This window comes from Watersipora subatra, chromosome 2 (genome assembly GCF_963576615.1).
Source record: "Watersipora subatra chromosome 2, tzWatSuba1.1, whole genome shotgun sequence".
Classification (NCBI taxonomy): Eukaryota; Metazoa; Bryozoa; class Gymnolaemata; order Cheilostomatida; family Watersiporidae; genus Watersipora; species Watersipora subatra.
Genome location: NC_088709.1, coordinates 69,858,324 through 69,930,412, shown reverse-complemented (window position 1 = coordinate 69,930,412; position 72,089 = coordinate 69,858,324). Strand labels below are relative to the sequence as shown.

The window sequence follows — 72,089 nt, the reverse complement described above, 5'->3', positions numbered from 1 at the left end:
ACATTTTAGCCTCAAACAGGGAAATATAATCTGAATGTAAACTCAGCAGTAAACTCTATAGGAGACTCAAAGTAAAAGATAAATTTACCTCCATTCTCCGATCTTTCTCCGTAGAACTTTAACCACCTGATGACTAGAAAACTCAGAGTCACCTTCGCAGTAACTTCACAGCGATTTTTACAAATATGTTTGTTCGCCAATAAAACGTGTCGATCGAGTACTTCATCAAAGTAACGATGTTAATTAACTTAGTAAATATCGATGTCCATGCGATTTAATAATAGAGTAAAATCCCTAAAGTTGAGATCACAGACAACGCGTTTTACGAGTGATAACATTTATTACGACCTATATAAAAATTTCGCCCTGATGATTAGCTAATGAAGCAACTTTATATTTATCGCTCGTGGTTTTTTTAGATCAACCACGAGTGACATCACGAAAGAAGCACCCGCTGGATGAGAGCTTTTTAAAAGAGGGCCTCATTCAAAAGCATATCTCTCTGGACAGGGTTGGTCTACAAAAACAAAAATGGCATCAAATTTTAGCTGATGTTTTAACCTGTTATGGGTCTTAATTTTATTAAATCAAATTTTTTGACGCAACCTCATCTTTAATGGTTATACTAACTGTCACACGGCCTTATTGGCGTTTCATTGGCCAGTCCTAATTTTGATTAAAAACGGCTTCTCAAGTTTCTATTTCGTATTTAGGCCAAAATATTCTGTATATTTATGTTTCATCTGATCAGGTGGGTTAGTTTTAGGATATTACAGTAACCTTTCAAATACTTGGTAACATATTTAAGTAGGTGTAGCAGTTCATCGGGTCTGCTTTGTACATACGTGTACACCCGACAAGCTAATTGTAGTTACGTAATTGTACTTCAGTGGTGTAGCAAAGTGTTTGTGGTGAGCGTTTGATTTCACTGGTGTTTATTATATTCCAACTTCCACCAACACTGGCTAATAAGTAACATTGTAAAATCTACAATAATATGTTAATTACGGATAAACCAAAGGAAGTTTGAAATCCAGTAGAATAAATATCAACAGTTGCTGAATGAATGGTATTTGAAAGTTAAAAATAAAATATTATAATAGTAGCTTAAGCCCAAAATAAAAGATTAAAGTGGTTTATAGGAAAAGTGGCTAAAACAAAACGAATCTTTGGCTGTCTCTCACGTTAGCTTGCCATAGTTTCGGATAATAAAATTCTATGTATTCAACATTTTATCTGCGTTTTAAAGCTAAGCATAATATGTTAGATTCAGCTTTTAGTGGGTGCAGACAGCTACTAACGCAACGATCTTCTCCTTAGTCCAAACGGTAAACAAGTCCCAACTGGTCGTGGTCTGAGGCAGCGGGTCTGTCAAACTCATTAGCCAAGTGATTAGACGAGTGATCCCTAACTACTGAATATAGATTCTGTATGGATATACCCAAATTTTTCGTTGATCAGCCGCCTGCTATTATTACGGAATTTACTAGACTGATAAACAACAAACAGTAAATTCCCTGCTAAAACTATTGTAAAATTGATTTATTTTTTTAAGTAGGGTAGTATAGCAGTGGTTATAGTACTAGGAAAAAATACAAGTTAAACAGATTTCAAGTTAGCTACACTCCCACCGTAATTTTTCCTTTGCAAAATTTATCAAAATTTTTAGTTTTATTATAAAGTGGTTATAATGTATTTTATAGCGTTTTATAGCATTACAGGATCTGCATGCTGTGGAAGTTGGATGGAGCTGACGGTCGTCTCACTCGTCTTTCTCGAGCAGTACTAACTTTTGAATGGGTCTTTCTAGAGTGGAGCCTTTTGTGATCATCTTCCCCTTGCTGTCAATGCCTCGGTTGGACATCTTAATCTTCACTTATCTTATTTTGCTATCTGCGCTGGCAATCGTCTCCTCAACCATTCCGTAAAGCCACTGATCCCTCGGAATGTTTTCGTCTGTTAACACAACTATGTCATCTTTCTGAATATTGGGTTTTGGGTTCCCCCACCTTTGTCTTTTTGTGATTCTATTCCTGTACCCGTTTTTCCACAATGTCCAAAACTCTTCAGCAAACTGCTGAACTTTTCGCCACATTTTCCTGCTATAATTGTCTGTACTTTCAAAGTTTTCTGGTAGCTAAATCACCTCCTTCGCTTTCGATGGGATTAGGTGGTTTGGCGTTAGAATTGGCACCCCTGGATCATCCATGTGGTTGACTGCTATTGGTTGGCTATTAACGATGGCCATCGATTCATAGAAAGCTGTTCGGAGTCCTGCTGTGTCCAATCTATTGTGGTATCTTCCGACAAGCATTCCATTTAAGACAGCTCTCACGCTATGAATTTTTGGTGCTCCCATACTTTGCCCGCGTGGCTTGCCTGGGGTGTGGTGAACTTGAAAGTTGTTTGTTTGTCCAAAAGAAAAGTTCCTAGGGCAGACGTCGTCTTGCTCAGAGATTGTAGCTCTATTGAAAATTTATTGCTCGCTCCGAGGAAGTTGGTCCCTTGATCACAGTATATGGTGTTAACTGCTTCTCTGAGGCAGATAAATGTGCAAAGGACATTAATGAAAGAGTTGGTTGTCATGTCTTTTAACAGCTTGATGTGTATGGCTCTTGAATAAAGACAAATGATCAGCAGTCCCCATTTTTTTATTTCTGATCGTCATTCTTTTACAACAAATGGTCCGAAGCAATCTATTCCAATATTCACGAAGGGTGGTGCAGACTCGACTCTCTCTAACGGTAGGATTGACGTTATTTGCACCATGGGTTTACCTCATAATCTTCTGCAGATAACACAGTTACTCAGAACGGACTTCGTCAGTCTGGTTACACCTACAATCCAATATCCAGCATTTCTCACGGCACTCAGGGTATATGTTCTATCTTGATGTTGCGTGCTGTCGTGATAGTGGCATACGATGAAGGATGCTACGTGGGTGTCACATGGCAAGATTTTTGGGTGTTTTTCTTGGTAATTTAGACTGTGAATTTTGTAGTTTTCCACCTACTCTCAGAATTTCTGTTTCATCGATAAATGGGTTAAGTTTAGACAGAGTGTGTTTTTGCTCAGTCACTGTCTACTCTTTATCATAGTGTAAGAATCTTTGAAGTGATGCCTTTGAACTTTGCAGATAATCTTGTTTTCGGAGGTGCGGCCATCTTCTACAGAATTGGGTTTTATGGACCGCGATTTAGTACAACTTTTTTAATGCTCCCAATTGTGCTAATGGACCGCACGAGTCTGTTCCATGTTGAGAATTTAGCAAAACCTAGTGACAACTGTTGTAGGCTGCCTGACGTTTGCAGTTTTTGAAACTTTTAGTTTTTTCCAGCTCAGGATCTTGTGTGGATCTAGAACTTTAGAATGTTGCTGATTTAGCGTGTACTGATCAATGGTTGCAGCCTTCAAGAATTCTAGTCCAGAGAACTACGCCGAATCTGCCAACTGATCGCATGGTTTTCCACTCGATGCAACGTCTGCTGGGTTGCATTGTCCCGGTGTGTGATTCCATTGTTTGATTTTTGTTTCAGAAGTTATGATCCTGATCCAATTGTGAACAAACGTGTTGAATCACTAGAGGCGTTAGATATCCAGCCTATAACACTTTTTTAGACCGACCAGAAGAAGCTACACTGGTGATGCCGTCATTGACATAAAAGTCGCGGATTGGTAAATGCTGCTGCTCTTTTGGAAATACCTCTATGATCTGTTGCAATCTTGCGTAATCTGTATGTGGCTACAGCAGGCGATGACTTGGCACCAAATAGATGCACCTTCATTCTGTAGGATTTTGGTTGGCCTTCTTCGTTGTCCCGCAGAAACCTTAGATAATCTCTCTCGATAGGCGCTACCAAAAAATTATAAAACATTAATAGAATATTGCAGCTAATAGCCACTTGCTCTCTCCTAAACCTGCAGAGTACCCCAAAGAGGGAGTTCATAAGGTCAGGGCCTGGAATCAGGTGATAGTTTTGCGATGTTCCTTTGTACGCAGCTTTACAGTCAAAAACCACTTTTAGCTTTTGTTTTTGAGGGTGTTTTGGTGTTTTAGTTTTTAGAATTATGCGCGCCGTGGAAATGCAGTGTATGTCAAACTCAGTTGCACTGCCATTGCATGTAGAGGTGCACAGCTTGAAATGCAGTTCGAGTAAGTTTTTACATTAATATTGTAAACCATAACCATTTTATAATGCGTCTTATGGATGTTTTTAATATTTTCATGTAAGAAATATCTCAGTTTTAGTTGATATCCTCTTAATTTTGTTGAAAGAACAATTTTTATGGTTTACAAATTCCTTTGCTTGTTATGTAGAGACTTGTATAGCGGGTGACTTGTTTATTATCTTTACAGTGATTTGCTATACATGAAAAATGATGCGTTTAAATGAGTATATTTGATGTTTAGGTAAATGAATTTAATGTTTAAATTGATAAATTTAATTATTGATGTTTGTAAGCTTAAAATAATCTTCTTTTATCCTGTATCTTCGGTCTAAGCATTGAGTCCATCAGTTCTTTCAGTGCTAATGTCTTATCCATTGAAGTTATTTTAGGCTTTTTCTTTAATCATTTATTTGACTTTTGGGCATATTGTATGGCTTTATGACAAGATAAGTTTTGATATTGACCGTCTAGCACCTCAAACTATTGTCCCTCATTTAAAGGGATTTTTATTTCACCAAGGGACTTTCAGGTTTAAAGAAAAGTGATTTTTCTTTGTTTTCCCCAACTGGGCTTTATCAAACTACAAATATTTGCAAATACAGATATTAACTAAATACAGTATCAGTTTTAATTCGTCTCAGAATCTTGGCTAATAAATTCTCATACGCTTTAATCAAACATATCCAATGGAATCCTGTTTGTGGCTATTGTAATTATCATAATATTCCAATTGGTTTAAACCGTCCGGTGAATGAAGTCTGTTGACCAACTTGACAGAACTAAGTTTGGTGGATCTATTGTTGTTGTTGGTTTACGTCATTCAGCACATCTTCCAGAGTTATTATTGATCCTTCTTCAACCTTGTACCATTTTCAGTACAGTGACTTTTATGGACAGGGCACTCCTAATATCTTGTAAACAACCAGCACACATAATTAGAAACAAATGATTGGCATACCAGCATAAAATTAATTTATATTAAAATCTATTTTACAGGTATGTGCTCAAACAAGAAATTATGGTTTACTTGTCACATTTTCAATTGACAGATATTGTGTCACAATTTGTTAGATTATTCTATTTTCAGCTTTGAATCTCTAGTTCATCAAATCAATAAGATTGCAGTAGTTTGTTAAGGGAAAATACAGTTATAACTCAACATACAAGCCTAATGTGTTCCAGGACTGCGCTCGTATGCCAATGTTCTCGTATCTCTAAGCAATATTTTTTTGTATAAAATAACTAAATACAAAGTAATCCCTTCCCACACTATGAAAAAACCACCATAAAGGTTGACTTGCAAAAAAATTCACATTACAGTTATTTGGTATCAAAAGATTCACCTTGTCTTACTCTGTTGTGTTGTGGGTGCAAAATATGTAGAATTGTGATTACAAGCTTTTAAAAGATTAAAAACGAAAAGCCGCCATAGATTGGAATCTCTTTATTTATCTGACGTAGTTATTACCGTTTGGTTATCGTCTTGTCACGTGATGTTCTCACGTGGATTGAAAGGTCAATACAAAGCTCAATATAAAACTTATCGTAGTACTAGTTTATGACAAACACTTCGGGTTTTACCGAAGACCCCGTACCAAATATAGATGCTCGCTACTTGACAGTTTTGTTTCGGCATTATTCAATCGTCAAGTCGAAATCTGATTGTAGAGTTTGTTGGAAACTCTAGACATTGAATTCACTCAGGATTCTAAGAGAGACGATTTCACTGGTTAAGTGTGTGGTTCACAATCTTTATTTTTACCGTGAAACCACAAATAACATTTCAGTATCATTTTTAGACCAACTTGTTAAGCACAATAATTATGGATGCAATAAAATATGAAAAGTTACAGTATGATAGTAACTAAAAGTACTGAACATCAAATGAAATGTGACAAGAAACAACATAACATAGTATAATAAAATAAAAATAGCATATGCAACTAACCCGTAATCTCTAATAAATAATCCTTTAGCAATTGGCAACTTAATGATTAAGAGTAATTATTCAAATCTGGCTGCCTTCTACAGAAGTTAGAAAACGTCACGCAATGAGTTGAGCAAAACCTTAGCTTATGACTCAACGCCGGCAACCATCATTGGTCATCGCGTATTAGGCCAATTTTACTTGGCCTCAACTCCAGGAATACTAAACTGATAAAATTTTCCTACACTCCCATCTAAATTTCTTAAACTTATTGTAATACATAGTTCTTTTGTTTGTTGATTGTTTTTGGTTTAATAATTGTTGATTAACTCACACTAAATTATTGATAATGAATAATCCTACATGATATATAGTTGCTAATCCAAGTACTTAGCAAAACTACTACACTGTGTAGTGTCCTCTGCAGAACAGTTAGACGGCGCATGGGTAACCCTTTTTTATCAAGAAACCGGTTCCCCATTTCGATTTTTAAGTTGCGCACCAAGCCGTATGAGGCTGCAATAGTTTCGGTCACTCTACCTAGCTTCCATTCATTTCTAGCTGCCTGGTTGTCTTTGACGATGATAATATCTACTTTTAAATTTGGTTTCGTCCTTGTCCATTTCTGACTAATTGTTATGCTGTTTAGATATTCAGTTTTCAAAGTTTTCCAGAAATCCTCTGCTGCTGCTTGGGCAATCTTCCACCGTTTGCTGCTACACAAATCATCTTCGGTGAAGTTTCTAGGTGATGGTGCCAGTAATTATTGACTTTTCATGGTCAAGATGTGATGAGGTGTAATCACATGATCCTTGGGATTGCTTGTCGAGGTGGCGGTCAGTGGCTTACTGTTGATGATATTCCCTGCTTCGTAGAAAAAAGTTCTTAGGGTTTGGTGTCTAGTTTGTTTTTCAGCTTGAAGGTCATTGCATTGAGTACTGCTCTAACCGAACAAATCATTCTTTCCATGGCTCCTCCTTGATGACTTGCCTCAGGGGAGTTGAATTTGAAATGAATGTGGTTCTCTATCAAGTATTGCTTAGTTTCCTTACTGGCTATCTCTAGTTGCTTTTCAATCTCATTCTTTGCTCCAACAAAATTAGTTCCGTTGTCACAATATAATGTTTGATCGGGCCCTCTTAAGGCCATAAAGCATTTCAGGGCTTGTATTAAATTGTCTGCGCTCATGTCGTGCAAGAACTTTATATGAACTGCTCTAGAGTAGAGACAGGTTATCAGAAGTCCTCATATTTTCAGCTCTGTGTGTCCCAGCAATGTTCCAGGAATGTTACTTTTGAATGTTCGAGGGTTAACATTCATATAACATTGGCTTGCAATGTAGTTGGAATATTATGGTGTTACATCAATTTTACTTTCAAATGAATGTCCAAGCAATGTTACAAAAATGTTACTTTTGAATTTTTGAGGGTTAACAACATATAACATTGGCTTGCCAGGTCACTAGAATATTATGGTGTGACATCATATTTACTTTCAAATGAATGGCCAAGCAATGTTTCAGGAATGCTACTTTTGAATGTTCGAGGGTTAACATTCATATAACATTGGCTTGCAATCTAGTTGGAATATTATGGTGTTACATCAATTTTACTTTCAAATGAATGCCCAATCAATGTTACAAAATGTTACTTTGAATTTTCGTGGGTTAACATTCATATAACATTGGATTGCCAGGTCACTAGAATATTATGGTGTGACATCATATTTACTTTCAAATGAATGTCTAAGCAGTGTTTCAGGAATGTTGCATAGAACGTTGTGCAAAAATATTATCATAACGTTCAGTAGAATGTTACGTGAATATACTTTGCTAACATTATTATAACGTTGTTAGAGAATATTATTATTGAATGTCCCAGGAATGTCACAGGAACGTTACTCTGGAATGTTCAAGTGCACATAAAATTGGCTTGAAATGTAACTGGAATATTATGGTGTGACATAATATTTACTAACAACAACAATAAAGAAATGTGTTTATTATATCTCTGTAATGCAATATTAAAAGTAAAACGGCAAGCTGCCATGCAATATACAGTTTGAAAGTTGGTTGTGTTGTGAATGTAGAATGGTTTTTACAGCGATATGTAACAGAAAGCAAGCATTAGCATTCACGTGTCTGGAAGTTTTATGCAAACTGGAGTGAAATAAAGAAGTATTTTTGTACTAAAGGGGCATTGTAGTTCTGCCCTAGCTTGTAGATAAGATGTAAAGAAATCTGGTTAATGTTCTAGATAATTTAAAAAACCTTCGATAATTGTACAAAAACGTAGGCTGATAAACAGTGTACCACATTTTCGTACCTGTAAATCGGTCTACGCCTCAAACGGTCTACGTTAATTACACAAAGCTTCGGCAATTAAACAATGCCATAGACTGGTGAAATGTCCACGTCTTTCTCATAAAATGCTGGCGACTTAATATTTCTACTCTCTGTTGCACGGCTTTATGGACGCTTCATATGCCGATCTTAATTTTAATTACATTAGGCTTGTAAATTTTTTATTTCGATTTAAGGCCAAATAAATCTGTCTATTTATGTATAATTCAATAAGATGGGTTAGTTTCAGAGTTTTGCGGTAACCTTTCAAAGACTTGGTAACATATTTTAAAAGTTTATATGCGTTTTCTATCGCTATTATATTTAAACGACTCTACACAAAAATGGTTAAATTTGTTGATGAGATTTCAGTACAAGGGTTTGCGACGGCTGTAAATGAATAATCTTCGGGAGTTGTGTGCACATATGCATTTACCATAAATCTCCCAACCAATTGCTTTGCTCGTGTTTGGTCGCGGGATGAGCTAGAGGATAAGCTAAAGCAGGTGCTGCAGTTTTCACAAGCTTTGCTGTAATTGAATGTAATCTTGTAGCTTTATTTGCTTTCAGCTTATGCAACAAATCCTCAACACAATCCTCACCAACACTGCTAAACTTAAACTGCAGGTCTGTTAGCAACAGATAAACCTTTTCCACGTGGTTCCGGAGGCCTGGAGTGTTGCTAAAGGCCTCAGCTAATGTAGCTCCTATAAATGTAAAATATTGGTTAAAACAATTGGCTATCTCTTGTGAGTTCTTAATTTCTGCATAATTGTGAATAATTGATTTTGGAGCGCCCCTACATATTGTTGATTTCCCTAATTGCTGGTTTAAAATTTGCCACTGTATTTTGGCATTCCCTGCTGACTCTAGCACATTTTTAAAATATGAAGATTTTGCATTACGTAGTCTTTTGTTTACAAGGTTTTAAAAAATTAGAATTTTTGTTTCACTTTTGTATTTAAAAGGGAATTTAAAGATATGATTTTCTCATCATTAATAAAGTTTCATCAGTTATCCATGATTTTTGTTGTCTATAAGACATTGGATAGTTTTTTAAAAGGAGCATGCTTATCACATATTGATTGAAATTTGCACAAAAGTTCATCATACATACAGTAGTTCATACATATCATACTTGTCTGCTCTCATCAGTATGGGAGCAAACAAGCTTGTACCAATTTGTGTTAAGACATTTTGCTAAAAATTTCTTTAAAATGTTTGAGGTCCCTTAGATATTGAAACTTTTTGAAAAATTGTTCAGTGATATCTTCAATTAAGACAAAGGTCTGAAGGTCTGACATGAAAGTAGCAATTGTTCCTGATGAAAAATATTTTTCGCAAAAGTTCACGCATATATGATCTATACATGAGTCAACTCGAGTAGGAATATTAACTAGACTAAGATAATTTCTTGTTGCAAGAATACTTCTATATTCACCGCTAGTCCCTGGTTTGTTCAGCATGTTGATATTTATATCCCCCATGAATACCTGAAAGTTGAAGGTTTTTGTTGTGTGAAGATACTGCTCCAGATCATCTAGAAATTTATGTATATTAGATCTTGGTTGACGGTAGACTATTGTGATAACAAGACCATCTGCTAATTTGCTAAAGAGTCCGACATGCAACCTGATAGCCAATAATGACTTTGTATTATATATGCTAACAGGGTTCACCTCTACGCTCTTTGCAATGCCACAGCGCACATAGGCCCCAACACCACCTCCCTGACTGCCTCTTTCTTTTCCTAAAAATGTAACCAGCAAGAAGAAAGTAATGTTGTTCATACTCGTAAATAAAGGTTTCGGTTAGACACACAATATCAACTGGTTTAGAAAGAGTCCCTAAAAATTTTTTGAGTTGGCTGAAATTACTTCGTAAGCTTTGAATATTTAAATTTATTAAGCTAAGGGATTTTTTTATTTTTAAGAAAAAGATCTAAAGTATCAAGTGTATCGTTAGGACAATAAAAAGATAATCCATAAAGTTAGAAAAAAAATAAAGTGAATACAAAAGAAACATTCACAAGCAAACAAGTTAAGTTGTGAACTTATTCCTCAGCAAAAAGTTCAATTAAAAACTGTTCAGATTTAGCCAATATAGCAGGAGAGTCACTGGTTTTCCTCAAAAATATTTTTTAGTTGACAGTTTACTTTTTTGTTTCTTTAAAACCAAGATCGGTGGTAGTTGCTGGTGACTTTTTATAAGCAGAATAACAAGCATCTTGTTGGAAGGTGAGCAAAAATTTTGCAATAATGCGATCTGACTGTCTCACTCTATAAATTGAGTCTATCGTATTTGATGCATTTATTTTACTTTTGATTTTGCTAGCGATCTTTTCTACGGCTTCAATCAAATTTTCTCCAGAGCGATATTGAATTTGGGTTTTAACAAGCTGTTTCTGACGAGCTTGGAATTCCAGAGCTTCAACTGCCTCATTTACATCTGCATTGGATTTCAAAGTTTCCACATCAGATTTAACTAAATCTACTTCTCCATAGATGAAGTTCAAACTCTTGGTTAGCTCTTTTTGCTCTGTTTCTAAATTTTGCAAACAAAAATCAAAGCTGTCTAGACTCTTGATAATTAGGTCTAACTTCTCGGGCACAGAGGTAGAACTGTCCGTAGCTTCATTAACGTTTTCCTTTCCTTTTCTTCCAGTCATATTAACAAAAGAGAAAACTTATTCAGTTTGGGGGTAGCTCATAGAGATTACCCCACTCCCTCTGTAGACACAGCTTAATAATCTAGAAATAAGTAGGTGGCTGGTAATAGCTTGTAATGTGAAGATATGTAGTCTGAATTTATAATTATGTATACTATTACAGCAGAGCACGACCACAACACAATCTATCACTTCAACTGCCAACTGCAGCGCAAACAGGTTGGCAAAAAGCTCACATTTGAAAAACTTAAGCTGAAAGAACTCTCCTTTGTGATACAGATTTTTTGTTGATTGTTGATAGAGTCAAATGTTGAAGTTATCAATTTGCTAAATGAAGTCTCTCTGCTTCCAACTTACCAAAGCAATAGATATGGATTGAAAAATGACTTCTTAGAGTGGGACGGCCTGCAGCTGGATCGATACAATGAACAAGGAAGGGTATACCATACATGATGTCAGTAGTGTAATTAACAAGGGTTTCAAGATTTTCAGTCACGTTGTAAGTCTTTCAATGTATTCACTGCTTGCTTAAATGTCTTGTTGAAAGTAGGATAACTTGCAATGTGTTATAGAGTTGTCTCCTCGGCATCATGGTGCAAGTACAATACTCTTTATACCAATAAATATTAAACTCGAGCATGTATATGCAGCTGCTTAACACACATAATGCATGTTTGAAAAAACATATAAACACACAATTTGTATTTCCAGAACTTATGATGACAGACAAGTTTTGACATATGACTAATGCTATTAGCTTCACAACAAATAATATCAAGATTTTTCAAAAAAGCAAAAAAGTCTAATTTGTTTATTGATATCTTTATCACCCAGTTAAATTGTTCTTTCACAAACCTACAATTACAGAATAGTAAAATTAGTTTTTCCTTTTTTTTCTATTTAAAACAAATATTAAAATATTTAATTAGTTACTGAGCAGCGTAACAAACTTATTATAACTACAAAATACAAAGTTGGTATTGTTGAAAAGCTCAAATAATGTTGGCCTTCGTTAAATTTTGTGTTATATGAGAATTATTACCCATTGTCTGTCTCAACATACATTGTCTGTCTCTACACACATTGTCTGTCTCTACACATATTGTATGTCTCTACACACATTGTCTGTCTCTACATACATTGTCTGTCTCTACACATATTGTCTGTCTCTACACACATTGTGTGTCTCTACGCACATTGTCTGTCTCTACATACATCGTCTGTATCTACACACAGTGTCTGTCTCTACACGTATCGTCTGTCTTTACACATAGTGAATCCATAATGATAACTCTGATTAAATGAACATTTTGCTAACCTTTTTTCAACATTTCACAATTTATAAAAATCCACAAAGCATTCAACATCATTCAACCAAGTGAGTAAGAAACCAAAACAGACCAAAAAGTATCTTATCCTGTTAAATGTAAAATATTCAGGTCATGCAAAGCCTATTCAAACACAAATAAAATAAGGGATCTTTGCCCTTTTGAAAAGTTCATGACAGTCCACAAGCTAGACCAATGCACACACATGTAAGACGAATGAATTTGCATCAGCATAGATATTGTAAGTGTTATCTGCTTAATAATTTCAAACTAGGAACCCCTTGTTCAGGTCTCATTGGTTGATGGTGATTACTTATTGACCATTGAGATGCCAACTTCACACTTATTGGTAGCCATATCAATTTTCAATTTTATATCTGATGAACACATATTCATAGTGATTTGGCTAACAGCTAAGTGCACTTTATATGTAATATTATTGTATAGCCCATATACATATAATAAACATAGTTATACTTATAATACATGTATAAATTAGTAATATTTCAGTAGTATAAACGTTTAATAAAACCTAACTTTTTGTTTTTTACAAAAACTAAACCTTCCATCTAATGAGGAGTTATGACAATGCATGTATGTGGAATTAAAAACACTTGCAATCAATTGAAACACACAAAGAATTCATAATACTTTAAATAGTTGGTAAAATATTAGCTATCCAAGTGTCAGTAATGCATTTCCTTGTTAATTACTTGTAGGTGGTCTCAAGCATAATTCAAAACAGATATCTTTGCTTTTTAGCTGTCACTGCAAGCTTCTAAACAACTAACTAATTCTCAACACCAAGCTGGTCTTCAATTGGTTGTTCAATATAAAACTGCAGCGTATAGTCATTATGTTAAAGTCTGGATTGACCAGCATATTACTGATGAAGAAGGTTCTCATTAACAGTTTCTGAGATTATGGTGACTGTTTATTCCTAAAAACTGTGTTACTTGACAACTAGAAGTTTTTATTGTTAAAAAGTAGCAAAAAAACTATATATATATATATATATATATATATATATATATATATATATATATATATATATATACAATAAAGTATAGGCTAAAAGTCAGCATAAAGTGCTCGATACTAAAGTAGAGCTTACTATAAATTTGGTAAGAAATTTATTAAAATTTGACTAAGCAAAAAATTACTAAAAGTTTCGTATTACACGAAAGGTGTGTAACACTCATCAGATAAAATGCTTAGTGAGGACTATACACAAGATTCTATACACAGCTATACACAGCTTCAAAACTAGATATAACCTTCACAAATCCACATTCAAGGACATTTCTAAACGCTACTCTACCGAGCTAAGCAGCCACATATGGGAACTCAAGGAAAGCGGCGCTGACTACAACATAGCCTGGAAGATTTTATCACACGCCAAGCCATACTCTAAAAGCACCGGAAATTGCAGATTATGTACATTAGAAAAATATTTCATCATTTACAGACCTGAGAAGGCAACTCTTAACAAACGTAGTGAACTAGTATCTACATGTAGACATGCTAAGAAACACCTTTTACGAAATAGCATTACATAATAGATCTTATCCATCTAGCTTTTAATACCTGAGCTTTTATTTCAGCTTACCAGCTAATGCAGAATCTTGTGTATAGTCCTCACTAAGCATTTTATCTGATGAGTGTTACACACCTTTCGTGTAATACGAAACTTTTAGTAATTTTTTGCTTAGTCAAATTTTAATAAATTTCTTACCAAATTTATATATATATATATATTTGTTTTTATTTATATTTAGACTCAAATACAAAATTAAGTTGCAACAAAGAAATGTGGCTATGCAAATATTTATTCACTTTTTTAAACATTTGATCAAATTTTTGTAAGGTTTGAGTTGATAGCAGTCTGATTTAAATGAAGTCATCTAGAGAGATTTCTGAATTTATGAAACTTTATTTTTGCTAAACTATAAAAACCAACAGCAGTAGTATGAAAAATGTTAAAAAGCAACAAATAACTATTATATATTCAGTGTGAGTTACAATAAAGATAAAATCTAGCAGAATATGAAAAGTAGCCATGGCTGTTCAAAGTACTCATACAGTAATTTTCATATGACACAATTTGTTGTAATTATTATACAAACATAAATAATCAAACAAAACATACAATGGAAAACCAAATGGAGTAAAAATTTATAAACTAGCTGAGCTTTAATAAAATTCTTTAAGCTAACATTTTTAATATTCAACCTGATCATGGGAGCTCGCCATGACAAAAGAGGGGTGTATGCCTCAATGATCATTTTTATTCCTGGTTGAGTATGTGCAAAGTTGCCTTTTCCTTTTTTACAGCGGAAAAGAAAATTTGAACAGACGTAATTTCATAAATGTTTGCATTACCTGTTTTAAAGCTCAAAACAATCCTCAAATAACAAAATATTTAGAACGAAATTAGAACACACAAAGCATGACAAATGCTAAGGCAATAAGCAATAAGCAATAGGCAATAAGCAATGAAGCAATCAATTGCTCATGTTTATATGTAGTTCAGTATATCATATTTGAACCTGAATTACATCAGGAGTCTGAAAAAGTACACATTAAAATAATAATAATAATAATAAAAATAATAATATTGTCGATAAATTAACAAAAATAATAATAATGCTAAAGGCTTGCTCATTTTCTATTTAATTTTCTTTGGATATTTTAGCTTGCTATTAGTGTATGTCGCAACAAGCAGAGGTGAACCAGCAGAATATGTGTTCAGTTTACATTTTTTCCCTCGCACTTCCAAAAACATGGTTGGAAGGCTTGACTTAGTACTACTGCTACTCTGAGTGTGGGTAGAATTGTTTAGATTTTCATCTGTTAGATGAGTTGAAGATGTAACAGAGACTGGAGGTAGTGGAGTAATGGTTGGGCCTTTTAGTTTATGAGACAAGTCAGATGTTTCACCTGAAGATTCATGAGCAGGAGTATGAGTTTGGTTAGGCAGTATTATCTTTGAATTAAGAATTGTGTTTCCTTTGGGTGCAGAAGAAGGAGTGCGAAGTGCATGATGTTTTTTTTCTGTATGTGCAAGAGGTGGAGTACGAGGCAGATCAGATGTGCCATTTAGAGATGCTGGGGCAGAAAATGAAGTACGAAATTGCTTAGATATTATTCTTTTAGAATTAGATAATGCTTTTTCTTTAGATGCAGGAGATGGAGTGCAAAGTGCATCATGGTTTTTTTCTGTAGATGCAGGGGGTAGAGTACGAAGCAGATCAGATGTGTCATTTAGACGCCCAGGAACAGAAGATAGGGTATGAGATTGGTTAGACTGTGGTATCGTAGAATTAGGAAACTGAGAAGGACTTAACGGAGGCTTTGAGTCATCTGCTACGGAATCGGTCTGTGTTCCAATGTCTTTAGGCTCTGGAGAAGAAACATCTGGCTGTGCAATTAGGGACAATGTGATCATCATGAAAGCACTAATGCAAGAGGTCACGGCAACCAAACTTTGTTGGTTTGAACTTACGATTAGAGCTATGGTGAAAGCAAACAAACAAATGTACAAGGTAGCATACGCCTGTTGGTTAGACGTGGCTAAGTCCCAATTTTCTGGTTTAATACCGTCATTGTAATATGTCATAAAAACCACGCAATAACTGCCAAGAGCTACTCCCCAAAAAAATAGGATTATATCCATCCACCAAACCCTAACTAGAAATGTTAATTTCTGATGGGCGTTAAGTGAGTTAATCATTTCCCATTGTATCTCTGTTTTAAGTCGAGCATTCTTTGTCTCCTCACTTTCATCTTTGTCTGGTTTTGGTTGGTTTCTGTTGGCATTAATTAGATATTTCAGTATGTAAAATGAATTGGTGCATATAAAAGTTGCCAAGTTAATTATAGGAAAAAATATAGCTATACAAAGCATTCCTGTTGCTAATGCTGACATGATAACGTCATCATCGTTTTCACCTTCAGGCAGATTTTCATGATAAAGCACAACAGCAAACTGCACTAACATGAAAACAAAACCAATACTGTTTGCAACTACAAAATACAGAATTCTAGAAAATATTGCATGACAGCAGATGATACCGCAGAGGTTTATCTTTGATGTTGTTGGATGAGCCCTTTCTTCATCAAAAGTCTTCTGCTGTGTACACAGGTGTAGCATCCGAAACCGACCTCCTGACATCTTTTGATCAACAACCTTTACACAAGAATTCACACATATTATATATATATATATATATATATATATATATATATATATATATATATATATATATATATATATATATATATATATATACAGTCATGTGCAAAAGTATGGAGCCACCCTGTGAATTTGCGTGACCTCAAAGTTCAATTTTAAATAAAATAAAGAGAACAATTTCAAATATAACAAAACAAGATGTCATTTTAATTCTCACAGTCTCCTCTACATGATGGTATTATTTGAAACATAATTAGACAATTTACTTCACTTGTGTAATCTCCTTAAGGACATGACACTCTCACTCAAATATGTTTAGTATTTAATAATAAAAGGAAGCGAGTACAAGTAATTATCATAATTCAATTTCTTGAAGCCATTGTGTCAGAATATTTAAAGTTTTGCAATTTCTGTGTACCTAAGGATATAAAAGTAAGAATTTTTACCATTCTGTGCATTCGTTGTACAATATTGTCATTAGTAACATCCTCACTATGAAAACTACCGCAGAACAGCGAGCGACCATTATTTGACTTCATAAAGAAGGAATGTCTCTGCGAGAAATTGCCAAAAGAGTTGGTTGTTCAAAAAAAGTCTCTGGTGTCATTCAGATACTCTACAAGACTGGCAGTACTAAAGATAAACCGCGCTCTGATCGCCCAAAAAAGAGGACTTGTAGAGAAGACAGAACTCCAGTGCGAATTTCCTTGACAGACCATAAAAATTCTAGCAGTGAACTAATCAGAGACTGGCAGGACACAAGCAATATTAAAGTGCAACCATCTACTGTTAGAAGACGCCTAATTGCCGCCAGGTTGAAGGGCTGTAAAGCAAGAAAGAAGCCATGGTGACAGAGAAACAACAGCACAATCGATTAAAGTGGGCATGCCAGTACAAGACATGGAGTGTGGACCAGTGGAAGAGAGCGATTTTTTCTGATCAATCTATCTTTTCTGTTACTAACCACTCTGGTTTGCAGTATGTTAGAAGAAAACCAAGAGAAGCTTTCAAGCCATGGTGTATTACTCCCACGGTAAAGCACGTTGCATCGGTGATGGTTTAGGGCTGTATGGCGGCATCAGGGGTTGGATGGGTCAAAAATATATCAAAGCCATGCAAAGTAAGGTGTTAGCAAGTTCTACGGCGTTGTTAGGTAAAGGTTTTACTGACTGATGGTTCCTAGATGATAATTCCCTCTGCCACTGTGTCAATAAAGTCAAAAAATGAATGCAACAAGAGAGAATCGGCACAGTGTCATGGCCAGCTCAGAGCGCAGATCTGAATCCCTTGGAAACTGTGTAGAAGCATATAACAGCTATACTAAACAAGGCTTAGTCCAAGTCTAAAAAAGAGCTGATGGAAGGCCTTGTGAGAGCTTGGCACAGCGTAATTGAGCCATCGGGACCTGAAAAGTTGGTTGCATCAATGCCCAACCCCTGTTGTCTTGTCACAGATAACAAAGGCTGACCAATGAAGTACTTAGACTACCGGACTTCAGAAATCACATCCACTCTCTTATAGAGAATATTAATTTTATACAACCAAAGGCCTTTTTCAGGGCCACCAGATTGTTCAAAAAGTTGTTCACATTTGAAAATTATTTAGTAGATTGTATAAATCCACACATTAACCATTAGAGGGAAGCCTGTTGTTTTAATTATTTATTTAGCAAGTTAATAATTAAAATAATCAGATAGAGGACACTCTCAGCATTAAAATGATACTAATATAATTGCTGTAACTTTATTCTATGCTGGGTAACAACAGCTTGAGGTTTGAAATTGTAAATACTTTAGGGGCGGCTCCATACTTTTGCTGTATATATATACCATATATATGTACCGTATATGTATACCGTATATATATATATATGTATATATATATATATATGTATAATATATATATATATATATATATATATATATACATGTATACATATATACATGTATATGTCCATCAAAAATGTCCATATTGGATGTCCATGAAAATACAGTGAAACACGGATAACTCAAACTTCAAGAGACCGAGCAAAAGTGTTCGAGTTATTAGAGCGTTCAAGTTATCAGGACAGTCATAAGTTCACGTATTTATCAGTAGATACATGTACATATACAAACTATATATCAATCAAAAGCATAGATTGCTTTTTGCAAGTTAAAGGGTCGCTTGTGTGAAGTTTTAAATATTTTTAATCAGAAAGTATAGATATTTTTCTATCACTTGAGATTTGTTTGTTGCTTTAGGTGATGTGACTGCCAGGACGTTCTCAGATTAAAATTGGCAAAACTTTATCGCGGTTAAAACGCTCAGAAAAAATATATGCGTATTTTTCTACCGAGCGTTGTAACCAATTTTGCAGTAAGTCAGTTATTACAAAACTGCTTTACTATTAAAAACCCATTATCAATTTTGCCGATATTACTTTAAAGTTATCCAAATTTTACCTCACTTTTCTTGCATTCAGAGGGCTTATCGCTAAGCGGATGTTTGGTAAAGTTTGATTTTTGCAAACCTTTAGAAAAGTCATTAATGAAAATATTTGCTGATGTTGGTAATAACGAGGCCTAAGAACTACTAAAAGTCGATGTTTATCTCTATGGCTTGGAATAAAGTGATATTCTAAAGCGATAGTAACAACCGTCTCGGTAGCTGTTTGGCAAAAAACTGTTCGAGTTAACGGAGTTTCGGTCGAATTTTCTAAAGCCATTTATCATTGCGTGGGAACGGACCAAGCAAATCCATTTGAGTTAACCATGTGTTCGATATATCCGAGGGCGTTTTATCCGAGTTTCACTGTACAACATGAAAAGAGTAAAATGAGTTACGAGCTAATACTATGTAAATTCATGATGTGATAATACAGCAGCTTCTTTACGACAGTTTAAAATAGAACTTACTGGTAGAAAATGACAGATAATTTGTAGAAAGCTATATACCTGTGAGCTGACAGTTTCTTTACTCTCCGTTTTTTTGTCAACTTCTTGTTTGAGCTGATAGATTATGTACAATCGCTGTATGTAAACCGTCATCAGCACAGCAACATCAATACATCCAAGGATCATGTCGACAACAATCTGGTAAATAAATCTTACAGCGAGTAAACTTTAAGCACCACTTGAGTCAAACTTTTTAATAGAAGTGAACAATCTTTTCTGTTTGTTTCAATTTTTATTACTAGTTTGGTATTACTATCTGTAGTTCTAAAATGTCTATGGTAGAGTGGTGATAAGAAGTTTTTGCGATTAGAAGGTCTTGGGTTATAGTATAACAACAAAACTTTGAAAGAGTGCAAGTAAATTAATCTTTCGGAGCAAACTTGGTAAAGGAAATTTTGCTTAAAATCTTATATAAAAATCTTATTCTGTAGTCAAAAATGCCCAACCTTGAGTAGGCCTACTTGATAAAAACAGAAAAAATTAAAGCTGTATTATTTTACATCAGCTATAGTAGCATTGATAGTCTCAGATACTTGTATTACAGTGAGTTTGCCCGTGTGAAGGTGCATGTGAGGTCATCTATAGCTATTAAAATCTTCAAATGAACGATCCGTATCAGAAAAGATTTGATCTCAAGAACTCCTGCTCTCCAGATGATATGCTATACCACTGAGCTACATCGGATTGATAGATTCAATGGGCGATATATGCCACTATGTGGGTGAAAATACGCATATCGCGCTGGGTTACGGTGCAGCATCATTTTATGCTTGCTCTCGCGTCTCTTGTTAGTAAGTTACAGTAGGTGCCTCTACGACATTAATAATCCATTCCAGGAACGTTTACATTATAGGGAATTTACATTATAAGTACAGTAAAATACATGTAAATTGTTTAATCCGCTCCAAGATCTTTCCAAACTCATCCCTTTGACCATAAAAAAAGGAAAAACTTGACATAATTCTTTCAACTTGTAGGCTCTAATCTAACTGCAGTATATTATTGGTTTGCATCAAGAACTTTTCTCTTGCTTTTGATCAATCTCACTGCTTTTATAGACCATGATTGCGGTAATTTTACAACAAGTTGATGGGTTCTGTTCATTTACAATGATTTGCTTATTTTTTCTAAACAGCTAAGTATATTCTTCAAAGTGAAACTAATAACAAATATTTTGTATCTCTACAATAAGGCAAAACAACGAAATGTTTTTACTATAAAAAGCGGTTCTACCTGCTCGTCATCTATGTGTATCCAAGGATCAAAGTTAGGATAAAAGATAACTTTTGATGATACTCCAACTCTAAACATTCAGATTGGTAGACCAATGCTGTAAAACTTGCACCGATCAATCGCCTTTAGTATTTATGGACAATTGCGCAGCTATTCTACGCTCTGTTCTGTCAACGCATTTGACGATCTATTACAATGATCTAGAATGTCACAAAAGTTATATACAATAGGTATAACGCTATACAAACGTCTTTTTGCTTCCGCAAGTGAGGCAAGATAAACTAACATTCAAATCGATTTTGAAAACGTGCCTGACTTTTACGTTATATGAAAGTTTTTACGTAGTGCGAAGCAAAAAATTCACATAAATTTTTACTTTATCTATAATTTACGTTATAGGAGGGTCTACTGTACTCAAATTACTAGCTTAATCAAATTACTAGCTTAGTCAAATTAGCCATTGGCAATGTGCCAGGTTAATGGCAAGTGGCAGGCAACTACATTACCTGTCATTGTTTATAAGCTTATTTTTAATACTCGTGCAACACTGAGCATTCCGCTAGTTCTCAAATATATCTATAGTACAAGCTATGAGTAGAAGATGATATTATCTATCATGACTCATAGATTTGCAATTGTTTTGAGTACCAACTATCGGTGACTGTAGCTGGTATCAATACATTAAAAGGGTTTTGTACTAATTGCTAATCTAAATCTATTTAAAAAAAATCAATTCGTATAACTTTTCCAATTTATTTTGGTCAAGGAACCGTTAATAAAACTTCTTTGATGCAAGCCCAAAATGGAGCCTTATTTGGGAAGAAATCATTTACCGAAATTCCATCTAATATTAGATCAGTAATTGTGCTACAATCATGCGATGTTTTACTAAAAAGCAAACTAAATCACCAAAAGAATATTTACCAAGCGATCATCAGACGTGAGTGCTCTGTAATTAGTATAGTCAGTTTCCCAGGGTCTCTTGGAAGCAACTCCAATGACTGTGCAAACAAGAGCTGGATAAAGGAGAAATTCATCTATCATGTTGTCAATAATACCACGCCAAGCTTCAAATGTATCTTTCCGGCTGGATTTATAATCAATATACCATGGTAAGCGATGGAAATGTGCATACACAGTGATGAGCAGAGAGTCTATGAGAGTTACAGCAAGGCATCCATAGTCAGACTCATCCGGTATTTCACTTAAAGCCAGTCCAACGATGGTTGTAATAAAGCTGACTGCAAAGATCACATTGAGTGTAATGGTAGTAAAGTTCCCGTAGCATTCCTTAAAAATGGTTTTCATTGTTTCTCTATTTTTCTAAAAAATTTAACAAAGAAAGTTAAACATAAGTCTACATGTATGTAATGCTGACTCTGGAGAAAAATGTCAAAAAGTACGATTGTATCATTTAATATTTGACTCACAAATAATTGAAACCAAAGTGATACTGTCAACTAAAAATAAGCTTTGATTATTATGAAAAACCATGTTCAAAAGCAAACATGAATGAACTAATTGCATTTGTATTGTTTATGTAGAAAGATATGGAGGATAAGTAAGATTTATCTACTCTTGTTCACATACTTGGAAATGCTTAAGCAACTTCTACTCTCTCCCTAAGGAACCTAAAAGCTCTAAAAAGGAGGAGCTAAATCTAAAACTGTGACCATTTAGTAAACTCAAAAGCGTAGAGCTACACTTGTCTCAGCAAACAAGGATCATGTTCATAGTAGTTGTACTAAGTCTTGTGTAGCGAGTGTTAAATGCCCTAATGTTTAGTCAAGAATCTTCAAGTGACCATACTGAGGTTTAAACTCGTCACTGGTCATGTATTACCCTACAGGATGAATTTATTCGCGGAGTTATATTTCGCCAAAGTTGCCATTTCATGCGTATTCGCGGACTTATTTATTCGCGGCCGAAAACTGTCACTCTCTATGAAGAGTTAACTCTATTACGTCTAGCAATAGAGTTAACCCTACACATGCGCACATTGCATGTTTCGTTTTCTATTTAGCTTACAACTATAGGTACGGGTCGATCGTGCTAAGCTATAAATTTTTTGCTGCGTTCAGAGGTTTTCATGAATATTCATAGATTTGGAGGCCTTTGATTAACCAACAAGTTGTGGTAAGTAATGAGTTTTTCACATTTACTAAATTAGTTGAATTTTACTTTGGTTCTTCGGTAAAACGCAATGTTTATTTTTTCCATCCCTACCGCTTCATTATTTGTTTTAGTGTGAGAGAGAGATTTTTCATCATACACAGAAGCACAATGATTGCAAGGTGGTAGATTTCATTCTTAGAAGATCACCAATCATTCAGGAAGGTCTTGAAATTGAGGTAGAAGAGACCAGAGCTGCTATCGAGGAGAATATATCTGTTTTAAAAAGGAACAAAAACGCCTTTACAAGCGCAAATCTTTGGCCAACCGGCAGAACTTTGCAATAGTAAGCCACGAGGAGAGTTCTGATGATAACTTCCTTACCAGTCATGTAGTAGCGAGAGAATCGCCTTCAACATCTACCCAAGACAGTGACAGCTACAGAGCTGCTATTACTAAAATAACTAGTCAGAGAGTACCATTACACGCTAGTATTCACTTATCAAGAGTACCAGTTTAATTTTATTGCTAGACAACTGCCATATGGACTAAACTGTTTATATTTACTCCATTCATCGTTTGTAAAATATTATTTGTATTTGAAATATTTTATTTGTACACTCAAGTTTGTAATAAGTTATAATATATCTATACATGAAATGAATTATATAATATAATCATGTTTGCCGCAGCGATATCAAGGAGTTGTTGTTGATGAAGGGGTTTAGGTTGACTGGTTGCTTCTCTGCCAATATTCCTGCCTTGATAAATATTACTACTTGTCTCTAGTTTTTGTAATTGGAATAGGTTATGTTGCATTCTCAATCTGCAGTAAACACAAAAAAGAAAAAAATATTAACGAGTGTTAAGGAAGTACAAAAACAATAGCTGAAGTATTTAATGAAAGCGATCAGTTTTTAAACAAAAAAATTAACTAACGCAGTTAATTATGGAAAAACGTATCTGCACTGCAAATCAAATACATACCATAATGTCCAGATCAGAATCATGATCGTCCTCAACTTCGGTATTAGAGATTAATGGAATTGATTTCAATGTAAAAAGACTAGGAGAGATTTTTTGCAATGACGAAGCCATGCCGAATAACTTGTGAAAACCTTGAATAATTTTGCAAAGTTTGATGAAATGGCAATAAAACTCGAAGCCCCAGCAATAATTTTAAAAAAGTTTTGGAACTCGGCTACGTTTAGTACTTCTGCCTAGCGGCTATTTTCGCGATGACGCATTCTGCATATCTTGTGACAACCTTGAATAATTTTGTAAATAAATGTGATGCATTGGCAATGGTGTTAGCTCAAAGCCCAGGCAATGATTTTAAAAATGTTTTGGAACTCAACTACGTTTACTATTTGTATTAAAAACTAGCCTAGCGACTAGTTTTTAATTTGATGCAGTAGTTATGCTCCCTTGTGATTAAAAATAGAACTAATTTTTCACGGAATTTAATAATTCGCGAAGTTGACTGTTCGCGAAATCGCGAATTTTTATAACCAACGAATATTTTCATCCTATAGGGTATGCATACAAGAGGTCCTTAGGTGCCATGTCCTCCACCATGCAGGCTAGAGGCGCTCAGGTGTTTAAAGATGTAAGTGCATCAAATTTTAGTTGATTGTAAAAGCAAGCATTTTTTTTGCCTATCAGTTGATATGTTGTTTGTTGTGTTAGGCGATCTTATTGTAAAGATATTTGAAGATTAAAATCGAAAAAATTGATTGCGGTAAAACGCTCAGGCAAAAAAACATGCTCAGACTTGCCCAAAATGTTGTAACGAGTGACACAACCTGGCTCTATCTGTCGTATTCTCATCGGCTATTGCAAAAAAGTCTAGTCCTACGCGTCTCTATTGGTATATAGTTTATTTTGTATTTGCTCATGTTGGCTAGAACAAAATTTCAAATCCAGCTACAGATGCATTATTATGAATGTCTCAAACGCCTCAAATAAAAGAAATTAAAAACTTTTCATATTAGCTTTTTCTGAATGCTGTGTAAACATCTGAGTACCGACTAACAATTCTACCGGTTTATGGTAATTAGGTCATTGAATTAACTTATTTCATCGTGGCCTTTGTTATCAGCTAAGTTCTCAGTTGCTACCCACACGAGAAACTAGCTAATAAATAAAATAAGCATGCCACAATCTTTGGAAAGAATATGTTCGAATATATGGCGAAACCAACTGCATTCCGAAAATGCATAGTCAACGCTATTTAGTTATTATTAGTATAAATTTGTAGAAAATAATTAGTGGTCACACTCTATTAATTAATTCACGTACAAAACAAATGGTTTTATGAGTTGACCGAAAGAGTGAACGCAAAACAATTTCAATTTCGTTGAAACCAGTTAGCCCCCCGATTCTGGCAAAGGGTTAATAAATCCATTTTTGCACCTGGCTGGTGGTTTGTGGACTCACCCGTTTTTACTTTTACTTACTGCAGGGTTGAGCGTAAAATTTTTTTAACTTAATATCTGGTCCATTGGAATAGAGTCGAGCTATGTAGAAGTACCTGCCAATACAGCTCTGATTACACTTCATAAATCCATCTACCAGAGAAGATTTCAGCACAGATGGCAACAGGGCTATGATGTATTCAATATGTTCTGCAAATCATGTTTTGCATTGTCTTTAACAATATAATTTTATTATATAATTTTTACAAGCCAAAAGATTTTCATCGCAGCATAAAGTTTTTATTAAAAACATCCATTCAAGTCATGGTCATTCACATAGTTTCAGCTCATATAATAGGACAAATTAATCTACTGCAGAAAACTCAAACAAAACATATTATGGTTTGTGCAGCAAACATTCGTGTCTCTCTTTCCCATTTATGGCAGTTTCTAGACTGACACGACTGCCCCGCTAATAAACCACATAAACATCCTGTAACAATAAAACAAATGTAATAAATATCATTCATATATATATATATGTCATTCTAACACATATCTACTGAAAGCTTTCAATTTGAGAGTTATATAGATTGCAATTGTAATTTTCAAAATGAACAAATGTTTAACAAAAGCATAAATACGCAAAGCCAATAGTTTTAAGCTTTGTTTCTGAGAGTTGAAGATGAGCATTGATCAATCCATGCTCCTCATTTTCTACAAGTGAGAAATGAACATAAATTCTAATCATAAATCTAATTTATTAGCTAAAATTGCCAAAAAAAATTTTAAGCAAAAGTTATTCTGTTAAAGAAGAGTATTCAATATAACACTAGGGTATTACCTGTAGCCTGGTGTTCTTCTGATGTATGTTGTACCTTCAATTGATGGTCATTATAAGAGCTATCAGATGTAGCATGTTAGATCAGCATGAAGTAGAAAACATATGAAAAGGCTGGCCAGCCTATGGGACAACTATTATAGTCTATTCGTAATGAATGTCTATCATATTATTATATTTAGTCACGAACGACAGCCTGAAGCAATGGCAGTCTTTTTCACCTGATCTCAAAACGAGGTTGTTGTAGAATCTGATCTATAAAATGCTAATTGATAATAATAAAGCTGTGATGTAGTAATATAGAACTGAGAACTAAGGCTATGAAATATAATGAATGTAACAGCTATAGCTAGGCGAAACGATTAAAAAGTTATGAAACAATGATTCGTGATAGCAACAAGTTATAATTTTAATTATTAGTAGATATATTCATGAGTACTAAATTTATTACCGTTAGTTTAGAATATACGTAAAGGATACTCAAAGTTAAAGATAAATTTACCTTTATTCTCCTATCTTTCTCTACAGCATAACGCTGCTGATGCCTGTCAGCTCTAACCATATACTGTCTGCCCCAATCTTTAATCACCTGGCGCTCAGAAAACTTTGAGTCACCTTCGCTGAACTGAGCATTATTACAATTCTGTTGTTCGTCAATAAACAGTGTCGGTGCAGTAATTCAGTAAATTAACGATGTCAATTAAATCAGTAAATTAAATATTGATGTCGGTGCACGTAGCTACTAAAATCCCCTACTAGTTGATGCGTGTGACTAACTAGTAATAGGGTAAAATCCCTAACAACAAGAATCTTCGAAATCACAGACAACCTGTTTTACGAGTGACAACATTTAATATGACCTATATAAAGATTTCGGGCTAATGATTGGCTAAAGAAAAGGTCTTATATTTATTGCTCGTGGACTTTTTTCACATGTATTTTTCGTTACGTCACGAATGAAGCACCCGCTCAAATCTGAGCTTTTTAAAAGATGGCCTCATTCAAACGCTTATATCTCTGAACAGGGTTAGTCTATAAAGACAAAAATGACATCAAATTGTAGCTGATGTTTTAGACTTTTATTGGTCTTCATTTCATTAAATCGACCTTTTTAATGCAATCGCATCTTTAACCCATGCGCTACAGGCCAGGCACCTGAGCACCTCTAGCCTGCATAGTGTAGGCCAAGCACCTGAAAGCCTCTTGCCTGCCTGGTGTAGGCTAGGCACCTGAGCACATTTTGTTTGCATGGCCCAGGCATAAGTACACAATGAATGAAGTATTTTGGTGATATAAAATGCTCAGGTGCCTGGCCTGAACCATGCATGTATATCACCTGAGCAGTTTATATCAGACACCAGGCAGAAACCTCATGCACTATGCACCACACACTAAATAGCTGTTTTAACGTAGGAAATTATACTCAATGTAGTACTACAGCTGTATATGGTGTACTCAACGTACGTACCTCAAGAAACTTGTGAATTTCAGTTTTATTTTCTTTGCTGTTCAGACTTTGATTTTGATTAGGAATCAAAGTGTCTATCATACTATTCTGATTGGCCATCTTTTTTTGGGATCACTCAACTAAGTTTCTGATAGACTGGAGAGCTGAAATTAAACAAAAACAAAAGTTTACTACGCATGTTGGGTGTTATGTGGAAACGTCTCAAGTGTAAAATTCAGCTAAGTATTGTCTTTCAGTATGCCTACAAACGACGGTAGATACGAAAAGCCGAACGCACTGAATGACTGAACAGACCGAATATCTTTTGGGAGTTGCCCTCCCTTAACTATTATATATAAACCATTTATTATCTATAAATAATATTGATTGCATGTTTTATATAATTATAATAAATATCACTATATATAGAAATAAATATATTCATTTCCAATTGAATAAAGAAACAATTTTGGCTAGTTATTTAGCTACTAGTTCACCAATGGTTAACGATACTACAGAACAAATAAAGCCTTTTGCTTCTACTAGGCATTTCCCTTTTATCTGGCAAAGGTAAGGCAAGTACTGATTGGACTAGTGACACCAAAAATACTTCAATTGAATATGTAATATGTTTATTCACAGCATGCTTCACTGGCGCGAAAATAAACAACAGCCTCTCAAATGCTTCTACGGAATTCATTGAGCTCTTTATTTATAAAAGTTTGAGTTACGCACCCTTATCTTTAAATAGTCACACGAGAGGGCAACTCCCAAAATATTCGGTTTGTTCAGTCATTCAGCGCGTTCGGCTTTTCGTATTTACCGCTACAAACGATAAGCATACCAGAATCGACCAACCTTCATCAAACGATAAACTAGACACCAAAGTGAGAGTTGCTGAATAGTTGAAGTAAGTTTAATCAAGTTACAGTATAAGAGGTCAATAAAAGAAATTAACTTAATACATAAACTACAGGTATATGAAAATATGCTAATAGTTTAAGGTTGCTTAATATAGCTGTTTCAGCATAATTTAATAAAGTCTGTTTTGCAGGATTGTATATCTAAAAGGTTAAAAAGAAATGAATGAGATGCAACATGAAAGGACACGACTGCTAGCGCATAAATACCGATGCAAATGACAATGATGAAAAGTTCATAGCAAAGAAAGAGTTCACTTAACATTTAACATACAATAACAATTTATTTTGTCTTTTTATTAAGTTGAGGACATAAAATGATATGTAAGTTTGATTAAATACAAGTAGATAAGTTTTATTTAAATTGTGGAAAGTACCCAGATACATAGCAACTTTTTTAGTTCAAGATACCACTCTGTGATACCACTCTGTGATCTCACTCTGTGATACCACTCTGTGATCTCACTCTGTGATCTCACTCTGTGATACCACTCTGTGATCTCACTCTGTGATCTCACTCTGTGATACCACTCTGTGATCTCACTCTGTGATACCACTTTGTGATCTCACTCTGTGATACCACTATGTGACCTCACTCTGTGATATCACTCCGTGATCTCACTCTGTGATACCACTCTGTGATCTCACTCTGTGATACCACTATGTGACCTCACTCTGTGATCTCACTCTGTGATACCACTATGTGACCTCACTCTGTGATATCACTCCGTGATCTCACTCTGTGGTACCACTCTGTGATCTCACTCTGTGATACCACTATGTGACCTCGCTCTGTGATCTCACTCTGTGATACCACTCTGTGATACCACTCTGTGATCTCACTCTGTGATCTCACTCCATGATACCACTCTGTGATACCACTCTGTGATACCACTCTGTGATCTCACTCTGTGATACCACTCTATGATACCACTCCGTGATACCGCTCTGTGATCTCACTCTGTGATATCACTCTGTGATACCACTCTCTGATCTCACTCTGTGATACCCCTCTGTGATCTCACTCTGTGATACCACTCTCTGATCTCACTCTGTGATCTCACTTGTTTCATTCTCTGATAACTGTTCAAATGAAGATAACTTGCAAACTAGACACTTACTTTCAGCAAGTCTCCTATCAACCAGCTTTAATCATGAATGTTTTTAACAAACCACTTTCAAGTGAGCTTTAATCAGAAATGTCATCAATTAATTGCTTCCCAGAAAGTTGCTGCTATTTGATAAGGGATAATTATTTCAACACTGTTTGCTGTAACTGGATATTGTGAACTTATTTGCTTGATAGAAGCTGAATGAAGACGTTCGTTTTGACTCCATCCAGGTTAATAGATAACTAACAATGGTGCTTTTTGTTGCTAAGAACCTCGTTTCAATCTATTGTACAATTTCAACAGCCAGTATTTTTAGCCTCACGTACAAATTTACCTTCACATATGCTGAATTGAAAGTAAACAAAAGGATTAAAGTAGATTTAACAATCATTAGAGCAATATTACTATTATTGGTCATACAAAGTGGATTCAATTAATTTTTTTATATACTGGATTTAACCACTGATAATAATCAAAGTTATTGTGTGTCTGAAAATACCTAAATAAAGCTATCGGTAACTCAAAAGGAGTTGTTTAAAATAGTCCAACACAGTTAATACACTCAAAAAAATATTTTAAATAAGTACTAAAGCATTGATTTATATCAGTGCACTAATAACTTTGTCAACTAAACCTCAGTCTTCTGATAGGAAGCATTCGCTGACTTTATTGCCAACTATGATGGATCATATTTTGCCATGATGATGTGGTGAATAAGGAGAGTAAGAAAAATTAGGAAATAGATTTAGTTTGGATAGACAGTTTGGGTAGACAAATGATATCTTGAAGCAATAGTCAAATCATAATTACAAAATTAGGTTTAGTAGTTTATTTATTACTGAGAAATTGTTCTTACTCTACCTCTAAAACTATGATGTAAACACCTACCAGTACTGAATTAAAATATGTAAAAAGTCAGTTTCTTTCGGTAGGTTTGCTATCATAGCTAATTGTTGTAGTTATGTTGTTGTAGCTTTAACCACAAAGGGCTCCTTCAACTAGCTATGAGTAGTTTTATATCTGAAGAAAGCCGATACTGTTTTCGATGTTTGTGATTTTCTATAAACCATGCGCATTTTTTGCTTTTAAGACGCAGTGAGGTACCTTATCATCTGCGACCAACCAGCTGAGGTTATGCTGTTCAACAACCAGTTACTATCTTTTTTTACGCTCACCAGCCGGCTCCTAGTTTAGTTCTGATCCATTTGAGCTAGCTTAATGGTACTCCATAAATACCAGCTATTTCACTCGAAGACTGGTAACTCTCGAACAAAGGGGAGGATTCATATGAGAGATGTTCATGGTTTAAACACTTGTATTTTATACTCTTTAGCAAATCAGACACTGCATCTCTATAATACACCATCATTGACAAATAAGGTGCTCAGTTAACCAAACACGAGCTAATGCAACAACAGACAAAGGAAAGTCTCAATGACCATTGTGAAGCGCAAAGTAATAATCACAACCATGTAGCAGACACTAGACCACTATAATAGCTGATGGCTATAGCTCTGAAGTACTCATTTAAATTACCTATAGAGGTTAAAAGTGACTGAATTTACTATAAAACTTTTTATTGAAATTGTAAAACTCAGGCATAGAAATACTTGTTTCAAATTGCTGTTGATAGACTGGATGTTGACAATTTGGGAACATACCCCAGGGCACTTGTATTTTGCTAGTATTTAGTTTCGTAAGTAGCATACAGAGTAAAATATTGATGCGATGTAATTTCGCAGCTCTAATAAATGCGAAAATATAGTGATGTGAAAATAAATGCAGTGGAACAAACATAATTAGATTCCTCAGGTTCGGTTCACCAATAAAAAAAATGTTTTTAATTTAAGACTAGTTTGTAATTGTAAACCGCAGGTAGAATTGTGTGGCCGAAATCGATAATGCAATTTGATCGCTTGCTGCCATTTGTTTCTTGGACTATCAATGAGCAAAGCTATTTAATTCCAATATATATATATATATATATATATATATATATACTCAAAATATGTAGGATGGGAGGCCCCCTAATAAGAGGCCTTCGTATATATATAAATTATCTAAAATGTGTATAGCAAATTGATAATAGGAGGCGGAACATTTTAGCCTCTTATCGAGGATATATTTTTAAATTCGTTAGAGGTAGTTTTGAACTTGGAGTTGTCTCCTCAAGGATATGTGTCCAAAATTAATGAATTCATAGGTAAAATTTTTACACACTTAAGAGTTAAGTCTCCTTACCCCAAATTTTGCAATAAAATGCACAACTGATGGCTGCCAGCTGAGCTTTTATAGGCAGGTTTATATCAGGCATGAAATCAAAGTGTTATGTGATGTGGATAATAAACAAACCAATTATGAATTGAATTAGCAAGAAGTTATTTTTTGAATATAAACCTTTAAAACTGATGGTTTGATTTCGATGATTGTGGTCTATCTTTTGAACTTATGTGTAAATTGGCTACTTTTCCTCAATATAAAAAACTCATAGCATTTTATTTATTGTACAACAATTATAGTTTGCAAATGTGGATATTGGCTGACTGGTTATTGTCATGGCAAGAAGGGACTGAATGGTAGGTACTAAAACAGCTGTTTTACCTAACATTTTTATCCAAAAAGTTGTAAATGCATTAAAACCAATTAAAATAGTTTGTATTTTATTACTTCACAACAGAGCTAAAAATAAATAGCAAACAGCAACAAATTTATGCAAACATAGTATGATCATGCAGAACTACGCTAAAAAAATCATCTCTTGATATTAATGTTAAGAAATCAACAACATATTGATACCTAATTACAAAAACGATATAATACCAAATAAATTTAAAAGATATATTCTACAAAAGTAGAGACATTATTCAAACACATACAAAGTATTCACAATGTGTTTTTATTATTTTCTATGATTCATCAGTGTCAGTTTATAAAACAAAATATTCTTATAATGTTTTATTTCGTATTGTAAAATGACGCTATTAAACTATACAGATATATATCCATGTACATATACATATGTACATGTATATAGTTTTAGTGCGCATGTAACAATCGTAGGATATGGAATGTTCAACAATAGATAGAATGTTAATTTTGACTTCTCCCCTGGTATTCTAAATCACTGCAAGATAATTTAGATAAAATTAGCAAATTTGATGCTTCTATGGAGGAAATCGTATTTACAGGGGAGATAAATCCTAAAATGTCATTTTTGCCGGATCTCTCATAGAAGTGGAAATGACAGCTACGGCACTTCTTCAGCTTTGAATTATCCATACAATAATTAGTCTAAATCACTGCAGAAATTTCCACTGAAAAACGGTGCCAATGGAAACGCAAGATAAACTGTATTGGCCCACGGCCTATACGGCATCAAAGTGTTAATTGACTTCATAACAAGTGTTTGAAAAACCATGAACAGGCCATTAGGCAAGCCACTAATTAAAAAGCTTACACTGTTCTGGCTACATTATTACAAACATACTGTAAGAATCGCTTGCAGCTAGTTTTCTGATGAAGGCAGCAAAAATTCAGTTATTTTATCTTAGTTCATTGGCTATCATTACAACAATGCATCAATAGTTACAAAGAACATTTTTTTGCTTCTACTAGCACTTTATATTTGTATATTTGTATTGAATAAAGCGTTGCTGTTTGTCAATAAAATGCTACCTCACCAAGCGGAGAGTGGTTAAGCAAATTACTTCATCTAATGAAGAACAGGTTCAGGCTTTCCTTTTTTACCGGTTTTAATAGGCAAACATCAAACAGAGCAGACAGTAGTCAATAATTTCTATAGTACGCAACAATTTTGTCTGTGCCTCTGAAGCTAGGGGCAGAGATTAAAAAAACTATTTTTATTGGTTTGGCTACTGGTGGCATACAGCTTAAGAGTCGACTACCCTAACACATGCAATAATGAGCTGTCTTCTTTAAGGGTAGAATAATTGTGGATGTAATTATTCTCTGCACTTTATCAACACGCATGACCATCCCTCAAAGTACAGCGGACTTCCATGGGTACTAGTAATAAAAATACAATGATAATTGTAAAGTATGAAAGTCGCAGTCTGAAAAAATACATATTACATACATATACATATTTTAAATAAACTGATAACTAACAATGAATAAGACATGTAAGATAGATTTTAGAAAAAAAAATTAGAAGGTGCTATGCTAGATAATGAACACCAAGACTGATGAATGAACTATAACAAATGAAAACAAGCAATCAGACAGTAGGGGACACAAATGTGGATGACAAAAAGAGGCCTTAAGAAAGAGGCAGGGTGTCTAATAACAGCAGCGCAAGACTAAGCACTGCAAACCAATTACAGGAATGGTAACTAAGTGCAGGTTGTGTAAGACAAAGGGTGAAACAGCCATATTGTAAACAAATGCTCAAAGATTGCACAAACTGAATACAACCTCTGACTTGATCAAGTGGCCTCAGCAGATTACTGGAGTATATGTAAGAACCATAACATACCACACACAGCATAATAGTATAACCATAGGGTAGAGCCAGTGTCTGAGAATGACAAAGTGAAAGGTTTAGTACTGATCAAAAAATAAACAACAGATTGTCAGATTAGTTGTATAACCATCATATGTGATGCCAGAGTAAAAAGAAGAAGGAAATATATAAAGGAGATGTACAAAGGGCAAGATTTGAGCATCGAAGGCTGTAGAATTTTCAACCGAAAGTAATATAATGTATGTAGTGATTGGAGTGATTGATACATTATTCAGCCAGCTTGTGTCATATCTCATTGAGGTCAGTGCTCAACAGTCTTTAAAACAACTCAGAAAACAGTGCTGCTAGGAGCTGGTCAGATTTTAAGGACGACTATTCAGTAAAATGACTCGTTAAAGTCAAAATCATCAAGCTAAGGCCTTGGCTCACCTCCTACCAGCCACCCGGTTGTGAAGACAGTTTTTAGAATGACACTAATAATATAAATAATAGCTGTGTCTGTCCATATGACTAAAGCTAGATATAGAGGTTAGGAAAAACATTGCATGGGAAGTTGAACTCAAATCTTTGGCTGAACAGCTGTGCACACTAACAACTAACACTAAAAACGGCTCAGCTTAACCACCTTTCAGCTATGTTGGGCAGTGGGCCAAGGCAGTTTATTCTTGCATCTTCGTTGGCACCCCCTTTCAGTGGCAATTTCTGCAGTGATTCAGAATAATTTTGGTATGGATAATTAAAAACTGAACAGTTGCCACAGCTGTCTTTCCCAATTCTGAAAGAAATTTGATAACATTTTATTTTAGGATTTATCACCCCTGTAAATAAGATTCTTTCCATAGAACCATCAGATTTGCAACTTTTTATAATATTTATTTTGCTGCAATTTAGGATGTCATTGGTGAAGTCAAAATTCATCTTCTATCTACTTTCTAACTTTCTATATCTTACGATTGTTACAACCACATGTAAACTATATACATCTATATACGTAAATGTCAATGTAAATGTGTGTATAGTTGTATGGTTTATTAGCTTTATTTTACACAAAAAATTCAAAACCTCTTTAATTATGTTTTATAACCTGAAACTGATGAATCATAGAATATAATAATTGGTGATTATTATTAGCATTATTATTAGTGGTATTATTAACAGCTAATATCAGCAGTCTTACAAAACGAGCTGGGATATTTCAAAATATCGCATATCCTAACTATTTGTTCAATATGTTTAGTTCTTAATCATTTTCTTCACTATCGGCATCTTCTGCTACTCCTGCTACAGTTTTGTTTCAGTGCATGCATGTGTAAGCTCTGTGTAAGGCAGCTCTGCCATGATACTAGCACATCAGTTCCCTCGGAACCTGGATTTTGACACTCCCATAGAACAGCTTGTAGAATTTCAGGTGGGGCGATAATACTGGTATGACACTTTACTGCATACTCATCATTTTCCTTACCCAGTATCCACCGATGTAAAGAAGGAAATTGTGCTTTGGCAAGTTGTGTTGTTGACCCTTTCCATATACATGTATGTATAGCTGCTACATAATTGGCACAATGCACATGGTTTTCAGCGATTGAAGGGAGGGACTGACTGGTTTAGACCTAGACAAAAACAGCCGGTCTGTTAGTCAGTTGAAGTCTGTACCATTTTCCTGGGTGCTATCTCCTTGGCCATAGAGTCTGCGTATGTAGGTTTCACAGAGAGAATAAAGTCGCTTTGAAACTTAAATGATTCTCAGAGTCCTTTCATTACCTGCTGAAGGTCGACTTCTGAAATACTCACTCACCTCACAGTGTTTTCTCATAACAAGCTCAATTTTGCTGTTATTTGTCTCTGATGGCATATGTTCTGTGAATCTAGTAGCGATTGCAGACAACTTGAAGCGTACACTATTTGAAACAGACCATTCAGGCTCTTTAAAAGTGTTTTCCAGCTTTCTAGACAGTGACTAGTCAATGTTTATTAAGTTAATTTTTTGAGAGTCATGTATGTGAGCTACACAAATCATGTCAAAGCTCAAACAGTGTATGCACTTATCTTGTATCTTATTATTTTCTATTATTCATCTGTGTCAGGTAATAAAACATAACTAATCTGTGTCAGGTTATAAAACATAATTATAGTGTTTTGAATAGTTTTTGTAAAATAAAGCTATTGAACCACACAATTATTTACATACATATATGTACATATTCATATATACATGTATATAGTTTACATGTGGGTGTAAAAATAGTGCGATATGGAATGTTCGAAAATAAATAGAAGATAAATTTCGACTTCACCAATGACATCCTAAATTACAGCAAAATAATTATGATAAAAAGTTGCAAATCTGACGCTTCTATGGAAATAATTTAATTTAAAGGGGAGATAAATCCTAATATATTCTTTTTATCAAATTTATCATAGAAGTGGGAATGGCAGCTGCGGCAACTCTTCAGTTTTGAGCTCTCCATACCAAAAATAGTCTAAATCACTGCAGAAAATGCCACCAAAATGGGGTGCCAAAGGAACATCATTTCTAGAACTGTTTTGCCTGTTCGGCCCATAGCCTATGTGTAATAATTTTACAAATTCAGCTTGCCAGACTGACAGGGTACCAGTTTTTCTGTAATAAGAATTCTGGGCCTCCTTCTGCTCTAAGCCATGGTTGGAGGTTTGGGAAAAACGTTGCGTAATAGGTAAGGTTTCATACTGGGTAAATATTGAAAAGTTGCAACGAAAAAATTATTTTTTACAAATAAATTGCTGCTTTGATAATTTCCCGAGGTAAAGTTTTTAGAATTCAGCCTGTTCATGAAACATCACTGCCAGAGACAGCTAGAGGAAAAGCACAAGGATAGCGACAGCTGAGAAAATTAGGTTTTCACACTGATCAAGAACAGTCCCAGCAATCTTGTACTATGCGTAGAAAATCAGCAAGGAGATGCAAACAAACATTTGTAAAAAATATTTAAAAGAACTGATCAGTTTACACTCTCATACATTTACAAGTAGAACTGCTTGGAGTTTGTATTTGATGGAGAACAGGCTAATGAAAAGGCTGTACTAATGAACTACCAATACAATCATCCAGGCACCTTGCTTGTAGCTGTGCATATATGCAGGATAAGACAACTTGTGCTTAGAGGCCACTGATGATGGATAGTCAAAGCTGCCACAATTTTTTACAAGCTTTTTAAAAACGTGTGGTTCTCCTTGCTGTCTGTTACACTCTGATATAACGCTTGCTGTGCTTCTGGAAATGTCAGCAATCATTATACGGTTTAAACAGTAATTAAGATGCTTGTGACATTTTAGTCTCAATTTTAATACATAGTTCATTTGCTTCGATGTCTTAACGGCCTCTTTTCCTGTCAAATTCAAAAATAGTTGGTCAAAAAGTATTGAAGTTTTTCCATCATTTGAAATTTTGTTGGTTGTTTTTGGTGTTCTGACAGACAGGATGTTTTAAGATTAAAATTAGCAAAACTCAATTCCAGTTACAATGCTCACACAAAAAAAGTGCTCAGACCTCTCCAAAAATTACATCCATAGTCATGCTAGTTGTTTACAAAAATAGACATACTATCACGTTATCAATGAATACTCACGTGTTCATACAGTATTTAAAGGAAACCAGTGGGACTAATTCTAATCAAACTATCTTTATAATATTTGAAACTGGCTATAGCGGTGTATCTAAGGATAGGCTTACATTCTAATTTGCATCTAAACACTCATAAGCAAACACAAATAATATGTACGTCAATAAATATGCATAACACCGCAACTTGGCTGCAATGGCCGATGACATCACTGGATGAAGAACAGGAAGTGCAACGATTGACATCTTTTTGGAGTAAACATTTTCTTCTGAACTTTATCAATGCAATCAAAAATTCTCAATTTTAATTTTGAAACATCCCTGCAGCCAAATCACATAAAACAACATGCAGAAAGTCAAAAGAAGGAAAATACAACGATTATATAACGATTTTTAAAACTTTATGCAATGGACAATTTCAAAATATTGGTTTTTAAAGGTTTATAGGAAGTATTTGCCAAATAATGACATCAATATTAGTTGTACGTCCTACTCAATAAATAGTGAGTAAGAGTTGCAACATTTTCGATGATATCAAAACATTTTAATCTTTTTATGAAAACGCTTTGATAAATATAATTAGCTCGTGTAATACATTGAACTTTGAAACAGAGAGCTACATTGCAAATCTCACAAAAAGTGATGGTTTTAGATGTGTGTGAATTTTTTAGTTAACTATATCATGACTATTGTGTCACACATGCAAGAGTACACCACATTTCATCCAACATATATAACAAGAATTTTAATCTAATTTTTAATTTAAGAGCTTTTAATCAAAAGCTGTAAAGGTTGACTTGCACAAAATAAATTCACATTACAGGTGTATAGTATCAAAAGATTGACCATGTCTTACTCTGCTGTGTTGTTGGTGCAAAATATGTGTAAATGTAATTGCAATTTTTAAAAGCTCTAAATCGAACAGTTAATCGCTGCCGGTTGGAATCAATTTATTTTACTGACGTAGGCTAATCCAGCATTTTTGGTTATTGTTTTGACAACTGATGTTCTCACGTGAAATTGAAGGCCAATACAAGGCTCAATAGAAAAGTTCTCGTAGCATTAGTTTATGACAAACACTTCGGGTTTTATCGAGAAACCCATATCAAATATAGATGCTCGCTAATTTACAGCTTTGTTTCGGCTTGGTCTAATCATCTAGTCGTTATCTGATCATGAAACTTGGAGAACTTGAACCATTTTTCGCCTGAGTTTGAGGGCATAGCATATTTAGCTGACTTTAGACTCTTACAAATTCAAGAATATACCAGTCAGAGGTATAGATTCTTTTGTGTTTACACACAATTTGTATATTTACACAAGCAAACGAATGAAAAATTTCAGAAGAATAATGTGGGAGATAACTCCGACCGAAAATGATCAAAAATGCTTTTTTAGCGACTATTCAAAAACAATTATTGCTCCTAACATATAATTTGCCTTTGTTTCTGTTATTATTTCTGAATTTCCCCAAGGCTCAGCTATCTAACACTAGTCTCGTCATCTCTGTAGATGCATCGGGTCAGCGTATAGAAGCCATAAGCCTGCAAGATTAACGTCTTAGTCGAAATACTGCAATAGTAAAGGTCCAGGTCAACTTGTGGTTTCAACAAAGTCACACATTTTTCTCATGTTTACACCAATTCACATATGCAGATTTTATTAAAACCATCTAAAGTTTGTGTTTCATACTGTAAACCGCTTAAAATTGAGTTTCAAATGGCCTCCAAACACCTTTTTAAATTGCCTTAATTAAATGAGATGATCCCGCTTGTCAAGCTTTAACTTTTCTGATTATTATCCTTTCATTATCAAATTTTCTGTTTTCTTTTGGTTTTTGATTGTGATAGTAATGAAGCTTGAATTATTTTATTAACATATATTCCTAAATGTTATCAATTGTTGTAGCTTCAAATGCATATGTTTTGCCTGAGTTGGTCGTAGGTGGTGGCACCACTGCTAATAAAAAACCGCTCTTGTGGGACCCAGCAGATGTCTTCTCGCTTTGATCATGTGAAATTGTTTGTTGAGCCTTTGCACATGAATCTCACATTAACATCATTGTTCTCTTGATCATAGCCAATTGCCATCCTCATATACTACCGACCATCATATATACAGGCCAGATATTGTCCAGGTTGAGGTGTTAAGGTATTGCTGGTAACATGTGAGTCATCAGTCTTCTCAACTTTATATCTTTGTAGCATACATTTTTTTCAACAAGTGGTGAAAGTTTTCAAACTTCAATGGCTTACCTACTGAGTGGCTTGAACCAGTGCTGTTCCCGACAACCAATGACTCGTTGTGTTGATTTGAGCCTTGGCTCCAAAATCGCTGCCTAATCTGCGGCTTCATCAGTGGGTACATAAAACACCTCCACCCCAGCAATGTTTTCCCTAGCATACTTGTACAGTTGCTCAGTACTGAGCAGTCTTTCTTTTCCTGACTTAAAGGTTGACCTGCAACAAAATTCACATTACAGTTATTTGGTATCAGAAGATTCACCATGTCTTACTCTGTTGTGGTGTAGGTGCCAAATGTGTGAAAATGTAATTACAAGCTCTTAAAAGCTCAAAAACGAAAAGCTGCCGTAGGTTCGAATCTCTCTATTTCTTGGACGTAGACATGATATTTGGTTATTGTCTTGTCACGTGATGTTCTCATGTGAATTAAAATGCCAATAAAAAGCTCAATGTAAAACTTATCGTAGAACTGGTTTATGACAAACACTTCGGGTTTTACCGAAGACACCGTATCAAATATAGATGCTTGCTACTTTACCGTTTTCTTTTGGTTTGGTCTAATCGGCAAGTCGTAATCTGATTATGTGACCCAATACATCGCAAACAATTTCTGCAGCACTTTTCGGTTACAATCCAAATCGTAAAATCCGGATAACGCATTTTAGATTGTATACATACATTCCAGAGAACGCTCATCAGATTCATTAAAAAAACCTACCTCAAGTGACTCATGTGAATTATTTCAGTGATGGATCTGGCGCCCAATACAAGAATTACAAGAACTTTGCCAACTTATGTTACCATGAGCTTGATTTCAATCTTACAGCATCTTGGAGCTTCTTTGCCATCTCACATGAAAAAGGTCCGTGAGATGGGATTCGCGAGGTGGTCAAGAGACTGGCCACCCGTTAATCCAAGCAGTTAGTTAAGTCAGGAAAAGAAAGACTGCTCAGTGCTAAACCACTGTGCAAGTATGCTAGAGAAAACATTGCTGGGGTGGAGGTGTTTTATGTACTCACTGAAGAAGTCGCAGAACAAGCAGCGGATTAAAAACCAAGGTTCAAGGCAGCACAACGAGTCATTGGTTTTCAGAACTTGCACTGTTTCAAGCCGCTCAGTAGAACAGCCATTGAAGTTTGCAAACTTTCACCACTGGTTGATGAAAAATGTATGCTACAAGAATACAAAGTTGGGAAGACTGATGACTCACATGTTACCAGCAATACCTTAACACCTCAACCTGGACAATATCTGGCCTGTATATATGATGGTCGACGGTATATGAGGATGGCAATTGGCTATGATTGAGAGAACGTTTGTGTTAATGTGAGATTCATGTGCAAAGGCTCAACAAACAATTTCACATGGCCACAGCAAGATGACATCTGCTGGGTACCACAAGAGCATGTTCTATTAGCTGTGGCGCCGCCATCTACCACCAACTCAGGCAAAACATATGCATTTGAAGCTACAACAACTGATAACATTGAGGAATGTAAGTTAAGAAAATATTTTAGGCTCGTTACTATCACAATCACAAATCAAAATTACACGGCATATTTGAACTTGATAGGATAATATTCTAATAATCAGCCAAGTTAAAGCTTGACAAGGGGGGATAACCTCATTTGATTGAGGCAAGTTTTAAAGGAGTTTGGAGGGTGTTTGTAACTCAATTTTCAGCATTTTACAGGCTGAAACACAAACTTGTGATAGTTTTAATGAAATCTGCATATGCTAATTGGTGTAAAACATGAGAAAAATGTGCGACTGTTGAAACCGCAGGTTGACCTTGACCTCTCCTTTTGCAGTAATTCGACAAAGACCTTATTCTTGTATGGCTTCCAGACGCTGACCTGATACATCTACAGAGAAGATGAGACTAGTTTTGGATAGCTGAGGCATGGAGAAATTTAGAAATAATAACAGAAACAAAGGCAAATTATATGATAGGAGGAATAATTGTTTTTGAATAGTCGCTAAAATAGCATTTTCGTTCCTTTTTGGTTTAAGTTATCTCTCCCATTATTTATCCAAAAATTTTCAAACCTATTTGTTTGTGTAAATATAGAAACTTTGTGTAGACACAAAAATCTAGATATTTAACTTGTATATTCTTCAGATCATATGAGTCTAAATTCAGCTACATGTAGATGTGCTATGCCCTCAAACTCGGGCTACAAATGGTCAATGTTGAAATCTTCTTAGCACCTGAACCAATGACCCTAGAATATCAAAATTTGGGATATAAGCGCTTTTCAATATGGGCAACAACATATTAAAAAAATCATCAAAATCTGAGACTATGAGGTTTTTTGAGTTAAACTTGGTAAATTATATGCCAAATATATTTTTGCAAAACTACAATTTTTAAAATAAAGCCAAAACATGTGTGCTTAACTGAAATGGTTGATTTTTACAGTCTCATTTTTATTTAATGAGTTTCCAACATACTTTTAATTTGTCCATGAATGACATTTGAACGAAGATAGCAACAGGGATTCACACAAACATCTATTAACAAGGGGACAAAAAGATTCTCACTTTTACCATATATCTGAAAAATATTAGGAAAACTTGGAAATGTTTATAATACAATAAATTCTTTATACTTCAAAGTTTAGTATGTCATAACTCAAATTATTTTAGAGTGTTTTTATCATGACCATGTCTAATAGTTGTTGAGACGAATTGTTGAAAAAATGCAACCAGATGCGAAAATTCAATTATTATCACAATTTTCTTATTACACACGCTGTCTGTTGGCATGTAGCAGCCACAAGTAAAAAGGCTTGACCTCAATATTAATTAACATCTATGTAGCCAGGTGCCCTTTTTGAAAACCCGCAAGGTTGGCCTTGGTGTCATGAAAGCAACCAGCATGAAGTTTTGGCCTTCAGTTACCACAGTTCTTAGATGGGTTATTTAAGAGACAGGAGTGGTTTTGAAGTATTTGACGGTGCGATTTATAAGATTTTGAAGCGATGTTGAGGCCTTCACCGTTGGTTTGCACCTTCTTTAAAAACTCCATGTATCAGGAGGGGAGGAGTCTACAAATGCTATAATATAGTTATTTTGATTATACTTCAACATTAGTCGTATTGGATGATGTAGCAATGGAAATGTGAGTGAAGCCAAGATTAATTAGTATAATCAGCTTGCATTCAGCTCTGTATTTGGCCAGATCATCAAGCCAGTCCATAAAACAATGTTACTTAATCAACCTCAGAGCTAACCTTTAGAGCTAATTGTGGTGTACCAATTCATTGCCTATAGTTGCTGGGACAGGCACAAATTTCTGTCTGTTAAGGTATAAACACACTAGGCGATATTTAGAGCGATATCGCGCTGCGTGGCGCTAATCTGCGCTAGAATTCACCCAGCGTGCTCATCCAGAGCGATAACGTGAGACTTTCTCTGCACAACTTTATCGCTAGCGAGATGCATTTCGATTGGTTGGATTTTACCAGAATGCAATTTTATGGCGGGTAATTATTTCTTATCGATGTTCACCAACGTACAGCAGCGACAATTTGCTATTTTGTTAATATTGAAACATCTTCAGAACGAGCACTGAGTTGTTCATAAATTTAATAATAGCACTCCCAGTCATGTGCATCATAACAAACAAAAATTACAAAAAATCCAAGTTGAAAACCAACATTTGGAGTCAATCGTTGCGCAGGTTGACCATCTTGAGAACGGTAAATATTTAATACATTAGGCCTAAATATAAAAAACCACTACAAAATAAAACATGTATAAAAATTGTGAAAAACATTACAGTTAAAAATGCAATAATCGTTTTTCTTATAATTATCTCCTTGTAGTGTAGGCAGTGTACAATCCGTGAAAGTGAGATAGGTTTAATAACAAATGCGTAAGTTGTTTACGTTGTCGCCTAGACGGCGCCGTATTGACTGACCTAAATTTATTAACAACTCCGAAGAAACTAATGACACGGAATTTTATCGGCAGTTTGTGGGCGTGCCCATTATATCGCTTGCTAGTGAATCGCTCAAGTGTGTTTATGCACACGCTAGCGATATCTCCGCCCTCCTCATGACGCTCGCGATAAAATCGCCTAGTGTGTTTATACCTTAACTCCCTTTATTCTTAGCCCTGCCTAATTTAGGTGCAGGTGACCAATGGACTGAGAAATATGGGTCGGAGTGGTCAAGTTTCAGCTGATTGCCGGGTTTATCCTGTGGGCCTATAAATACACCTATTTATGAAGCAAGACTAACACTAATCGTCACAGTATTTCTAGATGTGACAGAGATGTTATTTACGGCTGCTGCAGTCAAAGCAAGGCCAATGTTATTACAGCTGCTTATCTAGTATATTTTGCAATATTATCACATACTAGTTATATACGCATTATGTGGCTCTCAGCCTGAAGGGCCAGGTTTGTAAGGCAGAGCTAGTTAAAGAGTGGTAGAACACACATGTGAATAATAAAGCCTGCTCTGTAACACTTACTAGAACCAACATGTACATTCAAACATAAAACATTAAAAATACCTATTTTTGTTACGGTATATGCATGCATGCTATATGCTGACCTTAGAGCAAATCAGATGATGCAGTTTACAGAAAGCTGTTTGGAAAATAGAACTGTCTGGGCCCTAGCTTGTATATTATTTAGCCGTTTGGCCTTGGTGCTAGAATTTTTAAGATAACACAATGGCAGTTTGAACGAGTTAGAATAAATAAATGCAGGGTTAAATCCAGATATATATATATACATATATATATACACGAATCTCAATGTTTGTCTGTCTGTCATTCATTCACCAAATTATAGCGATAAAGCCTTAGCAATGAGAAAATCGCCTTGCAGTATATTGGACTCATGACATTCAGACCGCAAGTCTACTAACAAGAGTGACTAACCACAAGGCTAAGCCATTCTTATCTCTCCCATCACTCTTACCATATACAGTAAACGCTCCTATAACGTAGGCCTATACCTCTTAGAACTAAAGGCCTATACCTCTTAGAACTAAAGTCTAGACGACATACATTTCTGTAAAGTTTTTGCTTCCGACTACCAAAAAAATTCCATATTACATGCTAAGTCGAGTGAGTTCTCAACTTTGATTTAAACGTTAGTTTATATTGATTGCTTTACATGTAAGAGAGAAGACTATGTGAATATAGCATTATACATATTATGTATATATTTTTCGTAGCAATCTAGTTGGTTGTGACAGATTGCCAGATGTACCGACAAAATAGAGAATAGGGTAATTGTGCAATGTTCATAAATATAAAGGCGATTGATTGGCGCAGGTGTTACAGCGTAAGTCCACCAATGTGAATGTAACGAGTGGGAGTATCATCACTAGTTCTATTTTTTCCTAACCTTGACCTCTGAATACAGATAGGTGATGAGCAGGCAGAACAGCTTTTGTAAAATATTTTGTTGTTTTGTTTCCTTGTAGACATAAAATATTTGTTATTAGTTTTCCTTTGCAGATTATACATTGTTGTTTAGAAAAATTAGTAAATCGTTGTAAATGAATGTCAAAGATGTACGCTGCCCAAGTTATTGTGGAAGTACAGAAAAATGGTAAAAAACAAATGAGGTTGATCAAAAACAGAGAAAAGTTGTCAATGCACCCTAATATTACTGCAGTTACAGTACACCCCACATATTTAAAAAAAAATTACGTCAAGTTTTTCCTCTTTGTATGCCCGAAAGGTCAGTTTGGAAAGGTCTTTGAATGGGTTGTGCAATTCACATGTATTTTACTGTTCTTATATTGTACAATCAATATATTGTAAACTTCACTGGAAAATATTATTTATGCTGCAGGAGCTCGTAATGTAGGCCTACTGTATATTCTTTCAACGATTGGAAAAGCCAAGTTGCACTTCCTATAGGTAGCTAATTGATATTACCTTTGGTGTTTTGTTTTTTTTAAATCTAATTTTTACCATTATACATTTTTAGTTGGTAGTTTTCAATGGATTTCAATTTTCAATTTTCAATTTCAATTTCAAAGGTCCTGGTACACTCATGTTTCTGGTTTTCCTAAGATTCGATCACTAAATATACATATGACTAACAATATACAGTGTCGTATACGCTTTCACTGCCGTATGCTCAGTTATGTGAAATATATGGTCGACTGCGCATTTTCGCGAACTTCCCAGTAATTGCGTAGTAGCCTGATTTTATTATCCGTTGACAACATAACCAGTGATATTTAGGACTTTTATGGTATTGACAATGTTGTCCAAAATTTGTTGTATAAAATTAGCATTGAATCACAAGATAATTTTAATTTTTTGTTTGGAAATTTCCAACCGAAAAAAACCAACATTATTGTGTAAGTTTTATGTAAGAACCTTCCGAGATACATGTGAATTGGATTACCTATCATAAGCAGAGTAGGATTAAGTCTGTCATTAAATATGTCATTAATATTAGTTTTAGCACTGGCTCACATTCAATCATCTGTTAAAGTATTCATGATGTTTTTCGTCATTAGTTAGTCTTGCCTAAGGTATGTTATGGTATGCTATTATAAAGCAATTATGCTGTGGTTTTTGTATCTGTTTTTGTCGCTGATGAGTTATGCTAGTAGCATTGTTTTGCTGGAGTCAGTGAGCTACGTATGCTTTAACAGTAAAGGAGAGTATCACAACAGAGCTGAAGATGAGAGGCATTTGGTGAATTTTAGTAGACCAAGATACATAACTTACATTAGACAACAGATAATTACTTATGTTGATGATATTATAGCTAATTCAGATTTACTTTTTTTTTCATTAAACCGACAAAAAATAGCAGCACTGACTCTGATGGTAGTGAAAGTAATATTTTTGTAAGAGTAAGAAATATTGAGGAGGATTGTTTTAGCTTTGTAGTGATTGTACTTTACATCGCTTTATCAATGCACAAAAAAGTTATAAAAACAAACTGAAATATTGTTTCCAAGTCTATTTATAAAAGCCTTTTATGAAATTTTTTTATATCAAATATTCCAGATTTATAGGCTCATAAAATTATTGTTATGAAAATGAAATACAGATCAACAACAAACCTAGGGCTCAGCAAACGTTCAGAGTATGACATAGCAGAACGGTAGAACCTCAGCACATTTGCTATTACGCAATCTAGACAGAAACCGGTAGCCACTCCCAAATTGATTCATTATACCAACTACCTAACTGTATATGTAGAATTGAAAGCATTAGCTCTGGCTACTATGCTTTTGAAATGCACAAAATGCCATTTATTTGCGTTGCAATTAAGTAGCTTGGCTATCTATCACAAACAACTCAAGAAAACATGTTTTCAACTCTTAATGAAATTTTTGCCATAAAATTTGGCCAATATCTTATAATTGAATTATATAACATCTATTATAGATGTTATATAACCCAATAATAAGATATTGGCCACATTTTCTGGTACAATAATAATAATACATTAGTTACTTATTTGGCTTCAGCTGTTAGCCAAACCTAAAAAAACAGCAACCTATATGGGCTAGGGGCGCTTATCGGATCCAATCATTAGTATTTACAAGTTTGGATTAAACCAAACAATGTTCTTCTGTTTTTTAGGTGTGAGCTGTCATCACAAACTTGGAGAATGATTAAGCTAGGCTCCTTTTTAACTTCCCAACCTTTCATAAGTTTCATTATCTTTTTAGACAGCCGTTGCCTGTTCAATTAGAACTCCTGGCATTCAAACTGTGGTTCATTGTTCAATTCTCAAATAAGCTCCTATGGTTGGCCAGATCTACATCAACCCCTGAAATGTTATGTTAGCCAATGTTCTCCGCTAATAACTGTTACTTGTTATTGCTATAATAGTTCAAACAGATTGTGTTGGCACAAGATTGTCCTATCATACGGTAGTTTTCAATTATTATCATGTATGTTTTAATAGGAGTTGCATAATTTCCAATTAGGGATTTTAAATGTTTTTCAATTTGATGAATCCAAACATCTATGTTTAGATTGATTGTGATTAGAAATAATCACTCCAGAGCAACGAGCTATGGGGATCAGTGAATGTCCAATTTGGCGCAGCAGACCCTCAATGCAAGAGTAATTACGTAATACCTATGGAGTGTCTCCAGCTGGACAAAGGATGAGAGAAATTAACAGCAAATGACGCAGCAAAAGTGTAGCAGTGCCCGGCTTTGATAGAGACACACTAATTAAGGCAATGCCATTTCACTGTCAATCTGAACTTTGACGTTCTTACTTACTCCAATGCTTTTAGTAAAAGGCTTTCAATAAATTTTAAAGATGTTGTATTTACTCAGATATCATATATATTAAACTGAAAAAGAAAAGATTTAACAAAAGTTTTTACTGCTGCCCAATGTAGCAGTGTTTTTAAACTACTGTCATTGAAAATCAGTTAGCCATGATGGATTAAGCATGCCGATAGCTTGTGAACTGTATACTGTTTTAAAGCATTGCAGAAAGCCCTGCAGTCTTAAAATAAATTTCATAGACATACCAGATAGGTGAGCCTTCCAGAAAGCATTTAAAAAGCATTAAAAGACACCTATATGCTTCAAATATATTTTTTTCTAAAGCATTTTATGCACTATGCATATATTGTTTTTTAAATTTGTGCTCAAATTCATCCCCGCTTTCATCATTGCCTTTTGAACTAATGATTTGGCAAGTCTCTTGCAGTTGTTGTTTTAAAAATATAATGATATATTGTATATATATATATATATATATATTATTGTGCACGTGGTAGCGTATAAATTAAAACCATCAAAAATTTACAAATCCTGTAGTGAAGTTTATCTTATCTTGAAATTATCAGTGTGGCACTCCTTTGTCTGCGCATGCTAAGGTGAGGCCGGGTTCAGACCTGGGGACAGCTGCGTAATCTCGACTCATTATTTATCCAACAGCTGGAAAGCAAACAAATTGTGTAGCTGCGTATGGGCATAAAATTAATTTAATTGCGCAAATGACGACATTTCTTTCTGTAGGACATAATAGTCGCGCACTCTGAGCTTGTAGTCCATGAGCGATCGCTTGCATAACAGGTACTCTGTCACGCGTGTCTTAGATGCCATATTGGTTTGAACCAGGCCTAAGTAAGGCTGTAAATCTACCTCATTCCATCTCGTTACAGTCAGGCTTTTAGCTTTAGTTTCTGATTTAGACAAACAAGGATAGGCTAAAACTCTATTTAAGAAATAGGACAGATAGTGGAGGTAGCAGGTATGTGTGCTTATGCTTTAGCTCTGGCTTACCATGTACCTTGGGGATTACATTGAACTAAAGAATTTGTGGTTGTCACTCATCCAAAGTAACAAAAAATTAGGACTTTTATTAGAAGCCCGAATGATTGTAGCCTAACATTTATTTCATGTTCATGTTTTTAACGCAGTCATTCTGACTTTATATATGTGTTAGTCGTATAACAACTGAAAAGCAGAAAATCAAAGAAGAGAAAGGCTGTTATGAATGCTTAGATATAAAGTTATAGGGAGCAAAAAATATGCAGGTACAAAAACTCACCTGACCGCGCAGGCCAAGACAACATATGTAGTTTTAAAAGCTGAAGATAACTGTAGAAATGTCAAGTGATTTGCAAGAATTGAGAGTCGCTATCCTTGGTAATGTTTCCGTAGATATGGATTACAGAAAAATGTTGTCTTGCTAACTGGTTGCTAGATGCATGCTTTACATTAAAGCTTCGAGGTCGCGAATGATAAGTTTTTCAACTTTTTAAAGATTTCAAGGGATTCAAAAATGTACAGCAACTGTTTCAATAATATGGTTTACAGAAGGATGTTTAAGAACTGAATAGTGAAATGGTATATACAGTCAAACATGGATAACTCGAACTTCAAAGGACCGAGCAAAAGTGTTCGAATTATCAGAGCATTCAAGTTATCAGAGTACTGTCACAAGTCCATATATTTACTTATTTATTAGTAGATACATGTACATATACAAACTATAATATAAATCAAAAGCACAAATGGTTTGTTTCAAATTAAATGCTTCTAATGTAAAGTTTAAAACGTTTTCATGAAAAAGTATAGAGATTTTTCTATCACTTGAGATTGGTTTGTTGTTTGAGGTGATGTTATTGCCAGGACGTTTTTCAGATTGACATTGGCAAAACTTGATCGTTGTTGAAATGCTCAAAAGAAAAGACATTTTTTTCTTTTGGAGTTTTACCCACGATCAATTTTGCCGTTTTTTCTTGAAGTTTATGCAGATTACCTTACTTTACCTGGGATTTGTTAAGAGCAACACTCCGAAGCAGTTCAATTAGAAGTTTTACGAGGTTTTACGGTACATTCTATATCACTCACGCTTTTTTAATAGATACTTTTTGAATGTACACACGTATTCTGTGTTTAGGTCAAACGATGAATAGTTTTTTGTAGCTCAGACAACGTATACGTTTAATTACAACATTTTTTAAGACGTTTTGAACATTCAACATTCCGACGTTGATTCAACACGGAATCAACGTCGGAAAACTATTCATCACGGGCTAGCCGAGTCACGCACTCAAGGATTTTCGCCACGCACATACAAAACAACATGCGATTTTTGTTTTGTATGTGCGTGGCGAAAATTCTTGCGCGTGTGACCCGGCTAGCCCGTGCTATTCATCGTATCGCAGTATAAATCAAATTTCACCAAACTTTTAGAAAAGTCATTGACAAAAATATTTTGCCGATGGTGGTATAAACGACGCTTATGAATTACGAAAAGATGAAGTTTACCTCTATGGCTTTGAATAGGCCGTTTCGGTAGCTGTTGGGCAAAAAACAGTTCGAATTAACAGTGTTGAGTTCGAGTTATCTATAGCAATTTATCATTACGTGGGAACGGACCAAAGAAACTGTTCAAATTAACCATGTTTTCGAGCTATCCGTGGCCGAGTTATCCATGTTTGACTGTAATTTATATTGTAATATTCATACAAAAATTATTTCCGTACCATATGCTTATCAAAGCTTCCATTGCAAGGCAAAAGTTACAGTAGTTCATTTTTCAGTATAGAAATTTAGGACGAAAAATGGATGTAAAATGAGCAACATTGTATAATGCTAGAACTACATGTAGCATCAGCTTTGCTAACAAGGCTTTGTGAAGGATATTAGATACGCATGACATGAGAAAAATCTTTTACCATGGATGTTTATATTATTGAATGATATTATTAATATTCCCAGTTGCAGATATTACTTAAGAGAAAATGACTATTTTGCCATAAGCTTAGCTTTTGAACATCTTTTTGATTGGCTAATCAACCATGATACAGATACATGCAAAATAATTAAGCTCTCTGTATACACATTAATATGGTAGTTAGCAACAAATTTGTGTGTAGCATTAGCAAAATCAATGACTAAAATTTGCTTTATAGTTTTCCAGTGTGCTGCAGGACCCTTTTTGTCTTTTGTGAGCTTTAGCTTTCAGAGCCAGACATTACCCAGTTCAAGAACTGAAGGTCATAATCTAGTAGCTAGCATTATTTAACCATCCATTTGTATATAGCTGAGGGTATGGCATTATGTAATAGCATGGCTGGGGATTGTTTAGTTCAGGCTAATCCCATCGGCCACTGTCAACACCTAGCTGGCACTTGTTACACGCATTACTCATGCTTCTTTGTCTAATGGTGCGTGTACACTGGCCGATTTTGTCACCCATTTTGTCGAGCACAGACCAATTTGATGAGTCGGTGTCGGCATCGGTAGGTGTGAGCAGAGAGATCGGTGTTGGTGCTGATTTGAAAGTCGGTGTCCGGTGAATCCCAGCAGCTCATCAGCCAATCATAAGCTAGGAGCCTCTGATTAAATGAGCCTAAGCTTTAATGGCAGTTCTAAGTTTATGAAACGAAAGGGCTAGGTTTAATGAGAGGCTAGGAGACTGTCATTAAACTTACCCTAGTGCTCTTTCTGATAGTGAGCTTTTATTTAAATTAGTTAAAAGTGAATAGCCAGTTGTATGACTACTACTAGTACTACTACTAGTTCAACTACATGTACTACTTTAAATGAATTTTCCGGCCCTTACTTGGCACGATCTAAATTATTTCATACAGAAATAAATTGAGTGTGATTTTATTCAAGGTTTTATTAGCGAAGGAAATTTACTAGCCGAGGAGCGTACGGCCATTCGCTCTGTCTACTAAGTGAGCGTTGCGCCCTTATATACAATAAAATTGCCCGTTCCGGCTAACGGAACCGAGTAGGAACACCAGGTAACAATGTTTAAATGGCCAATAATTAGGCCCGCTAGTGCGTTGATATGACAACATAAACGACGACAATTGATAGCCTAACGAGTAACAAGGCTATAATAAAAAAGAAAACACATATAATAAAATATTTATAGACATAAAATATATACAAACATATAATTACATATAATACAGACTGTCAGAGCTCCCGCAGCTGATCCTGCCATCAACAAAATCTAATTGTCATCGGAAGATTCCATTCGGCATTCAGTAGTTGCTTCTAGCGATAGTAGTAGGAGCAGTAGTAATAGTGTAGTACTAGTATATAATTTTCCACATCAAATGCGTTGATTTTTATGTGTACTCATCTTTGCGTGGTTGGGTGAAGGTCAGAACGGCGAAGCGCTGTGATTGGCTGTTGGTACCGAAAAAAATGGTTCGATCGTTGCAATGTAAAGGGGAGTCGGTGTCGGCACCCATACGTGAAATGTCTGAGGTACCGGTCTGAGTCAGAGTATTGGCACCTAATCGAAGTCGGTCCTGGCCAGTGTAAACACACCATAACTTGTGATGTACTGTCTAACTGGTCTTGGTCAACATGAATGCATGCTCACCATCAATTGTCTTTTTTTCTGTAGATTCTGCAATCGTGTTTCGTAATGATGCTATGATGCCTGACTTGCTTTTGGTTGCAGGTATGTACTGACAAGATAAAACAGTGAGACGCTTTTTTCAATTTTATTTTCAGGGTTTAATTATATGATCTATAATTTTGATAACAACTGTGACTTAGTCTTTAGCTGAACGCCCTCTTTTCTTGTTATTTTGTTACTGTTACTCATGCCAACAAGAAATTTAAAAATCATATTGTTTTAACTAATTATAATAGGAAAGGGTGGAGTACTATTTAAGATAGCGTTTTTCTGTAGACCCACATTACAAAAATCATAATTAGCAATCAATATAGCTCTGGTCATGACATTAAAATTAACATTTTTGTGGTTTAGTGTCATGCTTAGCCTCTGAACATTGATTTCAATGTTTTCCAATGTTTCTAACTTGAAAGTTTTGAACTCTTGAGATTACACCATACTGACCCTCTTATAAAGCTTAACCCTGTCTATAACAAATATGATTTCATCTAGTTCTTAATAGCCTAGCCGAATAACCTTACCCACACTGTGTAATACTGTCCTGATTGTATTGTGGCTGATTTTTGTTAGTACAAATTAGGGTTTGGCACTAGCAGTGAAACTCACTGAAAATTCATGGGGTTATCTTCTCTCAAATCTTGTAATTAGAAAGTTTGAGTATTTTTATCTTGTTGGCTAGAATTTAGACTGCTGCGTGTGAGATTTGGTGCTTGAATTATTTGAACAGAATGGATTAATGCTGGGTTTACTGGGACTGAAATATGTGTGATATTCAACAACCAGGCTTGCTACGAACTAATGCAACTATGGAAATAATTATAATTGCATTTCAATATCATGATGACTAAGCTGGTGTCTTGTAATAATTTAGGTTGTACACATAAAACACCATAGATATAGCATGTTTCAGTCAGTTCTACTAGTACAATTAAATATGACATGGAGTCGTGTAGTGTTTTTATAATTTTAGTCTCCATTCTTATTATTGGAGATTCTGACGCTTGTCGCCAATGTTTTTGTAGTTCTACCTGCAAAATGATAAAAAGTTATTTTCACCTGTAAAATTACAATTTAAGTATATATATTGAACAATACTTAAATTGTTCTATGTACTCGAAAAAGAGATAGAGATAAGGTTTGAGTGATCAAAAAAGATATATGTGTATGCAGGGACAAGAACACTCCAGATAACCTAATCGCAAACCAAGAAAACCTCTGTAGTCATAAAAGCCGAAGAAACTGTAGAAATGTCAAGCGATTGGCAGTAGTCGAGAGTTGCTATAATTCATAATGCTTTGGTAGATATGAATTACTAAATAATTTTTCAGCAAGCTTAGCTTTTGAACCATGATACAGATACATGCAAAATAATTAAGCTCTCTGTATACACATTAATATGCTAGTTAGCAACAAATTTGTGTGTAGCATTAGCAAAATCAATGACTAAATTTGCTTGATAGTTCTCCAATGTGCTGTGGGACACCTTTTGTATCTTGCAAGCTTTAGCTTTCAGAGCCAGACATTACCCAGTTCAAGAACTGAAGGTCATAATCTAGTAGCTAGCATTATTTAAACATCCATTTGTGTATAGCTGAGTGTATGGCATTATGTAATAGCGTGGCTGGTGATTGTTTAGTTCAGAGAAATGGCTAATCCCATCAGCCACTGTCAACACCTCGCTGGCACTTGTTTACATGCGTTACTCGTGTGTCTTTGTCTAACTTGTGATGTACTGACTAACTTATCTTGGTCAACATGAATGCATGCTCACCATCAATTGTCTTTTTTTTCTGTAGATTCTGCAATCGTGTTTTGTAATGATGCTATGATGCCTGACTTGCTTTTGGTTGCAGGTATGTACTGACAAGATAAAACAGTGACTCCTTTTTCAATTTTATTTTCAGGGTTTAATTATATGGTCTATAATTTTGATAACAACTGTGTCTTAGTCTTTAGCTGAACGCCCTCTTTTCTTGTTATTTTGTTACTGTTACTCATGCCAACAAGAAATTTAAAAATCATATTGTTTTAACTAATTATAATAGGATAGGGTGGAGTACTATTTAAGATAGCTTTTTCTGTAGACCCACATAACAAAAATCATAATTAGCAATCAATATAGTTCTGGTCATGACATTAAAACGAAAATTTTTGTGGTTTAGTGTCATGCTTAGCCTCTGAATACTGATTTCAATGTTTTCAAATGTTTCCAACTTGAAAGTTTTGAACTCTTGAGATTACACCATACTGACCCTCTTATAAAGCTAAACCCTGTATATAACAATTATGATTTCATCTAGTTTTTAATAGCCTAGCCGACTAACCTTACCCACACTGTGTATTACTGTTCTCATGGTATTTTGGTTGACTTTTGTTAGTAAAAAGTAGTATTATACTCACTGGAAATTCGGGAATTATCTTCTCTCAAATCTTGATAATTAAAAGTTTGAGTATTTTTATCTTGTTGGCTAGAATTTTGACTGCTGAGTTTGAGATTTGGCACAAGAACTCTTTGAGCAGAATGTATAAGTGCTGGGTTTACTCCACTTGAAAGATGTGCAATATTCAGCAACTATGCTTGCTATGGACTAATGCAACTCGGGAAATAATTATAGTTGCATTTAAATATCACGCTGACTATGCTGGTGTCATGTATTAAGTTAGGTTTTACACAAAAAAACACCGGAGATGTAGCATGTTTCAGTCAGTTCAACTTGTTCAATTAAAATGACATAGAATGGTGTAGTGTTTTTATAATTTTAGTCTCCAATCTTCTGATTTGAGATTATCACGCTTGTTGTCAATGTTTTTGTAGTTGTACCTGCAAAACAAAAGAAAATTATTTTTCATTTGTTTTTACAATTTAGGTATAAGGAACAATACTAACCAAAACAGTAAATAATGCAGTATCTCATCAATGTTAGCCCTCTGAACCCTCACAGCTGGTATTACGGAATTGCGTAGGCTGTGGCAGAAACCTTAATGGCGGAATACAGGCTTCCATATGGTTCTGTTTACAAAATATGTTTTTAAGCAACAGCAAAAACTAATAAAATTAATTTTTTCGCAGGATGTTAGATTCTGAATTTCACTTCCATTTGTAACATTTTTCACTTATCTTTATCTACTTCTTTCATTATAATAACACATTTTATTAGAATGATATCGCGAAACAATCAATATGACTCATTCGTTGGTAGGTCATAAATGACTGTGATACAAATGTGGAATTTTATGATAATAAATATAAATTTCCAGTATATTTTGAGTCATGAAAGGATGATGAGTGTGCTATGGATGAATATTATCTGTAAATGTTTAATGAGTGTTTAAAATCGTGCGAACTTTTATAGTTTTAGCCCGAATAATGGTGACATACTGTTTTTTTCTGTTTGATGACATCTGCTGTAGGTTGTCCGACGTTTTGTACTGCTGTTTCACCAAATATCATTGCATTGTTAGCACGTTTAGCTATATTTGGTAAATAATTAATAACTTCGGATTGCTGGACATATTGTCTAGGTTTACTGACACGCATTGATTAGATCGAGCAAGGATCAACGGGTTAAAACTCGGTTTCGTATCATGGATTTTTACAAGTTTGTATTTATATTTAACAACTATGATATTATCTTACATGTATTTACATAGCATTGTCTAATTTATTTGAAAATTAGAGCTTTAACTAGCAAATGTGGTTGCTGTCTAATGACACAGGCTTGGGTAATATATCATACCAAGGGTTAGCACAAAGCCATTTGCATAGCTATTCATTCATAACATCTCATGTATTGCTTTTCATTTGACCAGTACTTTATGTATTTCTATATCAAATTCATTGACATACAAACTGGTGGTGACTCACGGTTCTTTCATCTATATAGGCCTGGGCGGTCATCAAGGTCCTCTTCCTTGCATTGTCTTCCGGAAGATTTTGGCGATGAGTAGATCATAAATGTCAGTTGAACGCTTCTTCCCTGTCATTAGACACGTACCCAACCTAATTTTGAACAGCTGGTAAGTCATCATTGACTACTTGACTTGATGGGCTTTGTACTTAATGACCTCCCATATACTCTCAACACATTAGTCATAACTTATAATAAACTTTCATGGGTAGCACAATCGTAAATGATACAGAATTTGAAGCGAACACGAGTCAATACACAAACCGGCTATAGGAAATCAATTGATTCTTCAGAAGATTGCGTCAGTCTACCCCAAACCTTCAAAATAAATATATTGATATATATATATATATATATAACAATAACCAATAAACAGATTTAAGAATTCAAGCAATTTATGTTTACACAAATTCTGTACTATTCACTATCTCACTACCCACTTTCGCCTTGAAATTCTAGAAAATTAGAGATGCGAGCTTGCAAGGTGGTTTTTGATGTATCACTAAATGCCCAAAGATGCGAAAGGCCAGTTACGGAAACTACATCACTCGGTTTTCCCGTCAGGTCTGCTTCAGATTTGTTTTAAAAAGGTTGGCTGAAAATGAGAGTATAAGCAAATCGAGAAGTTTCCAGCCAGGAAGAGATGATTTAAAAATTAAAATGAAGAAAAAATAGAATTAGCTCTAATATAAGATCAGAACGTTTTTTCAAGAATTTTTTATTAAGCTGAATTCAGTTATATTAAATTTATACTTTAAGTTTGTTTATGCGATGCCACAAAAGTGTAGCGTACCAAGCGTGTTGCATCAGGTCTCTCTCTCACAATCATTAGTGCTATGATTCTCTGAAAGGTAAGAACTCCATACGGTATGCTACTGTATGGACTGCTGCATACTGCCACTACTCAAAATTATGTTGTACATAATACTGCTACATTTTAATGCAGACCATAACCTTTACATAGGTATTTGTAGCCTTGGGGGCATGGGTATAGAGCATGAATAGATAAAATCATGTATTTTTTCATTGTAATATCTCTTATTGGTAGTTTTTTAGAGGATGGCAACACAATAATTTATCTTTAGTTAATTTATATAAAAAACATTTTTGCGTTAGGACTTTAAGAAAATTAACTTGCGAGCTTTTGTCCCAGAATGCATTTTGCTCTCATATCAGACATGACTGTACAGTAGGCGCTGCTAAAATGAGATGATCAGTTCTAGGAACGTTTACATGATAAGGATTTTTCATTATAAGAATGTTAACATACATGTAAATTGTCTAAACCATTTCAGGACCTTTCCAAACTCGCTCATGTGAGAATCCGACTTAAATTCTTTTGAATGTATTGGCGGTGCCTTAACTGTATTATTGGTTTTCATCGACAACTTTTCATGATCAACCTCATTGGTTTAATAGACCATGATTGTGGTAATTTAACAATAATTTGATGAAGAGCGCATAGTTTGACGCGACAGCGACTTACAACAATTGACTAAGAAAAAATAGTTTCACTATAAAAAAGCGATAGTACCTTTTCGTCATCTATTCGTTCTTAAGAGCTCAAGATTGCAACTCCAACTCGTGACATTCAGATACACCGACCAATAGCCTTAAAGTATTTATCAACAATTGCACTGCTATATGTACCTATTCTCTGTTCCGTTGTCACTTCAGACAAATTATCACAAGAGTCAGAATGTCATGGAAATTGTATGTATTATATGTATAATGCTTTATGTACAGTGTTGGGAAAAAATCTTTGTCTGCCTGTTTAAGTAAGTGTAGCACTGCAATAAATTCATCATAATTTGAAATATTTTGCACCGCATACATAAAACCCTGTATCAAAACAATTCTAATGAGCTGAAAAATAGAAATAACTAGATTTTAAAATTGCCAAATATCTTCTATTGTATCAACCGATCTATTGAATCAATCTTCTATTGTATGTACTAATTCACACTGCATACCAGAAAATATGTCATCGCAAATTTCGTTATTATCTCTTCTTTAATTATTTTCTAAATTGAAAATAACAGTCTTGTACTGTTATGGGCCCAGAAAAAAGCCATTGGGGTTGTTTTGCATTTTAATATTTTATCTGGTAGCCTTTGCAGACTATAACCATTCTGCAGCCTTAGGCATGCTGTGAACAAGCCTCACGAGCGCTTGAGTGTTCATAATCTGAAACCAGCAATCATGTTGGACAGCTGGTTTTTTCAAACGCCTTGATCGTGGTAGATCTTTGGTGGTTTGATGCTGCATTCATTTCTTTACCACTTAATTTTCTTTAGATTGAAATACTCTAAGCTTCTTCACTATTTTTCTATTGCTCAGATTGCCCATCGTATGCAGGCTAATGATGAGGTCGTTGACACATTTCTTATCCATGGTTGATGTTGATGCTGGTATGAATTCTGGGATCTCTAGCTGTTCCTCTTTTAACAAGCAAAACTGTAAACCTTTGCTGCACATGCTGTCCAACAGGATCTTTATTGTTGTGATAATATTCCACTTGAAAATTAACAATGTCATATTGCGTTTGAAAATGAGTTAATAAGCACTGATTCACATTGATTGGCCTATAAACGATTATTGATCCCTGATTAACCGTAATTTTATTACTGATGGTGTCAACAAGATCTAATGTTAATTTACTTTTAAATGATGCATGGTTTGTCAGGGTTTAATCCCTCTACATGACTACTACAACAAATTTACCTAAAATGGGCAGTGAGGTTTGAGGTGGACAAATACTTTTTGACACCGCGGTATGTCGCTTTCTTTTCTCGCAGGTGTGGCGAGACAGACTAACACTCAAATCAAACTTTAGAACTCGCCCGATGATACACTTTAAGTTATATGGAGTTTTTTACGCGGTACGAAGCAAAAACTTCACAAAATTGCCCGACTTTTTCTAGAATTTATGCTATAGGAGGTATACGTTATAGGAGCATCTACTTTACTCTAAAAGACCATGTGAGTTTGTGAGGTACAAATATCATGTTTAAAGTGTGCAATAGCTCCCATGTAGGATACTTTTGCTCCCTCATCATTAATTGAACTTGAAAGTTTATTGTGTATTATCTAATTTTTATCACTTTTAGCCTTGCTTGTCCTCTAGCGCAAAGCCGACCTATTGCTCCTAGATGTGACTCTGGCACTTATGGAATAAAAGTGCAAGCTGAGTTATCAGTAAAGATTTTGACAGAACTGTTCATGAAGTGAGTGTGAGAGTGCTTTAATTTCAATGCTGTAGTTTATCCCATTTTCTTTCCACTTAACATGGAATGTTTGATTAGTACGATATTTTAGGCAGTTTGGGGCCGCTTGTTTTTGGGACAATGTTTAATTATGGCTGCTGATGTACTGGCGGTTAAGACATTTGAAAAGCTGATAATGGTGTTTTTATAAAACCCCGACAACAAATTCAGAGTAATTTTTTGCTTTGTAGCATATTTGACTCAATAGAACAAGTGTTATCGCTGAAGCATTCTCTTAAGGTGAAAACAAATTAGGCGATAATTAGAGCGATATTGCGTTAGAGCTAATCTGCGTTAAAATTCACTCAGCGTGTTCATGCAGAGCGATAAAGCTAGAATTTCTCTACACAACTTTATTGCTAACGAGATGCATTTCGATTGGTTAGTTCTTACCAGAATGTAATTTTACGGCAGGTAATAATTTCTTACCGATGTTCAACAACGTACATCAGCTCCAATTTTCTATTTTGTTACGAAACATCTTCAGAACGAACACTCAATTGTTCATGAATTTAATAATAGCACTCCCAGTTCTGTCCATCATAACAAAATTAAAAAAAAACGAGTTGAAAACCAACATCCGGAGTCAATCGTTGCGCCGGTTGACCATCTTGAGAATGGTAAATATTTAATATATTAAATATGAGAAACCACTACAAAATAAAATATGTATAAAAAATTGTAAAAACAATACAGCTAAAAATACAAGAATCGTTTTTCTTTTGTCTTCTTGTAGTGTAGGCAGTGTACACTCTTTGAAAGGGAGATAGGTTTAATAACAAATGTGGAGGTTGTTTATGTTGTAGCCTAGACGACGACATTTTGACTGGCCTAAATTTATCAACAACTCCGAAAAAACTAATGATACGGATTTTTATTGGCAGTTTGTGAGCGTGCCCATTATATCATTTTGCTAGTAAATCGCTCGAGTGTGTTTATGCACACACCAGCGATATCTTCGCCCTCATGACGCTTGCAATAAAATCGCCTAGTGTGTTTGGACCTTAAAAGCTCCTTGCTATATTTTCACAAAAGGTGAATATACCTAAACCTATACATATACTGATAAGGTAACTTACTTCCTCAAATAGAGTTGGCGTTCATTAAAAAGATGGCGCTCGATTTTCAAAGCAATCTCCTGATGTGGTCCCAAATAGCGGTGCCAATCAAATCAAGGTGCATTCAAATATAGGTTTAACGGTAGCTCACTTTCAACATTTTTTCCAATACCAAATTGAAGGTGGTCATAGACTCTGTGCATAAAGTCCTCATCAACTTATTTTTTTATACAATGTAAAAATCTTTGTTCTTTTGTAGAAGTTGTTTAATCTAGAAAACGAAGATGAGCTCACCACGCAGAACTATTGTTCTTTAATCATGTTCTCACAGAACTAATCATATTGGCCTACAAGTGTTTTGAAAAACTGAAGGGTAAGTTGATGAGTCCTCTACTTTTTGTAGTCCTAATCTTCTGATAATTAAATTGGGCTTTGATGACTAAAGTGAGCTCTGGAGACTGCAGTCATTACATTGGGTAGTTGGCTACACTAAAATACTATAGCACTGACAATCCGCAAAAACAGTAAAACAATAGTTATGAAGCAAAATAACCATGTATGGAGTGGCATGTACAATTGATATTTAAATTGTACAAATACTAATATTAAATCAAAATATTAAAATATTAACCATTTTTAAAGATTGAATGTATTTCTTAATGAGTGTAGCCTGGGTTTTCCGAATGGAAAAAGTATAAAACACAATCAGATTTTGGTCTAGTCCATTAACTGAGTGCGTACAACAGGCTGCGCAGTGCAGCTCAGCACAATGTACGCTTATAACCAAGAGCAATGCGCTAAAAAATATTTGTACAAAACATTTCTTATTAGTGAGTAGGCAATTAGTTAGCCGGTCATATGTGTACCTAATAGGAAAAAACCAATCGCCATCCTGCATCTAACTAATAGAAAACATGTTAACAGCCAACAGCGACCAATGTTTTTTGAGAATCATTATTTTTGTTTTTACAGTTTATTATTGCAATAAACAGCTGTGTTAGACCTTTACAGCTACCAAGGTTTTAGAAATGGGCAATAAATAAACCTTTGGAAAATGGACTACTGATTGCTACCTATTGTATCAGCAAAAGAGGATGAGAACCTGACCAAGCTCATACTGCAACACACTTTTTTTAGATTTTCTGTCGGTAACATTAGGCGTAAAACTTTCTGCTGATTAATGTGTATGTTAAAAAACTCTGATAGGCGGTGTGGTTCATAAATAGGGTCATCTTAATCTGAGGGCACACTTCATTGGTGAAAATTAGGTCTTTATTAAGAGCCATCACATGTAGGACAAATTAATGTACCAAAGTCTGTTCTATTCTAATAAAAAGTGTATTACGTTATTCAATAGAAAAATGATATGGTAATTATGCTACTACTACCAGGCACAATAGCCTTTTAGCTTTTACTTTGAAACAATTTTTATTTACCCTTTATGGCCACAATGTTTGCGCTTTAATTCTGGAATTGTCTGTTTGTGTAATAATGTTCTATCTACCAATCTTTCATACAAATAAAAGTGTCCTCAAGAACCCTGGCCATCATTTTTAGCTGTTTTTTTATGAAATCTAGAGGCATTTGAAACGTTCTCTCTTCCAACAGCGTCAATAATTTTTTAACCTTGTCTTAGCATTTTACAACATATTGAAGGGTAAAGTAACAATTTGTTCAAAACTTCATGAACTTGTAGTATGGCTCATACTCTGTTTTTTTTACACTAAGCCTGCTTATAAAAATGCTGATGAAATGCAGTTGCATTTAAGTTCTGCATAAATTGTCTAAATTGTTTTTTTATCACGGCTTCATTAACAAATTAAAGACTTGGCAAATTTTGATCTTGCAGCCATTTTTCCTAATTGTGCACACAGTATGATGCTCAATTACAACAAGGCATGAAGTAAATGTAATACGAAGCAGTTTTTGCACTGATTTCTTATGTCTTATTTTTATGTTGAAGCTGTTTCAGTGTGAACTCTTAAACTACCAATAGTACAGCTCGTTTGGCAATGTGTTTCTGTATGGCCAAGTGCTGCATGATGCGGCTTTAGCAAGCTTTTGTACAAATTGTTTCCGATTACTGATTAGTTAGTAAATTATCTTATTACATGTATACCTGATTGAAAAAAGCTATTATTTGCATATGTTGAGCAAATAAGAATGCGTTTACAACCTGAGCATAGTTTTGCTTTGCAAAAACTTGTTTTATGAAATCTTCTTACTGATGACCAGTAATTTCAGAAGCAATACAGCCATAAATGGTTACTAACTTCAGATCTATAGACTGAGCAACTTTATTGAGCAATAGTACTAATGAGAGTAATTATGTTCATCAGATTAGTTAACATGTAAACTAATAATATTCATAAATCATCCGACTAGAGTTTTGTGCTTACCTCACAGTAATTTCAAAATGGACGAAAAGTGGTCCCTCTCACTCGGCAACTCGTTTGTAATATTTTTGGGGGCATGAACTAACATAAAAACCTATGCTGACAAACTTGCTATAAAAATATTGTTAATAAACAATTGGGGTGTAAAGTTATAACCATTTATACACTCTTTTAGAAATTAAGTTTCACGAAACACTTATGTCGCGGTAGAGAGATCCATTTGGTAGTAAAGGAGTTGAAGTTATCAGCAGGTAGATCATATGGGTTGCGGTCACAGAAAACATGGTTAAGTCGCAAATCACGAAGTTGAGTTATTCGACTTTGAAGTTGCACCAACTGAACTTATAATATTGGTAACAAATTTTGTAACCTGTAGGTCTGGACCAATCAAATAATGATCTTTCTGAATCTGAAGTCAGTTTAGCCAATAAAAGTATTTTACCATCGAAAAAAACTTAAAACCGTTGCTATGCTAAACAAGAAGTACTGAAAAATGGTGTCCGCTAAAAATAATTGTTTCTTTCTTGCCGATTTTAAAGGTAACTTTGACATTTTGGATGCTTGTAATGAGTACTTTGGTATTCTAACTGATGTCAAAAGCAGTGAAAGTAAAGGGAGTTGTGGTGATATTTTCCTAACGATTCTTACAAGATTACTACAATATTTAATAATAAGAATAATTATTCAATTTTTATAAAATTATAATCAGATTTAGTTATGAGAATAATTATTCGAGTTTGCAAGGTCGAAGTATATAGTGACCGATGGTGTGCAATATGTTACTGTTGTTAATTTTCTAAAGATTTGGTTGATGATTTGGGTGTGCCCAATATCGCGATACAATCAAGCTGTTTTTAATATCTGCAAAAATAAGTAATACACTTGCTTATAAATATACAGCTATTTCTTTGACAACCAGCTAAAATCTGTTTAGATTTTTAAATTCAGCATAGTTTTTTGGATCCAAGTACAGAAATCTAGATAAATATCACAATATCTTGATATTGGTTGCTATGTCGTTTTGAAATGTAAACAAAACTTTACATTGGTTTTCGTTTCTCAAACTTTAATACCAGTTTTCTTGGAACTATGTTTTTGCACTAATGGTAAACGTGCTTCAGTTTTTTGACCATATAATCTGCTGCAATTAGGCTAGAATCAAAATTGTGTTTGCTAAATCTTGTAATCCCGACTTACCATGAATTCTGTGATCATGACACATATTAATAGTTAATGCACTGTTTGGAACTTATAGTGCTATTGTAGAACTACAATAAAAATATGTCATCACTAACAGAAATTAACTACCAGTTTTGATTTTGTATAGGTGTCTTGTTTTCTATTACAGATTTTAATGTGTTTGCAGGACAAAATGAAGCAACTGCAAGAGGTTTATTATATAATTTATTTCAAATTATGTTCTTATGATAGAACTTTCCGTAACAAACTTTCATTTGGCTAATACTTGTATCCATTTTTGACTAAAATAAGTCGAACCAATTTGTTTCACTCCTACTACCTGCCCTAAATTGGTGCAAATGGTCATCAGAAATGTGCTTTCTTTGCGCTGCTAAAATGGCCCATTAAATGTACTTTAATTTGATGAAAACTCAAATATTGGTTAATTATTGGCCTTTCCAAAATACCGTAAAATACTCATCTGATTTGCATGTACGACTTAGCTGCCCAAGTTGTCAATGCATGGTACTGGAGCTTGTTATCATTTTGCTTGTTGAAGGTTGACTTGCAACAAAATTTCATTACGGTTATTTGGTATCAAAAGATTCACCATGGTTTACTCTGCTGTGTTGTGTGTGCAAAATATGGAGAACTGTGATTACAAGCTCTTAAAAGCTAAAAAAGAAACAGTTAATCTCCGCGATCCCGAAACCGCCGTAGATTGGAATCAATTCATTTCTCTGACATAGTAAAATGATTTGGTTATTGTTTTGACACGTGATCTTCTCACATGAATTGTAAGTTCCGTAAAAGGCTCAATATAAAACTTCTTGTAGCACTAATTTATGACATAAACTTTGGGTTTCGCCAAAGAGCTCTTACCAAATATAGATGCTCGCTAGTTTACAATTTTGTTTTGGGTTGATCTAATCGTCTAGTCGCAATCTGATCATGTGACCCATGCTTCCTGCCAAACAGCGCGCATAATTTCCGCAGCATTTTTTGACTATCACAGGTGACCAACAGACTTGTCATGCTTATCAGATGATGATATGCATTCCTTCGAGCTAAGGTTAAAAATTAAACCGTTTTTTACGGTAGGTTTTGAGATATCAGTGCTCAAAGTGACATCAATACAGTGATGAGGAAACAGATGCTTGAGGACAATAGACATCGTTTCATTGAATGCATGAAGTGTAATTGTGAAAATATTTGAATGAATGAGGTTGCATGAAAGTGTAAACAGAAGCCATCTTGTTGAGCTACGTTCCATTTGACCCTTGTTTGGAACGGGATTCTAATCTTCGGCAATTTCGTGATGGCGGCGATTAACTTTTCGCTTTTGAGCTTTTAAGAGCATGTTATCACATTTCTACATATATTGCACATGCAACACAACAGAGTAAGACATGGTGAATCTTTTGATACCAAATAACTGTAGCGTGAATTTTGTTGCAAGTCAACCTTTAAGCATTAGTAATCTTTTAGAAAAATGACAAGATTTTCTTTTGGAAACATACCTTTCAAGCAACAACGGCATGCGAGTGCCACTGTACGTAATTTTGATTAATATTCTTAAACTTCATAATCATTCTTAGTATTGACTAAGTATTATTGCATGTTTATAGTTGTCATGTTCTTGCATTCTGGTTGCCTGTCCACTGATGATAGCACTTGTACAGACTATATGTAAGCATAGTGTCTGGGATAGGAACTGAAACTCACAGTTAAAACCTATGGTGACCAGCTCTAAACTTTACTTTGCAATAATATCTAAAAGCCAAGTCCAGATCAGGGTCAGACTACTGACTATCAATTTTACGAATGAGTAATTGCTTTTGAAATACCACTTCAATATTTGAAGTCCTTTTTTTTAATAGAATATGAATAAGTTTTTACATTGCTTAACTCGCGTTCTTCTATTGCCTACAAATCACAATGGTGACAAATATCAAAGCTGGGATTGAGAGTCATAAGCTAAAATATCAGATGCACTTCTGCTTGCTCAGTTTTTTCCTTTTTTTGCAGCAAGCAATGAGCTTTCAAATTGATTAGCTATGAAAAGAGTTTAATTTAAATCGGAAAATCATTCATTCAAAAAATGTGATATTTCTATTTTGTTATTACTAATTGCAGGGTGTTGCTATAACATGTTCTGCACCCACTCTGGTGCTAGACAAGTTATCTAAAGAATTGGCGATTCAAGGTTACAAAAGCTTACATATTTGGGGAGGTTTCTGGTCAGAGGAGAGCGGACAAAGGAACTTAGTGAAGGTAAATTAGAGTGTCAAAACACCAAAATATTGAGTGACATAGAATGAACCTTGGTGAAAAACAATATTTTTTTAGATGTATTTTACAAATATTGAGATGAAAAATTTTGTGCTAGTCCGAAAATTTCAATAATATGTATTTGGACGATGTATCTAATAGTATGCAACAAGATATAGCTTTTTTTAACTCTGAATGACACTCGTATTGCTTAACTTGCATTTTTGTACCATTTACAATCTCTGTTTGTGAGAAATGTACCTTTTGTTCCAAATCCTGTTCGGCCTGTCATAGCTGTTTTTTGCAGTCACCATTCAATTTTCGGGATTAACGGGGACCAGGGTCTTTTGTGGACAGTGAAAACCCACAAAATAAAAAGTAATGTTTTTAAGTATATACATTAATAAGCCAAACTTTAAGGCCCAAACACTTGCATTGTTTCATAAGCATAATGTATTTGTTTCCTATGTGAAAAGTAAACTTAAGTTCCTTTCATTGACTTTTAGGCCATATTCTAACTTAAATCCAAGTATTTTAACTCAAATTATGAAATTTTTGTAGTATGGGCATAGGTCAGATTTTTATCTGGTTGGAATAGCTGTACAGCAAATTTTGCTATAATGTACATGTATACCTATTATAACGCAAATTCCTCTCAATGTAAATAATCTATGTAAAGCTTTTGTTTGACCAACATAAGTAATGCCATATAGGGTAAAGTGTCAAGTTGGTGAAAGTTCCCAAAATTATTAACAAAATTTTCATAGTTGTCCTTAAAAATATCGCTTACATTCTTGCCAAACTTGAGCAATGATGAGATGCATAGGGTTCGCTATTATAGATACCAATACATTGTTAAACTAGTTTGTCATTAGAGATTGTCATTTTTGTCAAAAATATGTAAAATGATTCGCCTCGCAAGAAATCAGAAATATTTGAAGGGGATCTATCAGTGAAAGCTTTGGAGTGTTAATACAGACGGTTTCCTACTTACGAACTTTAGAGTTACACAACGGTACATACGAACAGGTCTGCGCGTATATTCATCGATAATACCGACGGTATTACCGACTTATTAGCGGCAGAAAGAGGCGCTACATAGAAGCATCACCTAGCATCCACCTTCCTCTGCCCAGTTCGTTGCAGGGCATTAGTGTGTGAACGTATCTCCAGTGCGTAAAGAACTTTTTTATAATTCCTGTATGTATTGTAAAGGAGTTTGCCGACCTTTACTTGGCACGATCTAGACTAATAAATAAAAAGAAGAGAGTGTGTGTAGTTTCATTCAGCTTTTTTATTTGCGAAGGAAATTTCACTATTCGAGGAGCGTACATCTATCTGCTCTGCTCAAATAAATGAGAGCGCTCCGTTATATTCAGTAATATCAACTGTTCCGTCCTAACGGCAAACGGTGAGAACACCGGCTAACAAGGTGAATAAATAGGATCGCTAGCGAGTTGGTATGACAACAATAAAAGTGACGATAAATGATAGTGTTATAACATGATATCAGATATAACAATAGCATAACGAGTGAAACAACGGTATAATAAAAGGACGACACATAAAAAAGGACAACAAAGATAAGTTCTAGCATAACGATTAAAACAACGATATAATAAAAAAGGACAACACATACGATCAATAAGAAATGCTGTGTCATGGCCCGGCGTCCACCACAGTATTCTCTCCATTTTATTAAAAAGTTTTTTCAGTACAAACCAATTTACAGGTTACTTATACAAGCCTTAAACATACTAATATAAACCTTCAATATACTTATATACATGTAGGCCTTAAGCATAAGGTATAATACAAAATATAGCACTGAAGCAACTTACGACCAAATTCACTGTACAAACAATTGTTCGGAACGTAACTCGTTCGTAGGTTGGAGACCGTCTGTATACCAAGCTGAATGTCATGATATCTAGTCTCATCAAAATCTATCTTGCTCCCAAGCTCTTCCTGACGATGGATAAATGATAAGTCATACAGACACTGATTTTACTTTGTTAGCTAGCCGCAACAAGTATCAGCCTGTCTTTTGTGGCTTTTATTCACCTCACCTTCTGTTTGATCTCCAAATTCATGTTTACTACCTTCAAAACTGAATGTTTTTTAATTGTCAAATCAGTTGATATGAGCATCAGAGTTAAATTTTTTGCTGACCTAGAATTTATTTTGGTCATCTCAAATAGTCTACGAAGATGAACTGTTATAAACAAGTGCATTTGCACAGACATGCTAATGGCAAAGAGTAGCTTTATCATATAAGCAGAGACTAAATGGTGTAAACAAAAGCTGAAAATCTGTTTTAATAGAAACTTCTAAACTATTTAAAGAATTTCAATAATGTCTATATAATTAATGATTAATGTATAATCCTAAATATTTAGGATTTGTTTGGAGTGCACGAGAGGACAACTCTGCTTTGCAGAGTAACCTGGCAGTAACCCTATGCTTAATTTGTACATGTATGCATTGCAGTGAAAGGCATATTCATACACACCAACCTTACAGTGTTAAAGGCCAACTGAATGAAAAGGGACTTTTATACAATTCATAGTCAATCTGTGCATGGAAAAAATTGACCGTGTAGACAGTTAGGAATTTTACTCAGCTCAAGATTTTGAATCAACTTGGCTTGTACCAACAAATACCCTGGCAGTGTAGAGTGCTGTAAAAGATTATCAGTTGCAATAATTATGCATTCAAATATTGCAAATTATTACAAGGTTAATTAGCATAGTTTTTGTAGTGTCAGTCTAGCAAGGTAAATGTTGCAAGTTCAAATCCAGCGGGATGCAATATTTTTCCATTATCCAACAGTGGCTTTATATGGACAGACACGGTTCTCATCACAGTACAGGCTGAATGTGTAAAGTTTTGTAGATTTTGGTGCATTTTGCTTAAAAATAAGAGGAATGGTAACGCTGTAATTATTAGTTTGTAAAATAAAGCTTTTCTTAACCCAACTATTCATTACATTTTATATTTAAAAGATACCATTCTTACCTAATAGTTTGACAAAAAAGCTTTAGCTTAAAAGAAAGCATTAATGATAATGTTTGTTGTTTTTTACTTTTATTGAGTTAACTTGTGTTAACAACATCGAAACAAGAATTTTTTAAGGCTTACTAGGTTTTTTTTTTTTAGGCATAACATCAACATAGTGAGAACTGCAATCTCTTTAGGGCAAACATAATTATGCAGAGTTTCAGTAGGAAAGCATCTTCTGTGCGACCTACATTTAGTACAGCCACCAATATAGCTAGCTGCAAAAGCCTACTCTTCAAGTTTCTGGCCAATCTCCTAAGCGTTCTAAAACAACATGATGGAGCACACTTTTTAGTCAGTATTGTTTTAAAGCTGGTTTGATATCTTGGGAAAGTCTGTAAAATGAGTAGTGTTCAACATTCTCCTAATTTTTAACTATACTAACAGGTTAATAACTGGTTTCTTTGCAGGTAGAGCAGCATATTTACCAGTGGAGGCAAAGTGGTCTAGATTACCTAACCTTCAAACAACAAGTTGATGTTCAATTTCCAAAAAGGCATCAAGTGACTGGAATGACATCCAACCTTAAAGTTCTTTCTGTAGCTGGGCGTGTCTACAATCAACAAAGTTCTCTTGCGAATCGCTTCTAAGATCTCTAGCTAAAATCATATTTTAAACGTTGTGCAGAGCCATTAGTTACAGCTACCACAACTTCACACATTATACTCGAGGTGCCAGGAGATGGTCGCACAATTTGCAAGACAATTATAGAGCTCAGTGTTTTGAAGCTCTACAGCTTTATTTGACAGAAATAAAATAGTCCACTTTTGTTGATAAATGTTTTATGGTATTCTTGTGAATGCTTTGATTTTTAATCTTTTGGTAATGTAACAGCTGTTTGGCCTGCTTTTGATAGGTTGCTCCATTTGCACTAAAGACTTTTAGATTCATACAAACTCATTGTGTTTTAAGAATATTTTATTTGTCACCGTTGCACTCACTTGAGCAATTTGTTTGACGTACTTATATTGAGCTTTCCTTTTCTGTAAACTCAACTCCTTGACGGGGTTGCTTAAAGAGTCAATTTTTTTCCTTTTGAGTAAGTTTGGGCTTTTTTTAAAGAAATATGCTGACCAATGTTGATAAATGCGAGTTAGATATACATGCATGCAATCTGCACAGCGTGTTCAATGTTACTGCATGGTTTCATCAAAAGCTCTTATCTGAAACCTTTTATAATCCAAAGGGCCCCACATATGCTATATTTCCCAGTTTTGCCTCAGTAGCAATGAATTGACTAAATCAAATTTTATAAGTAATAAATGTGGCCACAGGTATGCAAATCTCCCATGTTTGACATTTATGTTTTAAAAATTGGGTGTCTCTGACTCTACAAGGCATATTTGGTAGCATGAATACATGCACTGTTTTAATTAATATACGTTTTAAAAGTTTTCTATTTGACAACTAGGATGGTTTCAATACCAATTACTTGATGTCAATACCATCCTAGCGTTTATTGCAACTTATTACAACTTTTTTTAAATGGACAAAGTGCTTGTTTTTGCCATGCATGCCCACTAACAAGGTATTAAGTGAAAGCATAAGTTTTCAATTTTATGAATAATACGTATGATAAACTTTAGATCAAAGCACATACAGATGTGCCTGCAAATCGGTTTTCTTAGGTTCTGTTGGCAAAATCCCTGAAATGGGGTTTCAGGGATTAGTTTGCCTTTTTAACCAATTGATAGAAAATTAAATGATGCAATAAAGGTTCATTACAAGTAAAAAAAACCAAACTAAATATCATAGTTAGCTAAATTTATATAAAAAGAAGAAGTAGAGCTTGGAACTAGGACTATCTAATTCAAGATATAAAAACATAATAGGAGGCCCTGAATTTAATGAGAAGATAACTTCTCTTGCAAAAGAGAAGACAACTCAGAGTTTTGTATAAAAATTTTCAAATTTTACGCTAATGGGAGGTCCTCCATTTCAAACTACAGAGCCTCCTAACCTGCAAAATTTTCCAAAATGTTGAACTCTCCGGCAAAATTTATGCAAAATGCAAAATAGATACGTATGCGATCAGCATGACGAGTAGAGTTGTTTAAGCATGTTTCTAGCGAAGCCTCCTATCAGAAGCCTCCTATTATCCGAAAGCCCTATATCG

At 34.8% G+C, this 72,089-nt stretch overlaps 1 long non-coding RNA gene across 3 annotated transcripts; it reads left to right on the top strand.

Moving 5' to 3' along the window:
• Nucleotides 1-49,052: 49,052 nt before the first annotated feature.
• On the top strand, nucleotides 49,053-71,256 carry LOC137388740 (uncharacterized). Of its 3 annotated transcripts, none has more exons than XR_010978012.1 (8): nucleotides 49,053-49,190; nucleotides 52,821-52,877; nucleotides 54,632-54,688; nucleotides 56,720-56,852; nucleotides 59,871-59,970; nucleotides 61,327-61,440; nucleotides 66,779-66,916; nucleotides 70,384-71,256. It is a non-coding gene; the product is annotated as an uncharacterized lncRNA (long non-coding RNA). The 3 variants fall into 3 exon arrangements; XR_010978010.1 differs by having other exon boundaries at nucleotides 59,854-59,970; XR_010978011.1 differs by lacking the exon at nucleotides 54,632-54,688 and having other exon boundaries at nucleotides 59,854-59,970.
• Nucleotides 71,257-72,089: the final 833 nt, after the last annotated feature.